The sequence below is a fragment of the Sylvia atricapilla genome, chromosome 5, assembly GCF_009819655.1.
Source record: "Sylvia atricapilla isolate bSylAtr1 chromosome 5, bSylAtr1.pri, whole genome shotgun sequence".
Classification (NCBI taxonomy): Eukaryota; Metazoa; Chordata; class Aves; order Passeriformes; family Sylviidae; genus Sylvia; species Sylvia atricapilla.
The window spans coordinates 49273958-49328575 of NC_089144.1; the positions used below are offsets into that span (position 1 = coordinate 49273958).

Below are 54618 nucleotides of genomic sequence, written 5' to 3' on the forward strand. Positions count from 1 at the left end.
AGTGCACTTGTTACTTGTTGAATTCCATGGATGTCTCAAAGCCATACAACCTGTGAGAATATGAAAGGCCACAGCTGGATAGTGGGTCAGCACCAAACTTAGGTAATATATATAGATAAATGTATATGCAATGCCTCTGAATATGTTACACACCCACTCCTGCTTCAAAAGATGTCTAACAGTACACAGGGAAGCATCAGTACTTTATGATGCTTCAAATATTCTGCTTTTTGAATGCCACATTGCAGTGACTTCCTTTCCTGGAGATAAAAGATCAGCACAAGTCATTATATTCACTTTTAAAAATACTTTATTTTTTAAAACCATTAAGGCAAAACCGTGTTTCAAATTAAGTTGGTTTACATTCAGTCTGAAAGGATTAAAGCACATAGGTTCCTACCAGTCTCTATACAAACACTGTGAATTCAACCTCTTATTTTTAAAGAAGGCGGAAAAAATCAGAATGTAAAAAAGAAAAAAAAATTTTAGTTCAAGTTTTTTCATCCTAGATCAGTAGGCTGGTAACATTTGAGAATGCATCATCGTATGCAGCTAGATGTGACTTTAACATTCACAAGTGCAAGATACATTATCTTTCCTGAAAATCCCTGCGAGACCAGGGCATCCATTCGTCCTTGGAAGTGCCACTTGCATTGTTCTAACAGAAAGTTGGGACCTTGGCTTGAATTAGTGGTTTTTACTGGGAAATTAGCATTCCATGAGAATTAGGTTTGACTACTCCTTGCAAAAAATGTCTGCTTGTTCTACGTTCTTTATTTACTGTAGTAAAATGTACCTAAAACCGCCTAAAAACAGATGACTGGAAGCAATAAGTTGTTTTGTTTTCTCTTTAATATTGACATCTTGATTTAATGAAACACTTTCAGCTCTATTAAATAGGGTTTGGCAACATTAACAACACTGTGCTTTTTTTGTGTCCTACCAGATAGCAGACCATTTAAGACGTGATTGGAGGGCTTCAGCATCCCGGGGCACTTAAGCTGTGGTGCTGCATTGCTAGAGAAAATTCTGAGCAACTGTTTGCAGGAGCTGTGGAACAGCAGGAGCTGCACAGGAGGCAGCTCCCCTGAGAAGCTGCTAAACCGGCCTTTGTCAAACCACTCAGAGGGGGCTCTGGAGCACATCGATGGCACTGAAACCTTGGTCAGGTTCGTTATCGCTGTGGAAGTAACTAAACCACACACGTTCCTCCTCTGCCGAAGGGCCAAGGCATGGTGACTCCATGGCGAGAGCTCTGTGTGTGCGGGGATGAGCCAGGAGAGCCCCTGGATGGGCTGGGCCGGGGTGAGCAGGGGTGGATGTTTGTGAGTCACCCGCAGGAGGGGTGTGACCTGCCCCCGGCTCCGCAGCACATCCCACACAGGCTGCCTGTGACACTGCACTCCTACACAACACAGGACCGGGGTGCCGCCGGGATTTCAGCGGCTCCGGACTTCCCCATCCTGCCAATCCTTTTTCCTTCAAGTGGAAAGAATGCCATGAAACCCCTGGCACTGAGCACAAGGCTGGTTGGTGTCTTTACCACTACAGGGGTTACCTGCATATCCAACCTGAAAAAAATACACCAAAATATTACTACTTCAAGTAGTGAAACTACTTCAAGTACGTCATGCTTGATCTTGCAGTCTTTAATGAAGGTCCAGCCTGCAATCAGATCTGTCTCTTGTGCATGCTGCCTATCCCCTGGCAGAGGCAGCTCATCTGAAATTGAGGTCCTTGCAACAGGAATTCTGTTTCGAAACATCCACAGCCATGGAATCTGACAAGATTGACTGACGCAATACAGGAGCTCAAGAAAAAAAAACAAAAAACAAAAAACAAAAAACAAAAAAACAAACCACCTCAACTTCAGAATAAGAAAAAGATTTTAAAAACCTGTGAGCACAACAGAAAAAAGAAAGGAGGAAACAGCCTTCCTTAGGGTGGGCTCGGTTACACAGTGGGTTTGTGTCACAGTGAAGTGACAGTGTAAGGAAGTGGCTGCAGGTTAGCACAGGGAAGCACAGCAGAGCTTTTGCAAACACGACAGACAAAACACCTTACGAGACAACATACCTGTGTGGTGACAACGATGAAGTGAAAATGCCAAGGTGCAGCAATTTGAGGAAATAAAACGTTATATATTACAAATGATAGCTAAAACATTTGTAATAGATTGTGCTTGTTACAGCTACTGTGTTTGGTGATTCACACAGCAAAATAAAAGGTAGATACCTTTGAAAGCTACCTTTGTCCCTATATCAGATTTCCTTAGCAGGATGCTGTAGGCACAGACTGCCACACCTGCATGCTCCAGACACAGAACTCCTGTGAGCAGACTCTGAATTCTATTTAAAATCCCACAGGAACCCTCCTGTAGGGAAGCCAATAATGCCATTTCAATATTTTGTTTTGTGCTGCTAAATCATGTTTGAAATACATCTATAAAAGCAGCAGGTCGCCCTGAGGGTAGGTGGCAGGGAATAATCCTGATATGTGCTGTTATTCCCAGTGAGCCACAAGTCAGTTCCTCAAAAAACACCAGAACTGGTGCCCTAACCAAATGAAGCTTCTTTTTAGCTCTTTTCAAAGGAAAATGAGCTGCCATGCTGCAAAACAAAGATGAACTCAGTTCTACACACCATTTTTCCTATTGGTGAACTTGAGTTAAAAACTCAGTTTGGGAATTGCAGTTATTCCTCCACTAGACTTCTTTTATTAAAATTAAATAAAAGGAAGTCTATGTTCTATGTGAAATTATATTTAAAAGTTTTGTTATAATCAACAACACCAAACACTGATAACTTTGAAGATTTTGTGATAGTTCTTCACAAATGATACAGCAATGAAGACCAGACAGGAATAAATAGCAATTTCTCTTTGACATCAGCCCCTTCATCCTTAGCCCATAAAAGTAAACACTTCCTCACTCTACAAAGGGTTCACAAGATAAAGCATGTAACAAATATTTAAATTAAATAATTTACACATTTTTCTTTAAGCACCTCTGTAATTAATTTAGTGAAGGTTTATACCTTGCAATTATATTCTTGTATTTTATAAATTGAAACATGAAGAAATGGTATTACGTTAAATTAAAAAAATCCCACAACACATTACAATATCAATAATCTTAGATCAAACCCACATATAATTTAAATCTCCAGTAAAAGAAGGATAATAAAGCTGATTAAACCTAAATATAAAAATTATATGCAGCTGATTATCAGGAAAGCACTTGGGACATAAGCAAGCACAGATACCACGCTCCACCTTACATTCCAACACCTCATAAAGGACGAGGGGTTTCTGAGAGGGACCATTATTTTTAAGACCTTATGCTTAAACAGTACCACGACAGCTGCAAATGCATTTGTCAAATGCAGTGCCAGATTTTCAGCGAAGTCACAGGGAGCTTTTCAGGAGAGACTGAAACTGTTCCTCTGCAGTCACAGCAGGATATCCCCCAGCTGCTCTGCCTCAGATGGGGCAGGCTAAGTCTGTCCAGGCTTTCCATCAGAAATAAGGAGGAAATTCAAACTCAATTGTATGTGACCCAGCTCTCGTGATGAATAAATCTCCCCAAGTTTGAATAAACAAACAAATGTTTAGATGCTTATTATAAGCTCTTCGATGTGCAGCCTTGTGCCAGCTCTCTCATGAGAACAGGCTTAGTGCAACTGCTGGTATTTCTGAGATCTCTGCACGGGGCAGGAATAATGCAAAACTCTGCTCTCTGGCAGCATTTGAGCAGTTGCTGGAGCCAAAGCACAAAGGCACACGGAAATGGCAATTAATGTAAAATATGGTTTCTTTAAATGCAACGAAAGACGCCGTTCCTGTGAGTGGAAACTTTCCTATCAAGTGTCAGTTTGTGCTTAAAGCAAAAGCGGGATGGGAAATTTTGAAAGACACAAAGTGACTAACCTTTTTTAAACAGCTGCTTTAAAGGAAATATTTAAGGAGGAGAGAAGAATGAACATCAGATTTCCCTAACATTTGGCACAAAACCTTGCTTTTCTTCCCCCCTTCCTCTTTGACAAAAAATACCTAGGGCAGCAGAATAAATAAATAAATAAATATTTCCCCTTGTGCAATGCTCAAAAATCAGGACTCTGTAGGTTTGCTGAAAACTTAAGCAAGTCATACCATCATTTCCCAGGATATTTCTCTATCCATCTGCTGTCTCTTGCCTTAAGCTGTTTGTGGGGCCTGATTGCTAACCAGAGTTCTTCCACGCTATGACAGTAAAATGAGTTATGTTGGCAGAATCAGATCCAAACTGTACCTGACGAGCCAGTAAATGTTTCATACCATTTTAATCATAAAATCCCATCACTTTACTTCCCTCCACGAATGAGGTATTTTAAAGTATTAGTTCATCTGCACATAGGGGAGATGCTGAAGTAATAGATCAGAAATAGATCTAGTTTGGATTCCAAATTAAAAAAAAAAAAAACAACAAAACGAACACCAGAACCATAAACTGAGTAACTTTAAAACCTCCTTGGCCAAAATACTGCTGTAGCCACCTCCTGAAGAAGCAAATGTAATTCATTAAAAGAGTAATGTAGAAATGAGAACTTCTTTTGCCCACTAATTCTCTGCAATTGTCTGCCCTGTGCCACTCTTTGAAGTGACTGTGGGAATGTGCACTGGGCAGCAGTGTGGGCAGTGGAACCCATCCAGAATTTTAGGCTGTGTTAACATCTTGTTCATATTTCTGTAATTCAGAGATATGTTATCTTTTTTTTTTTTTTTTTTTTTTTTTTTTTTCTTATTAAGGGTCTACAATTTAATTTAAAACAGAATTCAAACTTTTAATGTCCAAGGAAATAGTAAAAAATTTCTTCCTGGTTTTCAAATAACAAAAAAATTATGCACTTTTCTGATGTTAATAACAGGACCTTGTTACAAGCAGCTGCTAAAACAGCTAAATGTTATGTCTTTCATTGAGTTACTCCATTTGCAATTCTTTATAGCTTTGCTGAGAATTTAAGTATTTATTATTAATTTTCCATGTTTTTAAGTGTTACTAAAGTGTTTTAGCCACTTTTGAGAACAAGAGCTGGAAAAACAGTTATGCACACTGACTGTTGCTGACTTTCCTGAGAACCTACATACACCTAGACTATGGAATACAGCTTTGAAATTTGCCTTTTGCAAAAATCTGAGCTTTGGGGAAAAAAAAAATCAAGTTATCCTTTTTTTTTTTTTTTTAGGAGATAACAGTTGGCTCCCACAGTTTCAGAACACCATCCCAGAATGGCTGATATTTTGACAACTTTTTGCTCCAGCAATATTGTAGATCAATTATTTCCACGGCCTAAACCCCACAGCTTCTCAGTGAAACAGGGTTGGCTGGGAGAATAAAGCAGCAGCATTCCTAAAATCCTCTCTTTGTTTCTGAGGGCACACTGTGTGCTGCTCTGGGACACAAAAGGCAGCCCATTTCTCATCTGAGCGTTCCTGGCAAGACCAACATTCCTCTCTCAGTGTTTGAGGCCTGTTCTTCCTGCTGGCAACAAGGAAGGAAAGGAAGTTTTGTTTTAACTGCACATGCAGCTACTGCTTCTATCCTGCTCTAAATGCTCATATTAGAGGCCTGTGCTTCAATATTTTACATTAAATATATCTATATTTATCTATAACTTCTGTCACAATCATTACCCAGATAAACCCCAAGTTGCCTTTAAACCTGTACTTTTTCCAGTGTCCAGCTGTGCCTGGGGACCTGGACAGAAACAAGCATTGCCACTGAAATGGGAATGACAGTGCGATGTTCTCCCTCCATCACTCAAACCTTGCAGGGAAGATTGTGGTGTCTCCAAATGTGCTACAATAAAACAAGTACAAAGTGTCCTTCTGTGCCACTGAAAGCTTAAGTGTAGTGAAAATGCCGGGATTGCTCCTGTGACCTCGTTGTTGTGAAATGCATGCAGCTGGAATTTCTGGGCAGCTCTCTGAGAAAAGAGCCCATGAAGTGGCAGTCAGAAAGTCATTTCCTTATGGCTTATTTTGCACCAGGAGTACAGCAAGGGCTGTTGTAAAAATCTGAAGAACACGATAAACTTATTCTCAGCTGTGCTGCCTTTCATCCTATGACACAGTCTGACACCTACAAACACTATTCTTGGTATTACTGTCACCTTACCCACAAGGACAAAATGTGGTGAAAACAAGTACCAAACACTTCTATCAATGAGGCGGAAGAAGGAATAGAAATATAGCCAAGTGAGTAAAAAATGAAACTGTGTATTCATCAGAAAAGTAAACAGGTGCAAACAACTACACTGCCAAGACAGTTAAAGGAAGCTGGTGCCTTTCTTACCCAATCATTCCTTTGGAATCAGCTATCACTGCAGCACAGTGCAGTGTCACTGCTGGAAAGTTGGTTTGGTTTTTTTTTTCCGGGATAGGATCAGATTTTTCAGTCTCTCCAAAACTCTTGCTAATTCAAAATAGTGTTTTTATGCCAAAACTGCATCCTGAGCTATTACAAGTTCTACAAAAATACAGGGGATACAATATATTTTTCATCAGTGATATTTTCACATTTCCTTAGAAGACTTTTGAAACAAAAAGGTCCCATCATTTTATCATGTTTACTCTTCAAGACACACCTGTTGAAGCATCTCTGCTGTATTTTAGATAACTCTTTGGATTTTGTTTAATTTCATAAGAGAACCATCTTTTAAACATGCTTACCCTAAGTATGCCAAGGTAACACTAGATGAAGCTGTACATCATTTCATGGAATTAAAGCAGCAATGGATCAAAGGTCTTTCCAAATTTTTAGAAGTGTATGGACAGTAGTAGCCAGCTATTTGCTACACCTAGACCTAATGCTTTAAGAAAAATGTTAGCTGGTTCTCAGTAATTACCATTAGGCAAAAGTGCATTGTTTTTCTGATTGTGCAGATACCTGGAAGGAAGGTGCTGAATTTGTTATATCAATACTAAAATGACTAAGCCAGGAGGAAATACAATTTTGTTCATTTCTGTTACTTAACATTCTGATTTATTATACAAATATGTATTCCTTACCAATCTTCAAATTTCCAAATAAAAGAACCATTGTAAGACACTTCACTGAGCACTTGACCAGTATTTTTCTGTAGCACTTTTTCAAAAGAAGACGAAAGATCCCAAACCAAAAGAAGTGTAACACTCCAGTTGCCCAGTTTTAGATTTTTCCTGCTCTGGGCTGAGTGAACAGCACGTAGCTGTACAAGTAGTTTTGCTCCCATCTGTATTTCTCTGTCTTTAAATATTGTGGAAAAAAGTACTAAAAATCCTTAATACATATCCCTGTAGATTTCCTGTAGTAAAGGGTGTAAATGTGCATCAGATTCAGTCTTCTTGATTATCTGAACGAGCTGAGCATGCTCTGTGACCAGCTGCCGGAGGTCAGCCATTTTTTGGAGAAGTTTTGGGAAGAGGAAGGTGTCGTCAGGATGGTTGTTTTGCAAGTGAAGTTTCAGTACATGCACAATGCTCTCCTGCATTTTTTCAATGTGTCCTACATTTACAAGACCAGGACGATCTGTTCTCAAAACAAGCAAAAGAATACATGTCATAATTTTATAATGATTTCTCAAAGTTTAGTTAGTGGTAGAACTGAATCTTCCAGAAGATAGAGCCTTTTCCATTAAAATTTTTAATTCATGAGAGGGAAAATATTAAAATTTACTACCTTAGAGAGCAAATATGCAATGCTTACCTCCACAGCAAATAATGGCAGCAACAAAAAGGGATATATCGCTATCATCCAAATCCAGTGCATTGAATTTCATTGCAAAATCAAATTTTGGCTCCATTATGTCACAGAATGGCTTTCTCAGGCTTTTCAGGAACTCCCGGGTTATAAATCCATTCCCATAGGCCACCAGCATCCCGTCCTTGTTCATCACAGAGGCCAACATGGCAAATATGGCTTCGTACACCCCGTACTTCAGCAGCGTCACCTGATCGTTCAAGTCCAGGCTGGAGAAGCCAGGGATGGATTTGGCAAATTCCGTGAGCTCTGTGACAGTCTCCACTGACGTACACTGGCAGCAGTGGAAGATTCGAACTTCTGCCTCCTTGTTCTGAATCCCATTGGCTACCAGTTTGGCCACCAGGGTCTTCTCTGCCATGCATAAGGTATCCATGTCATGTATAACAAATGGCTACAGAGAGAAAAATCCACTAGTTCAGTCACTAAATCATGGGTATTAGTCATTTTCTTCCTAAAGAATAAGAATTTTGATAAACTTTAACTTCCCTGCTAATCAGTCCTCAGCTATCAATAAACCCTGAGTTCTTTTGTGCTTCTCATCAAGACAAACAGTGTATGACAAATCGCAATACCTAACAAGTCTGCCCTGCAAACTTTTAGCCACAGCAATGCAAATAGTCAAATGTAAAGATATAGAGCATATCTTTCATTTAGCTTTATCTAATAGTTACAGCAAAGCTCCAGCAGTCCTGTGCTTGTTATGCACATATCCATCTCAGAGCCAAGTCCCAGAGGGTTCACAAAAGACTTGTATTACCTTCTCCAGAAGTCCAGGTTATTCTGCCTACACTCCTATCGATTCCTAAACTAACTACATCTGATGCACATCATGATGCTTTCCTGAAGTACCCTAGGGGGAATACAGACAAGTCATTGCAATACACAGGGCAGCAGATTTGCATAAGAATGTGAACCCTGCACTACTCCTGTGTTTTATTATCAGACTTTCATAGACAATATCCCAGTTGTCCCAACTTCCTAGCTGCAGTTGGTGCTGAGTCATCTCTAAACAGAGAATCCCACTAGAATGCCAAATGCAAAATTTTGCCTTTTCCATAATCCCCTTTGTTTTGAAAGGTACATGCTTTACAAACAGATAAGTCACTCTCCTAAAACATCATAGCGAAAGCAGCATTCAGACTTTCTTACGAACAATCAGAACTCAAAAATATTTTTACACATATCTGCAGAGCAACAACCAAAACAAAGTACAATCCACTAAAGAATAACAATTCCGAGCCAAGCAAAGTCACAGCTACTGACTGTGAACAGAAATTTAGTTCCGTACACACCAAGCACCTTCCCTGTGCTGCTTTGCTCATTTCAGATTAAATCTCATGGGGAGCACATAGTGAGTTCAGTCAGGAACTCATAGGATTCACTTGTTTCATTCAGAAAACTGTCCAACAGGTCAGGTTCCTACGGGTGCCCATTTTTAAATGTTTATGGTTACTGCACATTCCATCTCACTCCAGCACAGTTACAGAGAGCAGAACTTTCCATGGGAAGGTGGATATGAGTGGAAAATGGCAAAGCAAGAAACACAACACATCTCTAAATCTTTAATAGATGTACACTATCTTATACACTTAAAGAAAAAAATTAACATAATTTCAGTACGTAGAAAAGAGGTATGGCTAAGGACTTGGGAGCTATATTTAAAAATGACAGCGTGTCATCATGAAAAATGCTCATTCATTCTGAAATGAATTGTAGTGGTGCCACAAATTAGGATTCACTGAAATCAGCTGTTAATGCACAGTTCTGAAACAGCTGGGTTGCAAATTACAAGCAAAAACCCTCTTCTTTTAAAATCTGTTTTTCTGCTGAAAAAGAAAATGTTTGTTTTCTTAAGAAATGATGCAATAGCCTAAAACCCCTTTGCTCTTCCCTGCATATGGAAAAAATTGGAAGCAGCCTGTTTGTAACAGGCTGATTCTTCATGAATTTTTATGTGCAAATTCACCTGGGCACAGTGCTGGTCACTGTTGGCTGGTCAGTCCCATGGCTGTGTCCCACACACATTCAAATACAAGAACTGGGATTAAGTGCTCTAGGAGCCATCTCTTCACATGTGACACATCTTGTGGTTTATGATTCTGACACGGGGTAACAAGCACAAAATTGATTTTCTGCAGAAGCCCACTCAGTGAGGAGCTAAAGGTGATATTTACCATAGGCTCTTGTCAGCCTGTACCCCTAAATGTTTAAGCCGGTGCCTCATTTTACACACCTCTTTAGTGCAATGAAAAAGAATGGGATAATTCATGTGTCTCTCTTCTAATGCAGAAAGCTGTAGGCTTGGCTAGACTAGATTATTACATGCCAAATTCCATAATGCAGAAGACAGTTTGCTTACAATTTTGCTAACACTCATCCCCACACTGACATGGTTTTCATTATGGCATATGTAAAGTTGCTTCCCTGCAAATTTTTACTGAAACTGAAGTTGCTGATAAAATAACATACTTATCTTCTACATGAAAGTAATGAAAGTCATAGCAGAGCTTAAATAAATATGCATGAAGTGAAACAAGCAAGCCTTTACAGCAATTATACTCTCCCATGTGCTACCAAACAAAAAGCAGTTGATCAAATTGGGTAGACCTTGTCTAAATTACCCTGAAAGAAAAATAACTTCTACAGCATATGTGTCTTCACAACCTTGCTTGCTTCTGCCTTTCAAAGCAACCATACAGAAAAGACCAGGAAGGCTGGGTGAGGAAATGGCCAGCACTGCGAACAAAAAATTACAAACTCAAGTTTTCTTTTCCCTCCTGCTATAAATATTATTCTGATTTAAACAAAAGTCATGCAGAGCACCTGTACACCCTACAAGCTAATAGCACTTATCCTGGCATTTATGACAGAAAAACATTTATTTTTTTCTGTCATAAGAGGAAAAGAATTTTGAACCATTCTCCCTGTATCAAGAGGTATTCACATTCAGGTACCACTTAACTTTTGGTTAAGAACAATAATTAAGGGTTATGAGTTTTTTGCTTACAAGGTAATCACCTGATTTTCCTAAAGCTTCTCATTATTCTGATTGTGGTTTAAAGCAACCATATTTACTACAGATATTCACTTTGAATATTTCACATCTGTTTTACCATGAGATTTATTTTCTACAAGATTTGCTAAAGATTGACAAATTATTAAAATCACCTTATGTACCCACCAGTTTTATTTTAAAGTAACAGAAAAAGTACTTACTGGATTGTTATTGGTTTTCCCTGCAAGGATGATTCTGGCTTTGACCTTGTTCATATTGAAGTTTTTCAGGTAGGCATCATGAATTCTTTTGGCAAGTGATTTAAGATCTGCCATTTCTGAGTCTTCTACATAATTTTCACCTGTTAGAATTTCTGCTTTGAGCTTGGCCTTCTCAGACCTCGGCATCCGTCCAAAACGTATTGCTGATGGGAAGACATAATTGTAAAACAAACACAAATTATACAAGAACTTAAGCCTTTTACCACTGCTGATTAGAGCAGTAAGATTTTTCTGTCTAGAAAAACTGAGCTAGAGGTGAAGAAATTGTCCCCTTCCCAACATAGGCAGTGACTAACGTGCTAAACTGGAGGAAATCACATGTTTCAACAAAACAGAACAGAAAGTGCTATCTGCAGTGAGCTAGAACACATTCCTTTTCCCTTCTACATCACCCAAATGTACTTGTATTTTTTTTTTCCTTATTGAGTTCTACAGCTCCCAATGTGAAACTCAAAGTCCACCCTGGGAACTCTTAAAACACTGAGTAAACTCATGACAGGAGCTTGGCAGAAAGCACACACACAAGCTGGAGAGCTGCAACAGAGTCAGGCCTGAATCCCACTGCTGCCTCAGAACCTGCAGGGGCATCCAGTTCTTTATTCAACAGATCTGTACTGCCAGTGGGAACCCCCCCAGCCCAAAGACCTGCTTTTACAGCTCAAAGGCTATAGGCAACAAAATCTCCTCTACCTCCAATACTCCACACTGCTTTCCCAACAGACTAGCCCTTCAAGACTGGAGAGAAGAACAGTCTGAATACCCAATTTAGCCACTGGGATATTCTTCTGAGAGGCAGGAGATGCAAGTCTGAAACACCTCTGGGTATGGTCTCCTGGTTTTTGGGCAAGTGGTCTTGCCATTCATGGGCACGTCCACAACCTTCTTCAGTTTCAGTTTCAAGCTAAGCCAGCCCCACTGGGAGGTGCGCAAGGGTTTGAGATGGCTCATACAGCGAGTTGCTTGAACCCCATTTCAGCATCCAACCAGTGAGGACAGGACCTCATGGCCTACACTGAGCAATTCAAGCCATGAACACCATCAGCCCTTCAACATGCCCAGGGGGTCTTCTCAAGACACAAGGAAGTGACTCTAGGCATGATCTGAAATACAGCTGTGGACTCCAATGGAAGTCCAACAAGGAAAGCCTGTTCATAATCTGGCTTAGGTGCTTCCTCCCCCTTCAGGGTGGGTGGTCACACCAAACTGTTGAAAAAGTGGAAGAATACCTGCTCTAAACTAAAACTTACAGTTTTAAGATTATGAGTATAAATTTAGTTGTAGCACTTTTCCTGAGAAGTATTACCAGCAAGTTAGCAGTCATCCCTTTTCCCTGCCTTTCACATGTTTGCTGCAAGGAAACTGTGGCTATTCCCTTCAGCTGGAGCACAGCTGGGTTCAGTGGTTTTAATAGGATGAAACAGCTTCACATGTCAGCTCCTGCCAACCAGCACAGCTGCCTGCTCAGCTCCCAGCATGAGATACCACTTCGTTATCCAGCACACTTTCTGAGGATGGTTATCCTAGTCCTGCAGAGACAACCAACCCTCTCCCACTGGACCTCAGTATCAGTCAAGGTTCACTGCAGGAGAGCCAGGCTTCTGCAGAACCAGAAAGTCAACTCTCACAATGCCTCCTGCTCTAGACTACAGTGTCAGAAGCAGCTTCCCTCCAGCCATATTCCCACCTCATCTATCCCATCTGCATAGTTTCCTTAGGAAATCTGTAGCTTTTCACCTAGTCCAGCATTTTTACCTACTTTCACACTGCGCCTGCCCCCAAGTTCAGCCTGGACAATATCAGAGCCAAGCAGGGAAAGCAAACTACTGTCATCTGGCAAAGTGAGATGCGCTTTCTCATGGCTTGGCCTCTCCCTCTTCACCCGTGTTGCTCAGCAAGCTATATCCTGCACAGAGAACTGCCTCGTGGGCTGAAATTGGTCTGTAAGCCACAAGCTTGCCACCCTTATCTTAAAATCACTAGCACAAACAACAACATAACTTTTAAACTGGATATCTAAATGCTCTGAGTTTTTACATTCTGTTTAACAAACAACCTACCAGATTCCTGTTGCACAGTCAGCACAGACCTTTGCCCTCCCTCCCTACTTTCTGAACCATCTGCCCAAGAGCTGTTGCACTGTAACCTGAAAAATGAAGGCTGCTTTCCTACAGATTTCTATCCTACGTCACTCCCCCTCACAATGAAAGCAGTTGTTCTCCTCCTACTCTTCTACAAAACCCTCGATCAGAATTCTTCCAGTGTTGAAATTGTTTCAATGGGAGTACTGGTGCCAAAGCTCTGGGGTGAAGAAAGCAAATAAGTGAACATTCATATGGACAAACTGACATGTAGCACAACTGTGTAAAGCTCATCACAGCACGTTTGGCATCTCTGTATCAACCACATGAACCCATTGGGGAAACTGGTGTTCCCTGCAGCGATCTATCCTGTAAAAAATATGAAGTAATTCATGTGTGTGAGTAAAAATGCTATCCAAGTGCCTGCCTCCAGCAGCAGACTCTGGGTAGGAACAAACAAATTAAGGGCACTCTTACCTACCATTATGTGACATTCCAACTGAAAGGCACTTTTGAAAACGACAGTATTGGCACTTATTACGATTTTTTTTCTGAATTTTGCAGTTGCGGTCACATTTATCATAGATGAGTTTTAAACGAATTGTTCTTCTAAAAAAGCCCTATAAAAAGTTAGAAAAAAATACGTAATGTTAGTGAATATTGACTACTAAGCTTCAATCATACAAGTAATTTATTTTCTTTTACCGTTTATTGTAGAACAGCCTCTAACTCAACTGCTCTTTCCAGGACATCTCCAGTCTGCAGTGCAAGGTTGGGCAGTCACACACTGCCCAACCACAGGGACAGCAAATCTAGAGCCATCTCGACATTTTGTGTCACATCACAGAGCAACATGTCATTTAGGCTATGGGACACACCTGGCTAGGAACTGGTTCCCCATCTCTAATAGACATTCTGCATTATTCCATAAGATTTACATTCATATGATCATACTGACATGATGCATGAGAGAAAGCTGTACACAAAGACAGCTATTTCACTCCTGTTATCTTCTAATACAGAAAAAAAGATGGAAACCTAAAACATTAGAGGAAAAAGAAAAGAATCTTATAGTTCATGGGTCATATCGTCCCAAGAATTATGCCTTAATGATAGGAGTAAATTGCACCAGGGACATGCCCTGGCCCCAAAACTACAAGAGGTACAACAAAGGGATTCAGGTAGCATGTGGTAGAGGTGAGAAATTAGGGATTTGTTGCTGTTTTAACAGGAATGTGACATACTCCTCCCAACCATACTCCCAACACAAATAAAACACTAGTGGGGCAAGAAGGCTGGGCTTTGGGTTCTTTTTTTGTTGCTGTTGGTTTTTTTTTTTTGTTTGAGTTTTTTTTTTGTTTTGTTTTTGTTTTTTTTTTTTTTTTTTTTTTTTTTTTTTTTTTTTTGTCACAGTTTAGTGTTTTGTTTTAGTCTTTCATTAACTACATACAGAAATGCAGCATTAAAATTATAATTGTGAATTGTTCCTGCTTGATGAAGGTCTGGTATTGACTTATGGTATATGGATGACTTACTTCAGAAAAAAGACCACAGGTAGGTTTATTATTTAAATAATTGTTATGGCTGGAGCTATAGTAATCAAACATTTACGTATCAAATGCTTATCTTCATATTACCCCATAAATAAAGCAACATGATTTCAGTTCTTAAGAACAAAATTATGACTGTACCTTACAACCTTCACAAGCATGTACTCCGTAATGGTAGCCTGAGGCTTTATCCCCACAAATTCTACATTCAATGTTTAATGCTCCACTGGGTGATTCATCTATGCTACCTGGAGCTGTGGCAAAATTAATGGATGAAGGACTGGATGCTGGTGAAAGGGTGTCTAAAAGAAAAAGGAACACTTCATAAATACTATACTATCAAGACTGATACAATTTCTATACTAAAACCACACAAAAAATGATTTATTCTAAAAAGTGATCTTGCATTAATAGTCATTAAGTGAACTAACAATTTGACCATAGTCTTTGAAAAATAAATCATATTCCCAGTGCAAATAGACACAAAATACAGGGTGCACCTCGCTAATTTTGATGTGACGTAGGATGTCAAGAAGGAAAAGGCCTTACTGAAGTGACTCTGGCAACAAGAATAGATGGGTGATAATGGACCCAATAAATATACACCACACCAATGTTCTTTGCAGAAAGGTTGTGAACAGCTGATTTTGGCTTTTCATCTTCCATCTCTTGTGGTGCAGGGATGAGCAGGGCATCTCCTGTTGCAGTACCACAAGAGACACATTCCTACCTCACACAGCTACATTTCAGATACACATAAGGACCCCTGACTTTGAAAACCTACTCATAATTTTAAATTACAATCTAAGCTGAGGCCTGAAAAGCAGATGGAAGAGTCCTGCACATCAGTAGAAAGGCTGAACAGATACTGAAAGGAAGGTAACACAAATGCCTGCTTCTAAAATAGCCTGCCTCAGATATTTTCTGTTTTTCTTAAAATAGGCAAAGCATTTTTGAATCGTACAAAGAAATAAACTCACCAGACGTGCCACCAGTAGATGAACACATTACAGAACTAACACGTTCCAACCCTAATTATTTCAATTAATATTTCCACCTTGTTTGAGGAAAATATTTTCTGAGGCCAGAATTTCTTTTATCTTCCATCTTGCAACTTGCACCACAAGACTTCAGCAAATTATTGGGTGTGTTATTTTAACAGACAGATTAAGAAACACTCATGAATGTAGGTCAGCAAGTATTATGTTGGAAAAAACCTTGGCACAGAACTCAGAGTCTCCATTGCCAGTGCTGCCAAGCCCACAGGCATCAGAGTCATCAAGAACAGCCTAAACCCCAGGATTTTTTAAAAGTGTGATTTCATTTTACTTGCCTTATGGAACTTGAGCCTTGGAAGTTTACATTTTGCACGTTCTCTAATCACAAAACCAATATATTTTGCAATGAGCACTGAATACTCCATGAGAAGGTGACAGTAGGAGCTGATCTAAATTATTGTAGGCCTTGTACACACCTACACTCAAATAATAGTGCCTCTGAAGGAGCACATTATAAACAAATACACACATACACACATAAAGCTTTTCCTGTACAAGGCCTTGGATCTCATCTCCCTGATGAGAAGGTCTGCAACCAGAAGGGAACAAAGTCACACTTCTAGAAACATTCCCTCGGTCAAAAGTGCCAGGAGGCAACTCTCCCCATTCCCTTCAAACCCACACTGCTCATTTCAGCTGCCTCAGTTCTAGTATTCCAAGGTGAAATAGGGATCACAGGCTGGGAACTGATCTAAAGTAAGAACCTCCCAAAACAAAGCATAATGCAAACCAATCAAAAGGCTAATAGTAAACTGGTTTTACTGCTAAAAGACTTGCAAACACCCAGATTCAATAGGAAAACCTTGCTGAGATCACCAGTGCCCCATACCACTGCAATGATTCACATTCTGATCACTCAAACAAAGCCTCTGACTAAAGACTATGTAACTTTATGTTACAGCCATTCCTCAGTGACATCTGTCTAATATATTACCTTTAGCCTTAAGTATTTTACAACCATGCTATAATCAGCTTATATATTTCTAGTGTCACTTCATCATAAACAATAATTATTACATTAAAGTAATTATTAATTTCTACCATTCTATTTATAAAAGAAAGTTTATGTTAAACCAAACTCTCTTACCTGTTATAACTGATCCATCAGATCCTGGACCATTTCCCAGTGACTGGAATTCTGTTAAACTTAAAGCTCCAGAACTATCATCACCTAGAGACTGGGACAGGTCTTGAATGTTCTCCATATCTTGTAGGAACTCTCCAGATAAAGGGCTGTCTATATCCTCCTCCTCCAAGGGAGTAAGGGGATAGAGCTGGTTTTCAGTGTCCACCATTTTGATCAAGTAGAGCAGTCACTTAAATTTCTTTTTACTGGTGAAAGAATAATTAAAAAAAAAGATATTTAAAAAAATAATTGAACCAGTTGCAGCACACTGAATACAGTATTTCTAATAAAAAGGTGAAATAATATACAACATTCTATTGCTCTGGAAGCTTTATGCAATGTCAATCAGCAAGAGCACAGGGTGGGGAAAATTCCCCAAAAAAAGACTTCAAGATGAATGAAAGTTATGACAGGATCAATCTGTAGATTGTTGTTTTCTCTCCATTGCTGAGAAAAGTGTTTCTACAGAAGGCATTATGCACTTCCCACCAAAACTTATAACAAACATCAATATTCTACTCACTCTTCTTCAGCAGGAAAAATAAAGGAGATGTTGCCACTATTACTAACTTGCCATTAGTACCCATCTATTTGCCCAAATTCTTTGAAACATGATAGTTTTAACTAAAAAAGGAAAATAATTTCTATGTCACATAATGCAGTAAGCAGGAATATGTAGGAGACTTAGTATGGGAATTTATCCATGATTTCCAAAACCAGTTGCAGACAACAGGGACTTTACTGTACCGGCTGTGCTGCTGGGTGAGAGCTGGACACACAGCATGGATAAGCCCAGCAACACCTGGAACTAACTGTGCTGTTTGCTCTTAGTTATCTGCCCACGTCCCTGACAAAACCACAACATACTCAGAAATGAGAAATCCCTTGTATGTAATTTGTGAAAATAACGTTAAATTCTTGTCTGTGTGATGTATCTATTTTGTGATGGGGGAAAAGTATAGAGAAATCTCCAGCAACTCTAAGGAGACTACTAGATTTGTCTCCCTAAGAAGCTATCAGCAAAAAGAAGAGAGGAATGGCAGAGTTTATGATTGGCACTGCTCCTTCAGTGTGCTCTCCATGGAGTTCTTCTGTATTCTCCGGAATACAGACACAGAGCAGACACAGAGCCCCAGGATAGCTGTGGAGGCTCCAGTAGGGACTGGGCATCTTGCACTCAGTGTTTCCTGCTGAATCACACACATCTCTCCAACTACCACTTCTTCATCCAGTACACATATTTTTAAAAGATCAAGTGAACACTGAAGTCTACCTTCAACCAAAATAGGCATTATGTGTCAGGAAAGCTTGAGAGCTGACCTCTGACCATGGCAACAGCTACCTGGTATCGCCCAAACTGCAGCATACTTTTCTGCATTTACAATCCATATGTAAAATTCAGCAGCCTTTTTAGCTACATTTCTGTAAAAACAACCTAATACCTAGTGAAACATAAATGGAGTGCTTCTTGTTTTAACTATTAAATTACATACCCTTTTGTACTTTCAAACACTACAAGTAAATTACAGCTGCTTAATCATTAGAGCTCTTGTCAATGATTAACTGGTACTTAGGCAAGCATGGCAACAACATAACAATTTCTGAAGACTGTCAAAATATACTAATATTCACAATACTGATAATTAATTTTTTTATAAGTGCAGAAAATCTTTAATGTCTAGTATTTAAGCAGGAAACTGCCTTCTGGCTTCTCTCTGTTCTGTGCATGTTTACACATGCATATGCTTTCATTGGCAGGTTTCACATAATATGCATTGATCCTTGCTTGAACGAAAGAAGCTTCTAAAATAAAAAGAGTAAAAAGTATGAAGTTCATTTAATATTCAAAGAGAGAATTTTGCTTTATAAAAAGCCCTGTACATGTTAGAACAGCAGAAGTAGTAGATGCAGCACAATGATTCCACTCAAAGATCTGTGTCTTCTAAGTATTTACGAAAATTCTGTGCCTCAAAACATCTGCAGGGGTTTTTCTCAGTTTCTCATAAAATACTTTAGTCTCCATAACCCTTTTCCTATTGCCAAGTACCAACACACACAAACTGAAAACAAGAGAATAGAACATAGAAAAATAAGGACACCATTTCAGGTAATTATGACTTTAAGGTTGAACAGGTTTTAGTCTCTCACATCCTGTTACCTCTGAAATATGTCTATTTTCACAAGAAGTCCTTTCCCACCACCTCACTGTGAATACCCACTGAGTAACTTACCCATAAACTTGAAATCGGTCCCAAAGAAATCAGTCAGATTATTTAAGAAAAATATCTCAACATGCAGCTAGCAGTTATTTGCTTCATTTTTGGAAAGGCAGGGAGGGATACTAACCCTCCAGCCTTTCCACATTTAATACTTGCCACGCCAGGGATAACCCCTGTAAGGAAAGAGGTCTCTGAGATGCAAAGGTCTCTGGGAAGCAATAACAAAGTCTGATCTTACTGCATAAACAAATTGATCGTGTAAAGGGCTTGCTTGCAAATACCAGGGTTAAAGTTGAAACAATCATTACCTCTAGGTCATTTTGGGAATTCTAGGGCTGAAAACAGCACATGTAAAACTCGTGATTGCAATAGATATTTTTAGGAAACTTCACTGGATAGGAAGATCCTTGAATATGTAAGCTGCAGAATATTTCCAATATTCTGATTCAACACAAAAAAGAATAGAAAATAAGATTTGGTACCTAAAGTGTGACGCCCAGACTTCCACCTGGGAAAGGATGCTTAGTTTCTCCTCTGTCACGTGACAATTAATTCAGTTTTCATAGTTTGTAACTTTATATATTCATACTATTTTTTCTTTTAAAAAATATTAATAACATAAGACACAGAACATTTTCTATACACGTGATGAAAAATTTTCGTAAGCCATCTCTTCATCAAGACTGCCAGTTGCAAACCCCCTCTCAAAAAAAAACCCCACCCAGAAAAACTTCATCTTTCTTCTCTTTACTCAGCTGTACTCCAAGATACCATAAGCAACTTATAGGTACCCTTGCCTTTAAAAGAAATCAAAATTCACACACCCTCATTTTGAAAATTGACAGCAAAGCTGTAAAGTCAGGATCTTAAAAGCCACGTAAGGAAAAATTCTATGCAACCTTGATTTGAACTGTCTCCCCAGCCCCATGGCAGGGGAATGAGCAAGGGGGGCTTGGTTGCCTCCTGGGGTTAAGCCCAGACAAAATGATAAAAACAACACAGGAATGTTTTTTATTTTGTTTTGTTTTATATTACTCAGCCAAACTCAAGGAGACCTTACTGAGCTAGGAAGCTGTATTTCTTTGGACCCAGGACCTTCTGTTCCATTGGATTTTAAATGACATTGGCTAGGGTATATTACAGATCAGAGTCTCTGAACAGAACCACCCAACCCTCCTTTTAAATGTGACCTTCCTGCTTTAAACTACTCAGCTGCTTTCTAGACCTTCAAGATTATATATCCACAATTTCCTCCAATGCCTTCTTTCATTTATGTAACACACTTATTATAAATAGTTCGGAAAATTGTTTGTTTTGCCAAGATTACTGTTTAAGAAGTAACTAATAACAGGGCAGCAACAAAACTATTCAGGAGATAATGAAACTATTTATTTCAAATATCATACCCTCTTTCACAGCTTTCACACAACAGATGCAGTTACTAATGCAGAAAAAACTATAAAGAGGAAAATAATTTTCAGCAAACAGAAATAAGAGGTAATTCATCTCACCTAACGTCAAACAGCTCACTTAACATGTTTGGGTTGAGTGGAGCTCAATGGAATTTCCAGAGCCATGACTGATCTTCAAGGCCATGATTACACACTAAAACCGTGGTACTTTTCAATCCAACCACTTCCCTGATCCAGTTCACTGCAAAGCCTTACAAATACTAGTGCTGGCTCAATGGAGAGGGCAGAAATAAGAGCTGGGAAGAGGAGTACACGTGCTGAAGGGCCAAAATAGGACTGCATGTGCAGCCTGAATCTCCTCTGCAGAATCCAGTGACTGTGTGGACAGGCTGGCTCTGCAAACCAGGCACTTGCACTGTCCGAAATGAAGAAGCCAATGCCCCTTTGGTCTCCTGTGAGAGGTGAAAACTGCTTTATATATCAGACAGCACCTCTATTAGATTAAGAGGTATCACCATTTTTTGGCAGGGCCATGGAACTGTCATGCAGGCTGCTGTGTGCACATCCCATAGATACTCACCTTCCAGCAGTAGAACTGCCACTGAAATCCAGTAAATGGAAGATACAGGCATTTACTCTAAGTTGACACAACATGCTCCAATAAATAAATAACAAAAATGAAATTAAAGTTCCAGTGCTGGAAACTCAAGCTGAGAGTAGAATCTAGCTCAAATGAAAGATTTCAGCTGCTTGTAAAGAACAGAACAACATCCTAGCATTAAGTGGCTTTCTAATGGAGAATTTTAACTTCAACAAGCCCCTCAAGATCCTGGTAACTAGGAGCTCCATTCCGAACACTTTATCTTAACACTGACTTCATATTAGACCAGAAAATAGATTTCACCATACTGCATCCACACCATTAGACCAGTCAGCCTGTCTCAGACAGCTCAGCTTCAGACATAATGAAAGACCACAGCTCCTGGGTATGGGTGCAGTAAGATCTGAAGGCTGTGTTTAAAGGAGCCCCTGCAATCCCTTTGACAACACGAGCCAGATTTGGTTTCATCAGCACCTTGACAGGAAGGTTTTGCAACTTTTGCCTCGAGGCTCCAAAGACAAGACTTACAGGTCTATCACCTGAAGTTTACACCTATCTGCAATCACACTTGCTTTCTTCCACATAAATGGATGTATCAAGCATGGCATTAGTCAAATTTGCATCAAGGCCCTTCTGGTAAAAGGAAAATCCCATATTGTAAAGAGTGGAGATAGAAGTGTTTGGACTCCCTTTAAGCTCAAACAGGTTCAAGTCTGCATAGAATGCCAACATGACTGAGATTTTTTGGTTGTTTGGTTCGGTTTTTTCTCCTCTAAATGTGAGTTTTCATATCCAGAAAGTAAATGCTTTGGAGGTTTCTGTAATTGGGAATAGGAAGACTTGACTTTTCTGTCTTGTGAATGCTGAACTGAAACTGAAGTCAGAAATAGCTGTATGTCAAAGTAAAGCTTTCAAATCTCTTTTAAATCTGTGTCTGCTGAATCCTTTAAAGAACTGTCTACACAGGACTTCAATAGAATTCAAGAATAATATAAATTAACAAACTATATAATACTATACTTAGGGTTATTGAAAAAAACTACCATGTTTTCCTTCAATTTCCTATTTTCTTCAAGAAATGTTTTTGGAGAGGTCTTTGTTGCTTTGGGTTTTTTGTTTGTGTGTGGGACTTTGGGGATTTTTCCTTCGTTGGTTGCTTGCTTTCCATATTTTGAGTTCCTAGTTGTTTTTTTTTTTTAACTACATTGTAATCTATTCTGAAATTTAGACAGTACCAAACCCAAGAAAGCACTGCCAAATACTCAAGTGAAAAACTTCGTGTCAAAAAAAAAATTGTGTTTTGTCTTGCTTCACGTTTTATAGTTCAGATACACAGAAAGCCTAAAAAACATCTCAGTTTGTAATGGTGTCTGTTTCCATTTTTATACTCAAACTGACTACCTGCCTAATTTATAGAATCAAGATACTACTGTTAATGTGGCTTTAAAAAAATCAGCCTGTAAAGCAGTATGAGTGAAGATTAGTCAGTTTATTACGTAAGTCGTTTATACACCTAAAGCAAATATTCATATTAGAGTTCATAATATCCAGATTTTTTTTGGCATAACCACTGAAGGAAGTATATTTAATTAATAAGAGATTCAAAAGGACAATGAGAATTTCTTTTCTGCAAGAAACTAAGGCACGGCAACATCTTAGTAACCACTATGTTATAGAGTAGTCTGTGTTCCCTGCCATGTGCTACCTTTCAAGCTCACTACAGTTCCACCAATACTGCTCACAGCTCACCAGAGTTTCTAATGAAAACCCCAATCCACTTACAGTTGCAACTCCAGTTACATTTACAACTCTGCACTTGCAACACACTCCTCCTTTTTCCTTTCCTCTCCCAAATGAATCCCTGCATTTCGCTCTTCAAGCAATCCATTTCCATGTCAGTATCTCTTCAAGTCACTGCTTTATTCCAGTCAAATTATTCCATGCTTGAGGAGAATTCAAAAGATTACATGTGTTAATCACAACAGTTTGTGCTTCAAAGTTCTACAGATTCTAAAGCCTCTGTGACAACACCTGGCAGGCCACGAAGCTGACAGAACATGCTGACACACATGCTGGGAGTGTGTGCTGAACACTGACATGTGGAGACCACAAATACTGAGAAATTGAGATCTGGTGCCTCATTTAAGAGGCTGCTCCTGCTGCATGTACATCAAAAGCTGGGGTTTGATTTATGATTGATATTTGAACCAAGGAGAGGTCACATTCAGACAAACATGACATACATGTATTTGCTATCTGATCCACGAGCCAAGGTCACGTTCACACAAATGTGTCATCTGAGTATTTGCTTTATTTTTATTACCCCGTTGATGAGCCTAAAGTTATTTTACTTCTCTCGTGTCCCAAAAAACTCCTTACCCATTTATTTGGTGTGTCCCAAAACCTCCTTGCCCATTTACTTGGAAGTTGCCAGGTTTTTCTAAGTTTTGCAATACTGTACAAACGTCTGATGAGCTAATTATATAAGCCAAGATTATGAATTGATTAACAGTTAGGGACACCTTAATTTCAGAGATCAGAGCTCAGATTGAGGCTAAATCTGGTTGCACATTATGGCCAGAATTAAGAGAATTAAGAAAAATCAAAAATCCCACAAAAACTTGATCTTATGAACTGCAGGCATAGATCAGATATCCTAAGCCATTGTCAGGGTGGGTTTTTGTTTGTTTGTTTGTTTGGGGTTTTTTTAAAATTAATAGGTAAAAATAAGTTTGAGTGGTGAAGTCAAAGTTGATTACAACATGTACAGCATTTACAAACAGCCCACGCATTTGCCCCAACATGCTGCTCACTGGGAACCAGATCCTTAAGACTAAATTGGAATGCTGCAATTGTTTCCTTATACATGTGATTACTGCATCTCAGATTATGAAAAGTGCCTGCTAGACAATTTTCTAACTATACCCTGATATTCTACAGAGACCTCATTTGTTGAAGGACACAGATATCTGAGGGTAACAGGCAAATAGAAATTGCATTTTAGAGTGGTGACTAAATTATTATCTCCAATATAATCAATTCCTGAAGTAAATAAAACGTAAGCCTCTTGCTAAGTCTCCTGCAGAGTACATTTTCACTACATATGGTAAAAATAAACTTCATAAGGTAACAAATTAAAGACATCTGTGCAACTGAAATTGTCAATTAAAATTATGATCTAATACACACAGATGCAGTGCAAGGAAAAATTTTTGGCATATTGATGGTACTGCTGCATAAACCTCTCACTCAGAAGATTTACTTGCTCACATGCTTGATAAAAAAACCAAAACCAAATAAACCCACAAAAACATAACATACATGACTGTTTTGTCACGGAAAACATTGTAACTTTTACAAGCATAACTGTCTAGTAACTCTTCCTTACAAATGGGAAAATTCAGACATACTATATTTATGAAAAGGCCAATTGCAACTAACTTAGAGTCAAACACACTTGGATGCACTTTCTGAAACTGATGGCAGTTCAACAATCTTCAGGGTTCATGTGTAAGTACTGGTAACTTAAAAAGTGTGCTTACAAAACAGGATATAGGAATTCCTTTTGTTATCTGCAGACCTTCATGTGTGATAGCAAGTAGCATATATTATTGATAATAACATATTCTTTAGTATGTTATCATAATATATATCTCACATATATATTATAACATAACATAACATACAGCAGTAACATACTCTTTAGAAATTAGAATCCTTGCTCTGTTATAAATAAAAATACTTGTCTTTAGCTGGCTGGAAACTGACAGAATGAACAGAACAGACAATTGCTGAATTCATACTGCATCACCTCCTCAGCAGGGTCAATGTGTTTTCCTTTCTTCTTCCCAGTCACCAACTTCCATGAAAATGACCGACCTTTAATGCCTTTGCAGCCATTCTGCTCTCTCCAGTTTGAGGAGATTTGCAGGTCCAGAATTACTGGGCTGGGGCCACAGGCCAGTAGACCATACTGCATACACCTGACAGGTTAACTAGACCAGAAGAGGTGAGAAAACAACCCTGAAAATTGCTCTCAGTTTTGGGGCAAAACTCTCTTCCAAGACTGATCTGGACATTTGCCTGCACTAGCCCCTAATTCTTGCAGATATCTCAGTGGCAACATTCTTCCTGAATAAAGAACTATTGTTTTGGAACAAAACTTTAATTCTAAAAGGAGAGGGGAAAAAAGGAAAAAATTAAATTAAAATTACTTAATGTAAAAATTTGAAAGGTGTGTTTAGCATATTGATTTAAGATTGTAAAAAGTTTCATTTGAATCTTACCTGCCATTTAATGATTAGGCCTTGCAAGCCCTCATTTTTAGTCAACTTAGACAGATACAACTTCTCCATCTGACAAACTCCCAAATTTTGCCACCTTGATCTCATTACACATCCTGCTCAGAAAAATAGAAATAAAAAAGCCCACAGTTTTGCATCTGTACCTTTTCCTGCAAAAGTCCTCCTACTTAAGACCAGTATTCCTGTATAAGAGACAGGAAGTCTCTCAGTTTTCTCTTTTCATTTACAGCTTAAACTTCTAGCTTGGGCTCCTTATTGTTTTGGCTCACGACAGAAGTCTAGTTGCTTTGGTATTTGCTACTGCAATTTTTGCTTCCAAGATCAATAACAACAAAAATATGTGTCTTCCTCAAGAATACCTCCTTTCAGTCACCAGCACACTCCCTATCCCAAATCTCAGGTTACAGTCCTGTTCAATATTCTTTCAGCTGTCTTATCCCTCTCCTCTATCAGCCACATCAACCCATCCCCAAATCACCTCCTTCATCCCCTCAGTCCTCCAAGTCTCCAAGCTCAGCTCCTCCAGAATCTGCACAGCTGCACCCCTCACCATCTGCAACTCCTCGCATGATTCATCACCAAACATAACAGACCATGATTATTCACTGTTTGAAAAGCTACAGTGGAATTTACATCTCTTTCTGGAAGAGATTCAAGAAGCCTGAATTCGCCTTCTTAGCAGAGAACACCACCACTGTGTATTTTCAGTGGCTTCATTTCACTGATAAAACTTTATTCCCTTGTCCAGACATAATAACATGACTTATTTGATAAATTAAATTCACCTTAACAGAGGGATTTATATCCTTTAAAAAATAATGACCCTCAGATAAAATATTACAGATTTAGGTCCCTGCTGCTCACAAGTATCTTTTTGAAAATTGAGTCATTTTGGGCCAGCTTTTATAGTCTTCTACCAGCACAAAAAAAATCCAATGCCTTACATAACTAGCATCTGAAGTTGTGTAGTTTACTTACTCTATATAGTGCTACAATTTTACTCATTCCTTAGAAGTATTTTACAGGCTCTTGTTGCTCAGCTATTATGTTTAAGTAAATAAACAAATGAAACCTGCTAAAAATAAACTAACCTAAACTTAATTTCATGCCACAACTCAGAGTGGAATGTTAAACAAAATTCTTTCACTTTTTGTTGCTGGGTGGTTTTTTTTGTTGGTTTTGGTTTTGGTTTGGTTTTTCTGTTAAGAAAAAGGCCTTCAGTTTTACTCTGATAATTCAGACATCCCTACCTTTAAAAGTTTTTCTTTGTGATAAATACATCACACAAAAACAAAGTTTACACTGAATTAGCATTACTGACAGGAGCCTTGGCAACAGGCATGAATGCAATTAATCTACATTTTTTGGCAAATGGACATCAAGTACTTGTACTTGCAAGCTCCTGATGTGTCACATAGAGGATACACTTGGGACACATGACTTCACAGCTCTAAATCAGGTCACTCACTACAGTATCCAGATCACAAGCCTCACACTCCTGCCTGATCAAAAAGTGGCGAACTATAACCAATTATTTTCCTGCCACGATTTCCCTGCTCATCCTCTATGACATGCCCAGTTTAACAGCAATACCAGCATTGCTGTCCATCTGCCACCCCACTCCTTTTAACCAAGAAAGCATCAAACTGTAGAAAGGTGGAAGAAAAATGTGAGTCCAATGAAACAGCCAGGAAAAGAAGACATCTTTGAAAAGCCATGCATGTACTTTCATATTCCAGTTTTACTTCACTTTGTAAGGCATTTCAGCTGGCCCGAACCAGAATTTGAAAGAGCAGCTATAAGGACACAGCACACAGTCCCTCTCCAGAGCACAGCTGAGTTACTGGTTGCAAAATAAATTTACCTTAAGGGTACCTAGACAAGTCGGCTCAAGTAATAGCTCCTCCACATCAAAAGGATATCCCTTCAGTAGCTCCCTGGCACTGCCGGCCCCGCACTTTCCCTTCCAGCCATGCTGCTCCGCGGTGCCTGCGCTGGCTCTGGCGCTGCGGGATCCCGCTGCCCACCTCTGGCACCGTGACCGAGCCAGGAGCTGCTCCGGAGCCTCCCCGACACCGCTCTGGCCCGCAGCAGCTTGGCAGGCTCCCAGGAGAGCGCCCAGCCCCGGGCACTGCACGCTGCTCTGCATCCCTGCCATCCCGACACTCCGAGCCAGCTCCCGGGAACAGCCCCCGGCCGGCTTTATTCCCCAGGGCACACACGCAGCCTCGGTGAAACAATTCCCTTCACGGAATCGGTAGAAGTGTAACACAGGAAAACCACAGACGGCTACGGAGAGCTGAACAGACCCTCCGAGGGGCAGCAAACAGGACGGATAGAAGCGTACGGATGGGAGAAGGAAAGAAAGAGCCTAGATCAGATCCAGCCATGCTGTGGAGCCACACTCCTTGCTGTAAGCCCGTATTTGCAGGGCTGTCAGGAACCACTGAGAAGACATCCCATTCTTTTCTGCATTTATGTGTTCATTCATACACCCACACCTCCCCTTGCCATGTAATAGAGAAATAAAATGAATGATAGCTGCAAACAGAACAATTCTATGCTCTTAGATTCTATGCTGTTACATTTCTGCAGGATTTATTACAGGATTTATAATCTTGAGAAAACGCAACTCCTTGTAAATTTGGTTAGAATTGACAGCAGCTCAGTAGGCTGAAAATCAGATGCCCAGAATGTACATTTAGCTTGAAAATTTGACAGCTGCTTGAAAATATTGGCCTGTTTATGCACGGTTACATCTGTCCATCTCCAGCACAGAAGGACAGGTACAGCCGCTGCTTTGCCCTGTGCTGCTTGTCTCTTACTTACCCACTTACTAAAGCTGCTACCTGATTTGATCATACTGGCCTGCTTAACTGCACACAGCATGTCCTTTATCCTGAGCAAGGATATATAAACTTCACTTGTTTTAGATATATACACACACATATATATAGCTATTTTGTAATCTTCCACTGAAAACTGCCAACAATACTCGCTACGATCCGTGGGCTGTAATTAATTGTGTGTGAATTAATTGACAGCTGTACTGGAGGATTCCTCCACCCTGTTGGACAGAATGCCACCAGGCACTAATAAACAAGAGTCTCCAAAGCAGTCTCCTGATACAACATCCAACTTCTCCCTCCTCCTTCCCCACAGATCCAATTGGTTCCACAGTATATTCTTACTTATTCAGCCTTACTACTCCAGGGAATGTTTTCCATACATGTTGAATAAAGATGCCAGAGAGTCTGGCTTTGTTTTGTTTTGTTTAATGGGAGCCTGCCTCATGACTCCAGTGTCAGGTACCATTTGTACCATTTCTCCTGAAGCAGTAACCCTAACAGCAGGTTAGCAAAAATCATCAGTAATTCAAGTCTTCACTTTCAAATAAGGTTTTGCAAATAAGACATGAGTTGCTCTTACCTTCTGAACATTCATGTTCAGTGGTTTGTTCTGTGATTTGTTATATCAATTATTTCCCATAAATAATTTTTAAAACAGGACAGGTACGGACCACTTATTTGTGTAACAAACCAAACCAAATCAAAAAATGGCAATACAAGCCCATATTCAGGTAACAGAACTTACTCAGCATAACAGTGCTGGATGCATGGATACACACAAAACAACAGTAAGACCTGCCTCCAAATCTTAATCACAGGCTGTAGAATAGCTTCAAATTATTAATTTTTTTTTTTTTACTGTTAAAGGTAAATAATAAGTTATTGTGGTATTATTTTTCCATTTAAAATACATCAAACTCTAAACCATTCACCATGATAAATTCTCTCAGCTCCAGGATGTTATACACTCACAAATGAGTAAGGATTTGCTCAATCAGCATACCAAAAAACAGCTCTGGTTTCCTTCTACATACTACTGACTGGATAAATACTTCTCAACAAAATGAAAACAAACTAATGAGATACAAAAATATGAAATATGAAAATATTGGACTAACTGGCTTCTACATGTATTTCATCTGCCTGGAAACAAATACCAAAGAGCTGTACAACGTCAGTAAAACTTCAGCTCACTGCTCTGAGTTCCTCAAGACAGACACATTTTTGAACAAGTTTCTTCTACTATTTGGAAAGATTTAGCGGATAATTTCTCAGCTTATACATATTTTAAAAACCATGGTAGTGTATCAGCATTTTTAGAAAGGGATAGGCAATTTGCCAAATGATTGCCAATCTCTCCTACTCTGTGTTTCCACAGGCATGAGACAACTTGAACTTAAACCAACAAATCTACATGAATACAGCACCACAGAACAAACTATGCCTCTTTGGTAGTTTGCATCTTTCCAAAGTATAAAAAATTTGAACACCACACACATTTTAAGACTTAGCAAAGACCCACACAAACCAGCCACAACTCAAGCCTCAGTCAGGATTAGAGCGCCAATGAGTTGTGGTTTATAACTTATATTAATCTGTGCACGAGAAGTCCTTCACTGGACCCAGGAATTACACTTCTTAGATATTTAAAGACACATGCAATGCACTTATAAATAAATATTGTTTCATAAGCAGAAACTATGAGAAGTGGTATGAGGAAGTGGAGTCAGATTTGGCAACATCTCAATGCCACATGCAATCTGGGCACACAACAGTCTCCTCATATCACTTGAGTATCTTTAAAACATGGCAAATCTCACACTCTTTGAGAGATTTTAGTTTTATTTTGAGCATAGTGATGATTAAGAGCCCAACCTTACCAGAGTTTTTACTTCAGTGACAAATTCAGCCTTTCACTTCATAAAAAATCATTCAATATTTAATTTAACAGACCCGGTCCTTTGAAATGCTGAGCACTCTACTTCTAAAATATTAAGAATTCAGAATTCTACTAACTAGCACCTAAGATAGCAGTAGATATCAGAACATAAGGAAGTTTTACTTTGTTCTCCTGATTGTGCAACTATGTTCTGTTTATCAATAATTGATTGGCACTACATGCTCAGATCTCTTTCCTTGGCATTTGACTATACATTAATCACTCTTTAATGTGATTACATTAAAGTAATGTAATTACCTTACAGAGATTCTATGCCCAGTCCATGTATGTACTCACCCCTTCATGCAGCATCTTGCAAGGCTGAAATGGAAGTTGTTTTCCAGAATCTCTTTCCCTTCCATTTCATGTGATAACAAGCAGTTCTTCATCAATAAAAAGCTGCTGACATTCTTAAGAAAAATAAAAGATAAAGAGTCAAAAAAACTTCCCAGGGCTTATTATACTGATTTTACACAGCTATGATGTAATATAAGTTAAGAAAAATATTTCTTTATGCTTCTTAAAAAAAAAAAAAAAAAAAAAAAAAGCTTTCATTTCACTTGGGCTAATATTATTTTTAAATGACTGAGTTTTTTAATATGTCCCTAATTTTCCAGCAGGACCACACTGACATCTAGCTAACTAGGGAATATAACTGGTATATCCCAATATAATTCTGATCTTTTTTCCTCGACACTAGAAGAATTCAAAACCACTCAACTGAGTACACTATAGCAACAGCCCTGTGCTATTTTAATTGTCTGTTATAGAATAAAATACTTCTGCTCCTAAAGAGCATTCTCACAAATGTCCAAGTCTTTCTGTGGACACATTTAGAGTAGTTATGGTTTCTAAGGTGCACACACAGCCCCATGAGATGTCTTTTATTGACTGAGCTTTATTTTGACGATTTACATTCTAAAGGTAGAGATTTTGTTTTTATATACTTTATAAGGCCTATATAACCCCCCTCCCATATAGCTAAAAAATACCAAACAAAATAAAGATTCAGGGAGATTTTGAAAAAGTGGATTAAAAAAAAAGTTTCAATTCCACAAGGATGTAGGAAAATATGCTTGTACATTTAAAAAATATAAATTCAACTCCATTTATTTTCCAAGACAAGTATGGTGTTCTCTTTTTCCCCCCCTAGCAAAAATACGACATGTGCAATAGAAGGAGAGCTCAGAACCCAAATCTCATCAGGAAAGCAACAGACAAGACAAGAATACAGCTGTTTTCAATTTGGAAGTACAAGCTGCTTCTGAAAAAATAATTAGAAAAGTTATGTTTCCTTGCCCACTTTGGGACAACAGTGAGATTACAATTCATTTTTTATAAAAAAATTGGTATCTTAGGCCATATATCCTACTCTCCGGTAGGACATTATTGTCCCTTGTATTTTTGTAACACTCCGAACATGAAATATTAAAAGCATAACAACACAAAATCACAGCTGAAGGCGTAACCCTCTCTCCATGGTTTAAAATTCATGATACTCTTTATGAAGACTGCAGTATTAACAGAAAATGAGGACACTCAAGCACTACTGAAAAGCAAGTGTCAAACCCACAAGGTGTTTTCCAGTGGGTAGCCAAAGCTCCCAATGCACCTGACTGTAGAGGATGACAGTCAGTATAAAGCAGCAACAGGTTGATAAGAATGTTTTTTTGGACCATGCTAAGAGTTCCTGCCAAACATGGGAAAAGACATCGAGCGTGCTGTCTGTGGAGCTCCACAAACCTCTGATAAGGTCTGCACACACTCATCCTTCCAACACACTACATTGAAACTCCCAAAGTTGTCACTCAAAGTCACTACGAGTCGACGGCCACTTGGTAGCTCATGCCAGCCAACAAAGGTTATGATACTGGTTTAGGTTTAGCAGACGTGTGACCACATCACATGAACCACAACTGCCTCAGTTCCAGCACGAGACCAGGTAGCAGCCTCAATGCTAAGTCAATGATTCAGGATTTACAAAGGAAACATGTTTTACAGCTGATCCGTTTTGCTGCCTGCAAAGTGAATTTTAAAAGGTGAGCAGTGCCAGATGCCAATGAGAAAGTCTGTGCATGTTCTGTAATACAAGGAGTTTGACCACGATTTTCCCTCACAACAAAACTTATGCAACACCTTTATTAGTGCAGTACTACTAAGACACCCAATGCCAAAAGTGCCAAACATTATCATGGCAGATAATCCTGTGTGACGAATCCTGTGCTCATACTACTTCCATCAGAGAGCTTAGGAACAGCTCCCCGCGTCATTGAGTGAGACTGGGCCAATCTTAACACGAATACAAGGCAACACCTTTTCGCACTCCTTTCCATTGTTACTTCTGGAATGCTTTTTGAAAAGCAAGTATCCAGCCCCACAGGGACAACCAAGAACTCGGCAAACCACAAAAGCAAGCCCCGGAGGCGCTCCCAGTGACCTGCTCCTCGCTCCAGGACAGAGGACCCTCCTCTGACCAGCCGACCGGGAACAGCACAACCTGCCTGACTGAGCCAGGTCAGCAGCGGGAACCTGCAAGCACGTACTTTCTGCCTAGTGCCCGAGTTCATTCCAGGTTAAGGGCAATCCAGATGTTCCATTCAGGAGACATGACAGTTGCCAACCAGCCCCTCGTGCGACGGGACATTACCCCCTCCTCTGTTCCCACCTCCAGCGCCCTGAAATCCGCCTCCCCCGGGGCTTCCCGGGTGGCTCTTTACCTGCAGCCGCCCGCGCCGGGCCGGCTCTGCCCGTCCCGCAGCCCCTCGGCCCCTTCCCCGCAGCCGGAGGCGGGCGCCGCGCCGAGCGAGCAGCGGGAGCCGCTACAGCATCACCCCGGGCCGGCTACCTCCTCCTGCTGTCCGCCGCCGCTTCGCCGAGGGCTTCACACCGCGGGGCCGGAGAAGTAAGTAATAGCGAATAGCAAGGGAGGGGAGGAGAAGAAAGGACAGGTCATTAGCAAAGCCGCCGTCGCGTTAGCGAGGCGGGGACGTCACCCAACCCCGGGCGGGCACTCCCGCCTCCTGCCGGCGCCCCGGCAGGGACACGGGCACCGCCGGGCGGGGGGGCGCCTCTAAGGCAGTACCGTGCATCGCTGTCGCGGGCTGCGCAGGGCCGTGTCGGGCCGAGCTACGTTCCCGGCTGCCGGCGGGGAAGAAGGGGGAGCGGGGAAGGAGCGGAGAGGGAACGGGAGCGGGGCGGGAGCGGCCGGTGACAGGTCCCGGAAGTGAGGTCGGCACACACCTCCCGCCGCGGCCTCGCGCCATTGGCGGGGAGGGGGCGGCGCCGCTCCCCTCACGCCCCTCACTGCCCTCACTGCCTTCATACCCCTCACTGCCTTCATGCCCCTCACTGCCCTCACTGCCCTCACTGCTTTCATACCCCTCACTGCCTTCATAGCCCTCACTGCCTTCATAGCCCTCACTGCCTTCATGCCCCTCACTGCCTTCATGCCCCTCACTGCCTTCATACCCCTCACTGCCTTCATGCCCCTCACGCCCCTCACTGCCCTCACACTCCTCTTTGCACTGACGCTTCTCATTGCCCTCACTCCTCACTGTCCTTACGCCCCTCACGCCCCTCACTGCCCCTCACTGCCCTCACATCTCTCACTGTCCTCACGCCCCTCACTGCCCTCACATCTCTCACTGCCCTCACACCCTTCGTTCCACTCACGCTCCTCATTGCCTTCACTTGGTTCGCTGCCCTCACATTCCTCATTGCTCTCACTCCGTTCACTGCCTTCACACCCCTTCCACTGCTCTCAGAGCCCTCACTGCCCTCACTCCAGGCACTTCAGACCGCTCACTGCCCTCACATCTCTCACTCCCCTCACAGCCCCCGGCCCCGGGTGCCTCCGTGCCCCCGCGTTTTTACTGGGACACGGGGCTGAGGGGGTCGGGCCTGAGACCCCGGGACGTTCGGTCAGGGGCACAAAAAGCCTCGCCGGCCGGAGGGGCGGCCCGGCCGCCGCGGGCCTGGGGGGCGCCTCCGTCAGCGCTGGGGCGGAGGGGCCGTGGTGGAGCCCATCCAGCGCCCTACGAAACACTGCACAAAATGGTATAAATGCGTGTTCGCCTTCACGTTTGCATTCCATGTGGGGAAGAAAAAAACCCAACCAACCAACCAAACCAAACCAACACCAAAATTTAATCAGGAACCCCGCTTAATTAGTGAGCTGAGAAGTCAATGGCACAGTACCGTGATGATAAAACTACTCACTTCAGATGTTTCCAGTGGGAAGTTAAACAAGATCTATGAAGGGAAGAGACCACTGTTTTGGGGGTTTGTTCCGTACTGCAGTGAGCACCACACTTAATTCCATAAACTTCTCATAAATTTGGGATTAGCACGTGGCTCTGGACACCAGAGTACTCGGTTAAGAAACAATAGTAACAGCAGAGGCTGAAAAACCCCCAAAGGCATGGCTCAGAACCAGCCAGCAAAAGGCAATATTGACCATGGAAAACAGAAGCTAACTGAAGGCCTTATATTGATTTAAAGCCTTTTTCAGACTGTTTCAAACTGGTTCTGGTCACAGTTCAACTTCTCAACCACTAGAGCTGCTCCAAGGTCTGTCCCAAGCTGGGCCAACACCCAATGCCACAAGGATCAGTTGATTTAGCAGGTTAATTCCCAGTTTTAACACCTGCATATTTCCCCACAGGTGAGGTGACATGGTGCAAGTGCTGCAATACAATTTTCTGGAGTAAGATGTTGGAATGGATGAAGGCTTTTGCCTGGGGAATATACACGTTTTGAGGGATTTGCCACTGTTGCCAGTGAGAGGCATGCCAGGCTGACTCAGCTTTTTATCCACACCTCATCTTCTCCTGACTCATGCACAAGTGCTGTCCCAAAGGCAGTAAAAACACAAAATATTTATTGGAATTCAAAATGAGTTGTGGGTTGTTTCCTGTTTATGAGCTGTGGGCTCCTCAGCCCACACCAAACATGTAGCAACCTCCATCTGCAGCAAGGAGAGCTGTGTTAGTCCAGGCATGGAGGAGAGCTCTCTTAACTCCTGATCTGGACGTGATCCTTCCGAAGAACTTGGAAACATTTTGTCCATGAAATCGACTGGTGTTGCAGAAAGCAGTAAAGGAGGAGAATCTATTCCACACTTAAAATATTTGCACAGGAGACTGTAGTAATTCCTTTTGAAAGAGCTTTTAAAGTGTAGATTACTGACTGGATTGTGTAAATTTTTATCATAGTTCAAATCTTAAATCACATACTAAATATCATAAAAATCCATTAGCTATTTAAATGTGCAAGCTTTTAGAATTCAGAATTTATTTACTAGGTTTTTAGCTGGAATAACCTTCAATGAGGGTTATGTTCTATTAATATGCAATAACCTTATTACAATTGCCTAACAGCTCAAAAGTAGTGGAGGAAGCAGCCAGATTTGTGCAGTTGTTGATTTTCCATCTTTCCAGTAGCCAGCTGGCTTAGTCAGAGACCTGCACAGCCACGCACAGCATTTCTATCACAAAACATTTTCATTTGCAAAAGAGAAATGCCTTTTCATTTATTTAAAGGCCAGCTATGGAGTCTCTCATAACAATTCTGTGGGAGCGGATGAGTAGCTCCAAGTCAGCACATGCTCATTCAGAAGTCTGGGAGGGGAGACCATACCAGGAAAAATTGGCAGTGCCTTCGCCACCTCCTCCAACTACTGGTAGAATGCAGGAAGTGGGCTGACCCTGAGCTCAAATATTTGCTGTGGTTTCTCTTGCTTATTTGATGATAGAGATTTTAACAGACAGTGGGCCTTGTTTTTGCTGGGTCATCATGAAATACTTCCCCTACAAAGTCAGTAGAGCCATAGAGCCTTCCCATTTGAGTATTTATTTGAAGTGGGAACTGCAGAGACCCAGTATCATAGCCAGCACTTTATCAGCTGAAATAGCATACATAGGGTTCTGTTTCTCTTTGAGTGCCTACTGAAGCCTTACAGAACTAACATGCACTAATGGAAAATTCATTGAATTAATCTTTGAATCATTTTTATTAAAAGAATAGAAGAGACTGGACAATCACAAAGGAACAAGTTTTATGAGCAGAAGTCACTAGCAGAAGTCTAGAAAACTATCAGAGTGTAATTTAAATGTTTTTCTGTATAGTTTTGTGCATGCTGGATCCTGCCCCTCAGTGCCTGGTCAAAATATGTCGAAGCCAAAAGTCTCATGTGATAATGAACAGGAGAGGATTAAATCTGATTTATTTAATATACACAGTATGGAAATTATTGTTAAAAGCACACTTGTCTCTCATTAAATCAAAGCCCTTAAAAAACCCGAAACAACAGCCAAGGAAACTGTGAAGCAGAGGAGACCAGTGACATGTATTCACCCTGAGCTTTCCTTATGAAGCTCTCTCAGCATACAGAAATGTCTGTGCTGCTTTTCTTTGCTGTTGGTTTTAGGTCAGGCTGGATTTGAGGGCTGGTTGTTTTTAGATGCATGTCTCTCTCCTGGATTAGAGCAAAGCTCTAAGGCTAAAGGTGATAAATGAAAACGTTTAGATAAGTCACATGAGACTCATCTGCCTCATTTTACTATGACAGGTTTTAGGTGGAAGCAGGATGCAACTTACAGGTTTACACAAGCCTAATGTTCCACAAAACTATTTAGACATTCAATTTTTTATAAAAATCTAAGATGAGATTGTATTTTCCAACAAAATAAGCAATGAAGCTGTTACTTACATTTAATTTCTGTTAAAGAAGTTTACCATGCCACTCCACCTATACAAGGTATGGCCTTGGTCATTCAGATAATTTCTTTTCATGTTTGAAAGTTACTTTGCTCATTACTCTTCACTTGCTGAAACAATTCATTGCTTGTCAGAGCATCAAGATCAAACATTGCAGGTGCCCATACATCTCTTTCTGTGTCAAAAAGACTTGAGAAGAGTTGCATGTAAGATCATGGTGCTTTAAACTTGTTAACTCTTCTTAAGCCAAAATGTTTAGAATTGCTCTCATTACTCTTTATGCTGCTGCTGTCATTGTCACTATGGGTTTTCATTACATGATTACTAGCCAGGCTGAGAACTGGTGAATTAGGTTTTTTTTAGTATTTACCCTCTCATCATTATTACAGCCAGTGTGTTTCATTTCTTTGTTTTATTAAAAATTATTTAAAGAAAACTATAAGCAGTGAGCAAGCACCTTTCTTACAGTAAAGCAGGATGTCCCAAATCTCTACATTGAGGGAGAATCCATGCTGAAGCCTTCTGCAGGATGGGGAGGAAGCAGAGGGGAAATTACTGACTTGAAAACACCTTATGGGAATAAATAATTATCTTAAAACTCAGCTGTGGCTATTCTTTCCCAAATTTGCCCTACCTTCTCCTCTGAATAATTTCTTCCTCCAGTGTAAGATTCCTTTTCTATACATTCGTTTTTGTGCTGGACACTGCATTACCAGATTCAGCAGGATTTAGCAGGTTTATTTGTGGGTTTTGGTTTTGGTCTCAGAGAACAGCTAAAAATCAGTTAAGCTTAATATAATAAATGTATACATTTTTAGAAAACAAATCCCTCCTTGGAATCTTGAAATGGGGAGAAGTTTTGTTATTCTCTTACTGGGATTGATTTCTCCTTCCTTTCTTTCATGAATGTGGTACTTGCCAAAGTGTGACTGAGGGAGTAAGTTTCCTCCTTTTTGGGCACATTTTTCCCTATTATCCTTGGAGATAAATGTACTCTTAATTTAATTGCTTAATGCATTTTAATTTATTGATCCCTGTATTTCCAGTCCTTTGAAATGAATATTATTTGAATGTTTCCTGTTTCAAATAAAGAGTTTCTTTCTGATCCAGGTTTCCCACTTGTTCCTACTTTTGTTTTGTTGGCTCAGCGAAGTCTTCATTGCCCTCTTTCCCCCAATCTCAGTTTCCCAGTTAGTGTTTTATCTGTGTCACTGAGAATCTCTTCGTGGGTGATATACTTCACAACAGGGTGATGTCCCTGTTGTCCCCGCCGTAACTGTGATTCAAATCCTACTCACGAGTGACTATTGCGACATATCTTTTGGCCCTCATTCTCCCCTCTCCAGCTAAAGTTAACTTTCACTGTCCCCTCTCAAGTCTCTTTTCTATTTACGTCAACTCTGTACCCCCTTTGACGTCTGCTTCCAGTTCCCAACTCTTCTCTGAAACTCCCAACTCTGAAACTTCCGGTGCACTCTTTACTGTCCTTTACCAATCCTGCAGGAAACCTGCCCTTTCCCTGCGCAGCCTGTACGTGAGCATGACACAGCACAACAAAGAAGCAAGACAGAATGAATGGTGGATTGTGTTTCTTAACACAATTATTAGCAATTTCTACTAGGTTTCCTTTAAAACGTGTCCACTTCTGCAGTGTGTATTTGTTCCCTGGCATGCCTCGATCAGCTTACCCTGTCACTAGTCGGTTCTCTCAGCATCAATGCTTATCTATCCTTGCCTAGCTTTAGTTGTAGCCTTAATGCAAGTTGCAGAAGTTTCTGGGTCTTCACTCGTGTTTTATGCAGATTTCAAGAAGGAATTGCTGTGAAAATGTCAGCTTGCCTTAAATAATTTTGGATTGTAAATAATTCAGTCCACGTGCAGAAATTAAAACTAAAGTTGCAGCTTCTGTTCGTCTCCATACCCTATACACCTCATGCACCAGAGGTGTAAGCACAGCTCTGGTGCAAGGAGATGCAGTGGTTGTACAGGCTGTACTGCTGCCAGAGCACCCGAGGAGATGCAGTGCCAATCGTGCATGTGTGCTTGTTTTGGTGCAAAGTCCCGTGGCTCCTGAAGGGGGCTCAAAGCTAAGCCGATTTGGGTTTGTTTGGTTTCAGCTGAGGCAGTTAAAGGGAAAGTACAGGTCGCTGCTGTTTCCAGAGCTGGCAGCATGTGGCCCACTGTAGGTTATTTGCCGGATGGTGGTGGTGGCTGTGCGTCTACAGCAGACCATTTCCCAGAGCTCATCTAATCACAGATTTGCAGTTCTCCAGGATCCTTCATGCAAGCAGTTTCTTTCCCTTGTGCTGCTTGTACTTATCTCCCCCAGAGGCAGGGCAAGTATTTCTACCATACTGCCAAGTAAAAATGTTGAGTTTGGGTGCTTCGGGTGTGTAAATGTAAGACTTAGTCAAAGCAATTAGCTGAGTAACCATTCAGCTTAAATTGTTTTCCTACCGTGTTTCCAGGCCATGACTAACACCCTCTGTGATACACACCCTGCCTTTTCCAGCACTCACCACTGATACAACGAGCCTCAGCCACAGCTGCATTGGGATGAACAATTGCACCGTTCATTTTGGGGCTCTCTGCTCAGTCATTGCATATCCACAAGTCAGACTTCAAAACGAAATCACATATAAATGGGGTTGAAACCGTAGGTACCAGCTTTTCCTTTAAGTTTTGACTGTGCAGGTTCTTGTTCAAGTACTTCTCACTGCTTTTCACACTGACCAGCTTTACTGTGTGAATAGAAGCTGCTCCTAAGTCCTAGATAGTTTTTTGTTTGTTTGTTTGTTTTTTTAAAAGCAAGATTGTCTTCTAAAATTGTTTAAAGTGTTTGCATAAAGTAATTTGTAAACAAGATGCTGAAAAACATAGAAGAGGGAGGTCAGACGAGACTTGAAAACACATTGTTACAGGACAGATTAACCAGCTCATTATTGGCTACAAATTGAGGCTCACCCCAGGCCAGCAGCAGAAAGGCCACAGTTTTCTGATCCTGCAGCCTCAGGAACATCCCAAGATCCAGTACCTTCTTTGTCCTCATGCCCTGCTGCACCACTCCTCAATCATCCTAGTTCCAGCTCTTTGCAGGGCTGTGCTGTGAACCAGAGCAGGGAACCTGTTCCACTGAAAAATACTAGAAAATTGCAGGAAAAAAAAATCATTATATAATTCATGGCATGTGCCTCACATCTGGAGGAGCACAGGCTGAATTCCTGCCATCTGCACTACCCTGGAAATAAGCCTGGCATCAAACCCAGCCTGACCAAGGACATGGAAAAGGTAACTGTGGCAAGGAACCTGAGAGATAAGGAAATAGAGGGAAGGGCTTCTTTCAGTGGCTACAGAGAACCCTGGGAAAGGAGGTAATTTTCAGCTGGATCATGAGGAGCAACGCCAGAGGATATCTGCTGGAGTGTGGGCAAGTCTGGGTTGTTTGGACATAAGGAATGTAAGCAGCAGCAGGAGCCTTCGTGGGGAAGGACGTCATTGCAGCAACACGAAAGCATCAACTGCTAACACTGTATTTATCCAAACAGTAAAGAACAATTTTAAATAAGAAGAGGTTTCAAAGCTGTGTTTAGCTGGAAGATCTGTGTGGGAGAGGGGTGGATACCTTTGGACTTTGTTAATAATTAAGTGGAGGAGTGTGTTAAAGCCTATGGAATGGACAGCATGGTAGTAAAAATACCATGAGTCATTGAAGCTGGAGGTTAGCAAACAGTCCCAAGTAAACAAAATTGCACATGACAGATCCTTGTGCAGCAAGACCCATTTCTCTTTAGTGAAACCAAGCCTGAAATGCTCCATTTGTTTCTGAAAACCTCATGACCTTGTGGAAACGATTTGATGCTGAACCTGCAATAAATAGGAATTGTGTTCAGAACTAGATGAAAATCCAGCAAGTTTTCTAAGCTATACATTTGCAATGTTCAGCATATTTTCCAAACAGTTTTTTCTCATAATAATCCCTGAGCTAATGTCTTTCCATTTAAAAAAAAAAAAATGTGAAGAAACAGTCTTTTCTCATATCATTTTATTCATTCCAAATGAAGCAAGAGCCAGAAGAAAAATATGGATATATTGTTTAAAAGAGGCAAGAACAAGAACTTCTCTAAGGAGCTAAGGAGCAGCCTGTGATGTCTACTTTTCTGTGTACTAGTATTATCAGATATAGTGCTTAGTTTTTAACTGAATTGTTTCACAGGTCTTCTCCCATTAAAAAAAAAAAAAAAAAAAAAAAAAAAAAAAAAAAAAAAAGTTACTATCTTTGGTATATCTTATTACAATTCTCTCCCTTTTTACCTCCTGTTTATGTCTTGAGGTATATTTATCTCTAGAAACTGGCAGACAAAATCCATAAGGTTTGAATGTAGAGCAGCAAATACACCAAAGCTGGTCTCCTGCCAGCTGCCTGCCTCTGAGTGCACACACACTGGTTGTCTGGCTTTGCCTTTTCTACAGCCATAGCTGGAGACTCCAAAAATTCCCAAGCCACTGGGAAATGCTGACAACAGGACAGGCTATGATCAGATCACTGAGCCCATTCTGGAAGCCTCCGGAAAACAAGAAGCATCATAAAAGAGTGATAATTTAGAGATATATCATAGAGTTTTGCACCAATTTTGAGTTGCTACCTGACAGCAGTTGCCCTGATTACCTAATTCCTCTTTGTGCAACTCTGCAAATATTTGTTAGAGAACACAAAATATTTGCTGTTTTTTCTAGGGTTCAGCATTACTAATGTTTGTTTAATGTCCAGGCTGGGATTTTCAAATGTTCCTGATATCTCCAATTTATTTCTCCAATATAGTATACCTCCAATTTATTTCTGTTTAATCTGGAAAGAAAAAAGATCTTGTCAATATACCTGCCCTGTAGATCTCATTCATGTTTACATTCTGGGAGTTTGCCCTTCAGAGCTGTGCAGAAGGTAAAGTGCCCTGTCACTGTCCCACACGTCCCCCCCGGTTTGTCATGGCACACAGACACTCCCAGAAAGCCTCAGATGCCCTGTACAGAGCGAGGAACCTGTGGCACTGCAAATGGGGAAGGCAAGGCACTGTTATGTTATCACAGGGTAAGTGAGGTTAGATGAACTGAGGGTGTGAGTGTGCTGACATCACCTTATTACTTGGGGTGCAATTACAGGAACTGTCTCTCCACTCAGATTTTACAGTTAGATTAGCTATTACCTGTGACAGTGCTCCAGCACGAGCTGTAAGTAAAAACAAACTCAAGCCTCTTTTTTTTTTTTTTTTTAACCTAGTAAAACTCTAATTACAACACAAAGTGAAGTGTCTTTTTTTTTTTTTTTTTTCTTTTTTTTTCCTTATCAAGGGCAATGCCATGGGCTAGGGTTCACTCTGGAAACTGAGTCAGGAAGAAATCCCCAGGCCAGGTGTCACAGGTGTCACACAACTGCATTTCACGATGTTCTGGCAGCAGAGGAGCCTTTTGGGGTAATATCAATATAGAGCTGCTGAAAATGGAAAACCACATTCCCTCCTCCTACCTCTTCTTTCAGCATAGGCTCCAGCATTTACCTTCTTTGGGCTTTAGTATTCTTGGCATTTTTCAACCCCCTCAAAAGACTGGGTGTGGGTTAGGGACTTGTGTTGCCACAGCTGGGAGCCATGGAACAGCAGATCAGGCAAAAGGGTGAGGAGAGGACACCAGGAGAAGGCAGAAGGAAGAGAGGCCTTCCCTCTTGCAGCTGTAAGGTGTTACATAAGAGCACTTGTTTGTTAAACCACACCTTGGGAGAAGGTGGTAAAGGCCGTATCCACTTTTTTCAGATATTAAAAAACAGACCAAAGAGTGGTTGAAATCCCTTGTGGGTTATTTAGTTTTCCATTGCACCAATATTAGTTTTATTCCTCTTTTCTTTCCCACATCTTCAAAACCCTTGATTGGGTAAATGTTTCTCTTCACAAGCACACACTGTCCTTGCCTGCTCTCTTTTTTATCAGTCCTTCAAGCCCCATATCTTTTTGCAAACTTTATTTTTAAATTAGCTAACTCTTCATTGACTACTTTTAACATAATTATACTAAATTCTTGCTCCTGTTTACCTGACTATTCAGTTCTTTCAGGCTAAATCTTAAAATTTCTCTCAATTTTGTAAAGTGCTGTTTGCCTATACATAGTTAAAGATTGTAAGACATTTTAGCAACTTTGATTTGCTCTTAGAGAAAAGACTCGAATCAGTCATTGCCCCACTATCAATCCTGGGAACTATATGGAGAAAAATATGATTTATTACAGAATTAAAAGTGAGCTAGACATTCAAAAAATCAGAGCGGAATACTGATGTCAAAATGTACTCAGTCCAGTAATCCAGACCCAGTGAATCTCTGTTTAAAAATAAAATACAATGCTGATTTTTTTCTCCCTAAACTCTGTAAATCCTTGGAGAGCCCAAGTGGAACAACCAACCATTTTTTGTTGGTATTTTTCTGTCTCTAGCCCTTACACTGGTTTTTCACCGCCAGAAGTAAAAACTTTACAGCTGGTATGTATATTACACTAATGATGCTTTGATTTAGAAATACAGCTAACAGATGTTAAATTAATCTAGTCAGATCTGAATTACCTTTGAGACCTAGCTACAGCTTTTGCTTCTGGAAGGTATGCACGTTTTATTTGTACCCGTGGTTCCTGAAAGTCAGGCTGTCTTTGGATAAATGATGATTTCATGTTTTTCTCAGATATCTGCTCATGCCCGTAAATTTGAAAGATGTGTATTGTGCTATCGGAGAATGTACTTTGAAGTCAGTTTTAGATTTGGTTGCTAATCTGGTGGCCCTGCTTTTCTCTTCTGTAAACAGTGATAAATTGTTTCCAGCGGGCCTGAATCCAGCAAGGCTCTTCACTAAATTGCCTCTAGGTAGAGTTACTTCAGAGTGAAGGGACAAACTCTACATTTAAAGAAAAGGTTGATAATGAAAATGTATGAAAATACCTAATGCTTCCTGCAATATGTGCAGTTTTCTGAATTTGGATAGCTGATCTGGACACTGCTCCAGCCAGAACAGCAGGTTATACCCAGTGCTGCAGTCTGTACCTGACATTAGGTTTCTGATAAGCTCCTGGATATCAAAAAAGATTATTGAACAAATATGTTTGATACAGTAGGCTACTATTCTCTATTATTTTTCCATTCCTCATCACAAGTTGTGATAAGACTAGTAAAAATTAGGTTATTCAATTCTAAGGCTTTGCTGCTCCGGGAAAATAAAATTGTACTTTTAAAAGATATTCATGTGCCTCAGGAAAAAAGACCCACCTTTATTCCCTGGATTAATCACTTGGAGCAATGTACTAAGTATACTGAGCTGTTCTTTTTGTGGAACACGAGGATCAAGCCTTTGTTCTTGGCAGCCACATCCTTCATGCCATGCATACTGGAACCCACCACTGTTATTTTTCGCTCCTCACGGAGAGCAGAGTGCTCTGCAGCAAAAAAAGGGGCAGCTCCTCCCACAGGGTCTGTGCTACAGCAGCAGCAAACTCCCAGGGAGAGCCTGAGGACACACGGGTCACAATAAAGGTCACAATGAGAGCCTGACGTGGCATCTCTGTTCTGTAAATTCCACGCTGGACTTGGCACCTTCATCTATTTTTATGTGTGGTGTTCAGACAGAGGCTCAGGAGTGGGAAACTGGTATTAAAAAAAAAGAAAAATAATGGACTGCTAAGATGTGCCAGATGCAGAGACACTGAAGAGAAAAAAAATGGAGCCCTTCAAATTGTACGTTTTTGACAGTGAAGAACTCTGAGTGAAGCCAGGAGGCAGGATGGCTATTGGCATTTCCACCCTTTTGTCTCTATCAGTACCCTGCACCCTGTCTACCCCATACCTTGTGAGCAGGTTTTACCTATTTTTGGAGGGTGCCGTGAGAGAATAATGTAGGTATTACCTTGCCAGATTCACTGGTGTAGAAGAGAGACACAGACAGAAAGTTATTTTATAAAACCCAAACAAACGGCAAAATTGCACTCTTGCTTTCCTGTTGTATCACTACAAAAAGTACAAGAGGTCAACACAGCAAGACTGCAGCTGATAGGTCAGTTCTCCTGCCCACCACATAAACCAGGTCACATTATCCCTTTGTCAGGAGTAAATGGATGCACTGATTCCTTGTATATATATTCATCTTTGACTGATGTGCCTCCAAACACCTGGGGCAGAACTTACAGGGAGATGAAGGCAGCATCAGAGAACACCTTGCTGCATGCTAACTCTTCCAGCATTAAACAGATTTTAAAAGCACTGTTTTTCAGAAAAGAAAGGACTCGTAACCACCTGCAGTGGCTTAGCTTTCCGAAGTGCAGTCACTCAGGGTTTACGAAGTTACTCTTACTATTTGTCAGCAGGCACAGAAACCTCAACCTTGCAGGGCTCCATCCAGAACTGTGCAGGCTCTGTAGAGTTTGGTAAATTTGGTAAGAATTCAGCCCTGCAGAAAACAGCTGCAACCATGAGTGCAGATCCTTTGCTCTCAAATTAGTGGAAGTTTGGTATAACAGGTGATCTTTTAGATTGACCTTTCAACACAAAAGGTATATACATGACATCTCTGCAAAATGAGGATGAATGCCTACTTACTGAATTAATCTTCCCATTTTCTTGATAGAACCATTCTTCTCTCATTTAAAAACGTTTCTCTTTGCATGTGTCTTACGGCATTACAAGAACACAAAGAGGTGATTTCCCATAAACATTTTCTTTTAAAAATGCTTATAAAACTTTGTCTTTACAAATAACAAACAATATCCCCTGAAAATTATTTAAGCCTAAAATTTAAATATTTGCTGTTTTAATTTCTCTCTGGTTGAAAAGGAAAGCTGTAGTATCTCTTTTGAACAGACAAAGCACAAGGCACAGCAGGATCTGAGCAACGTGGTCATCAAAGCCACTAAACAAACCTAAATCCAGTTTTAGCAAACCATACAGTAGCAGTTTGAAGTACTTTTGGAGTAGTGTCATATTACCAGCAGCTGGTTTAAAATAGTAACACGACCACTGTGCCATCCTCTAAAATAATGTTTCTACCATAACAAAAATATTTGCATGGAGTAAATGGACATTGAGTAACTGTGGACTTCTGTACTGGTGATTTGTACTGTGTACCAACCGAAAACAAGGTGGAGACAATAGAAAACACCTGAGATGAAACAACTTGTTTTTCACCCTTTTCCATACTGCTGCTTAGGACAGTAGCCACTCACCCTTTAAACAAAGATAAAAAGACTTCTCGTACCAAAACCCTCAATGCCCACCCTCCCAAACCTAAATAAACATAGTTCTTCCTTATTACTAATGTGTATGACTGGTACTTCAAGCTTTTTACTCCTACATTATTTTGGTTTTCCAGTTGTTGCTAAAGCTAAATCTATCAAAAAATTTGGAATTAATGTGCTTTGAGTTTTCCAGTGATGAAATTTTTTACCACCTCTCATCCTGCCAGTTCTAAGACATTGCATTGAAGGTCCCCTGCAATTTGGCACCGAGGTACAGATAAAATAACAAATGCAAATTATTTCTTTCAAACACACCTGGAAGATATTTTGAAAACATAGTGATGCCAATGAATAAAAGGCTGTGCTCTGGGACATACTTAATGACTGTTGTCACCATCACAGAAATCTCTGTAAGAGAATATGCTGCACTCTGAAAGAGGCTGTGAAGGAAAGAGCAGGCCTTGAAGATCATCTCAGTGCAGTTTACACAAGACATTCTGCATGTCAGGTGAAATAAATTTTAAAGTGAAGTTGGATACTCTCCAGGTTTTTCTGTGGAGACTTTTCAAGTTGAAAATCTTACAAAACCAGAAGTTTAAAGCAGTGATGCTTGGGACTGATCAGGGCTGCATCTACATAGCCTAGAGCTCTTTCTTTGCTACTGAATAGTTTCTGACAGAAGACTGAACCCAACTGTTTTATTTAACAAAGGAAGGATAGCAGATGATTTTTTTATCTCTTCTAAAGCAAAAGAAAAAAGAAAGCAAAATATCTGCTCTTGCTTGGATCCGTGAAACAGGGGCATGTCATGGGAACACCTTTGTGAAAGAGAAGGATAAAGGGGGAAGTTTCCTTCCTTGTGCTGAGCTGGGTTTGGGCTTTTGAGAAGCATCATGAATGAGCTGGAGTTTCTGGACCTGTGTTTTCAGGAGACTGTAACTGCTGCTTGCTAAATACCCTTGCACATGCCTTTGGCCCGTGCATGCCACCCCCAGAAACTCATTTAATGCATCTCCCTATGGAAATGTGGAGTTGGGAGTCAACAGCTTAAGTGGGGTTCTCTGATGTCACCACCCTGTGCTGGCTTAGCTAATTTAAATAACATCTTATTTTAAACCATTCAGTTCTTGTTCTTTCTTAGGCTCTTGTTTCTTAGGCACTTGCTCAGAAAATCATCATGATTCTCCATAAAATACATAACTATTGGTGAAATGGGCCTACATTTGGACCTGGAATGATTGCTCTACTTGTGTTAGTTTGTATGACTATCCACTGCATTCACTGGGGAAGACTCAACTCAATAAAATTCTACATTTGTATTTTTACACAAGGCAGAAATATTGACAGTGTAGTTACTAAAGGGCTTGAGAGCAAGTTGGAAAAATTAATAGACCTATTCCTAGCCGTACGCACATTGCATGTGTGCCAGGAAACAAGCAAAACCTGATTTCCCAAGCATTTTGTGTGATGGGAACTTCAGCTGGCCATGTCCTCTCCTCTAGTTACTTTAGCTCAATGTCCTTTTTTTTTAGCCCTAGACTGAACATCCTTCAGTATCCTTTGTTTTGGAGCAAAGCTTGTTTGCCCCTGTGCTCATGTTGCCTCTGTCCAGCTGGCATTTACTGTTGCAGAGACCAAAAAATTGGTCAAACACTAATTGTGTGAGGAGAATAATCATTACTGGTAAAAATTACAGCAAAACCTGCCCTATACCATTCCAAAACTACATGTACTGTACCTAACTATTTTAGTCATCACCAGTATTGATAGCTTCACTATTGGTTTTGGTGCAGCACCTGAATCAATGAATGTTTTCTTTGCCTGTTGGAAAATCCCATCTTTGTACTGCAGCTTTCTTATGCTAAATCGAAATTAGGTTTTGAATGTTCCGATTTTTGAAGAAGACATAAACGTGGTGTAAATTCGCAGTTCATCCTTGCTCTGATTTCTAATTTGTCTTCAGGCAGGTTCGTTTCTAACCGAGCAGCAGCACGAGAGGTGATCGATGGCAGTGAGGAGAGCGATAAACACCTGACCTCTAGTGGCAGCTGCCCGGGCTCGAAGGGAAGGGAGAGAGCTGGAAATGTGAGGAAAAAAGGGATTACGAAATAAGCTGGAACTGTGAAGTGGAACCTGAACTTCCATTAAGTTAACCTTGAATGATTGCTCTACTTGTGTTTGTAGGACTATTCACTGCATTCACTGGGAAAGACCCAACCCAAATTGATAATTGCCTTGTCAATTTTTGTTTAATTATCTTTTTCTACTGAAATGTCATTTCAGAATTCAGGGTATTTCTCTTTCTGAAACTTTTCTTCAGGTTTAACACTATGTTTAAGACTGCAAACACAGCCTTTCAAAAGACTTGCAGCAATATCCTAACTGGTTTTATATCTTTTTATAGAAAGTTTTGGTAAGTTTGTCACTTTGGTTGTTCCCCCCAACCGTGCACACATAATTATTCAAGAAGCCCATTTGAGTCCTCATTAGACTTCATTCCTGCTCCTCACTGACACAGAACATTTCCCCAGTGAAAATACATACTTCACTATCAACACTCTGGACATCAAAGCTTTCCTTCCCATTGGGCTAAAAATACAGCAGCTGTTCCATAAACAAAGGTCACAACCTTGCTAATCAAGTGGTTAACCCAAATATTAAATCCCCTCATGGAGAAAAAAACAGTCTTGTTTTTACCCCTGTAGGATTTCATTTCAAAGTGCTGGTTCACACAAAATTTCTCCTAAGCAAAAGCTATTGTCTGGAAGTTGTGGTTAAACCTACTTTGCATTACAGCTGTGTGAGGCCTTCAGACCACCAATACAGTCTGTTAATGTGACAGTGGCAAAGCTGCAGGAGGACTGGAGCAATGGCCTCATTATTTTCCAGTTGGAATTAGAGTAACTCATGCTTATTTCCTGAAGCCAGAGTGAAAATGAAGCTATGTATGACTCAAAGAATTCTGTACATTATAAACAAGTCGATACAGCCATAAGAAGACATGATTTCAGAAAATAAAAAGCTGTGCAAATACTTTAGCCCATTTAAATGATCACATTAATTGGGGCATGGTGGGGTAAATTTGGGGTTTCCTTATGGCCAACAAGTGCTGACTTGAGAAGGGCATAGAAACAGTGCTATGCTCTTTAATTTTAGTGTTTATAATAAAAACCAATTAATTGTCATAGTTATGTCCAAAAAATCTTACAATGTTTGAGTAATTTCTGTGTTTTCTATTTAATAACAATAAAAAATTGCTATATTTTTCATCTAGTAGCCTCTGAGGCTCTGATTTTTCTGCTCTCTGTTGAGACAAGTTCAAAATCTCCTTCCTTACCTTCAAGGTGCTCTGGCACAAGCCCAAGATATCCAATGGTTTGTCCTGCACAAGATGTCAATGTGAATTAACAAAAAAAGATGTGAATTTAAAGTGAGTATAACTTGAGCATATATAATTTCTCTATGGACACTCATTTAGGAGTCAGCCAGCCATAATTACCTTAACTTAATTCACGCTCAAAATGAATTAAACTGAAGTGAACTAATGGTTTATCAACATGGGAGAGACACTGTACAATAAGCTTGGTGTAAATTCACAATTCATCAGCTGCTGTGCTCTGACTTCCCTTGTGGAAATGCAACGTGCCCTCAAGGTGCCTTTGTATGAGGTAACTTAATTTTTTTAGGAGGAAAAAAAGGCTATATATGGAAGTGTGGCTGATTGACAGCAGGTGCAGAAGTGATTGGATTTCAGTGGTGCTACGCTAGAGAAAAGGTCAGCATACATCATCTGTGCAGTTGAAGTTCTCTGCCATTTTGGAACCACAATGGCACCTTCTATGCTATGGGATCTGTTTTGATCTGCAGAAAGCCAAACAGCATTTTTTGATGTTTCTATAGCAGGGGAACAGCCAATTAGTACTGAGTACCTGGTGTACCATCGACTCATATTTTTATTCATTATTCAGAAAATCACCATGGAGGAGTGCAGAGAAGCTCTAGCCATTTCTGAATGATAATAGCCAGAAGCAGTTACATACTAAAATTTACTCTGTTACCCAGCTTGGTTTAAGTTTACTGAGTATCTCAGTATTAATTTCCCCCTAAATGATTTCCCACCTTTCTTTACTCATTAGACTTAACAGCATTTTCTGTTAGCACAAGCAAAGCAGTGAGAAATACAGAGAAATATCCCTTCTTGCAGTACTCCTTTAAATGTAAGCAGCACCATCAGGCAGTCTGTGACATTATCCAGTTAGGAAAACATCCCTGGCCCCATTCATTCAGCCGTTCCTGCTCATTTTTCCAGGCACAGAATGTTTGTGCCGTAGCAGGCCTTGTCAGATTTGGAGCCCTTCCAGTACCTGATGAGCATATTAACAGTGCTCCCATTCATGGCCCAGAGCCTGCCAGTTCCATCTAATTTTAGGGAAGTTGCTATTTATAGTCGAATGGCAGAGCTCGCTCTGGTGAAAGCCTCGCCACTGCTGGGCGTGGGGGGGAATTTTATATTTTTGTGCTGTTTTAGTTGGCACAGGCAAAGTTCGTGGCTGTAATTTACCCAAGTCCAAAATACTCTGCCATCCTCCCCAAGGAGCAGCGATGCTCTGCCTGAGGATTTGCACCAGGAACACTGTGGCACTGTTGGCTGCCTGGTTCTCATCCAGCCACGTGCTGGCTGTGTCCAGGCACAGGTGACCCACAAGTCAGATGACAGTACAGAATCACAACCTTTGATAAATTACCACATGCAGAAATGTTTCAAGGTCCAAAGGGGGGAGGAGAGGGGGGGAGAGTGTGGGCCCAAATCTCTCTGTGCTGTAATTCCTGTAGTACAGGCCAACCCAAGTGTATTCCTTTTGCCTTGTTTCCAAAGAGTAGTACATTAATAGCAGTAGTAACAATACCTGCCTTTGCACCGCAGGATTTTGTCAGAATTTATTCACTAACTTGGCAGTTAGTGTTAAATGCCAAGAAAAGTTACAGGGAAGAGATTACCCAATGTAGACTTGGTGGTCAATTTTACTAAAATAGGCTGTTACGACTTAGGCATTTCATTAACATACCAAGAACTAACACTACACTGTGTGTATATATGTACAGGTGTGTGTGTGTATGGAAAACTGAGAGAGCTGAGAGGAAATCAGCATTGCAGTTCATTTTCTCTTGCAGAAAAATAGGCACATAAAATGTGAGAGCTCCAAAATGATTTTGTTTAGAAATACATTGTTCAAATCATATATAGTCTGGTGCTGTAAAGTTGTATAATGATTCTTGGGAAAACATAAGTTGACCTCTTCCTGTTCAAAATGTACTTAATTATGTGTTTTAGTAATTGGTAATTTGTTCCCAGTTTTATTGGTGTGACAGGATGGTGGTTGAAAAACTAAATTCATGTTTTGTAAATTGAAATTGGGGTTCAGCTCATGTTAGATTTTCAAAACAAATGCTGTCCTTGGCAGAGGAAGATTTGAGTCACAGAATTTGTGAGAGAGTCAGATTGTAGCGTTTTGGCTTTAAAACACCCAAAGTTAATCTACAAAGTTTCTACTCTTATTTGTCTCAACACAGGTCTCTGGTATGGGTAATATCCATTTCCTAGATTTGTACGAGGTGCTTGCAGGAGCTATTTACTCTCTTTCTGATGTTGTAACTTGCTGACATAGATTACATGTTCTGCTCATCCCTCATTCTTGCTGCTATAGACAGGAAGGCTTAGAAGCTGGAACAAATACAACTGTGAGAGAAAAAAAAAATCCTTGTACTCATCAATCTTAATTGCATTCCAGTTCCTAGTTAATTTGTGTATCACAACAAGAAAGGAACATTGAACCAGCGGAGATTCTGGTTCAGCTGAAATTCATATTCAGCCTGGCTGGGATTCTGCTGAGGCAGAGCTGAACTGGAACTGAACCAGAAAAGCAGTTGAAGAAAGAAATAATGGCGTAATTCTGTGGCTAATGTGGTTCACAGCACAAAAAGTATTCTTTTCTCTCTTAATTTGTAGCTGACTGCTGCATGTGATAAAGCCCATGCCCCATGGTCCAGAGGCCATGGGCTGGCAGAAGACCATCATTTCTCTGACATTCAGAGCCAGAAGTGTATTTTAGCTGCACAGTAATGCCAGTAAGTGCTCTTCTCCCACCCTCCTCTTCAGCTGAAAACAGATGTTCCAGGAAAACGAGGGGTTCAGATGTTACTGCAGATACAAACTGCAGTGCTGCCTAATGAGAATCACAGGTAAAGCTGTAACACAGCTCTGAAAGGGCCCTGATTAACAAATATTTATACTGGTTCGAGCATGAGTTTATGTCGATGAAGATATGCCTTGTGTGTTACTGGCAAGGTTACAGTGAGGAGTCTTTGCAGCTGCAGGAGAATTTGCCATTTTTTAGGGGTGTAAACAGAGGTGGTGTGAGTCCAGAGGGGTTCGAGCTTCCTGTCACCAGCAGCCCCAAACCCTGCAGGGTGAGTAGAGCACACACACGTGTCCCACTGACAGACAATGATGATATCTCACCAGCATCTCAAAACACTGTGTGGGGCCAGGGGAGGCAGCCCTTGAGCCAGATGCCCACACCACAGGTTTGCCCTTGTGCACTCAGGCCAGAGGGACATCTTCTCACAGACAAATTTCCAAATGCTTAGATTCAGCCAATTCTAAGAACCTCCTCTATGCACAGCTTTTCACAAAAAAACCCACCACAGTTTGAGAGACTCCTTCTTCCTGCACAGGCTCTCAAATCTCCCCCCTTGCACTAAATCAGCCTTTCTGGGTTGCCTGTCTTGTGTGGTTTTATGTTGTCTGTTAAGCAAATCAATTATACTGTCTTTATTGTTTGCATTTTACATATCTTTGCAGGCTTCCCAGAAAAAGCTGACATGTTATTTATTGCACTTCAATAATTTGTACTTTCCTCCATGTGTTCTTGTGACATGTGGAGACACTGTGCTGGTTTTCATTGTTATATTCAGGCCCCAATGTGGTTTCTCTCCATAAATGCCTCCAGTGAAACCTAAAACATCATCACCTGTTTCTCTGCACCTTGTTACTCTGTATAAGGGAGAGTAAAAACACTGTAAGTGGTGACCAACCCCAAAAGGTTCTCCTGCCACCACCTAGTGAGTTTGGGATGGGATTTGCAAACACAGAAACTCTATGTCTCAATCCTTCTTCCTGGGTAGTATCTGGCACTGGTACTCCTACTCATCCCAGTCATTTCTGAGCATTGATGAGTTATACTACCGTGACTTTGTGAAATGATTTTGAATTAATCAGCCAGTATAAAATTAGTGGCTTTTCATATACCTCTGGTACTTGAAGAATTGGTGAATTTTCCTTTATGGGGAACATCTGGCTGGTAGCAAGGCAGGGATTATAACTTCAAGGAAGGCTTTTGCTTGTATGCTGAAATAAGACATTTTCCTCTACAGCTAATATCTGCCTTTTTTAGCTATTCTGAGGTAAAGCAATTGCTTCCATTTTTCCTATCCCAAATCCAACTCTTTATGTTTGAGGTGTATTGTAGTTTACTGTTCCAAAAGCAAGAGCAGCAAGATCATTCTTCAGTCTTGACTGATGCTGTGCTCCTAGAAAATTTAGACTTTTATAGTAATGGCCTTCCACTCTTTCTTATAGCAGTAATTTTGGGTCTATAAACACTGACATCTTATCCAAAGTAAAAGAAAATTTGAAATACTTTATGGATCTGTGTCTCCACATCAAGCAATCTTGACAGCCTTTAATTTCGTTTTGCAAGTTCCTTGCTGCTGCAGTTTCCCTCTGTTGGTATGAGCCAAAGCAGTCAAGTTTTTTGTATTTCCTTGCTGCTCAGGACATTTCTGATCAGTGGCAGCCAGCAGGCAAGTGACTTTACCTATCCATCTCTGACCATTACAGATGGCCTTTCTAATTTGCCCAGACACTGAAGCTGCCCCAGAGGTTTCATCTCCTCAAGTCTTTACCACCTGTAATTACTTCTTGGGAAGCCACCTGATGTTAACTTCAATATTTTTAGAAAGCATCCAGCTCTTATTTAAGACTATTTTGGTTTTTTGATTTTTGTGTGACTGTCAGAGTTCAGTCTCTTTAGCTGCAGCAGTTAATCAGCTTTTAAAATCTTGCCTATTATTTCCATTGGGGAGACTGACAAAGATACCACCTGTACTTTCCTTTTTTAGACAGGGAGAACATCGGTTTTGTAACATTTTTCCCCAACCAGACCTGTTATCCATTTTTTCCATGAGCATCTCACTGTGCCTTTTAAGATTTCATGCTGTGTAATTAATTTTGAATAAACCCTTCCCCTGAAAGGTTAAAATTAAACCAAGCAGCTAAACTGCTCACATCAAAGCCAATACAAATAAACCTCTACTGGGGACTGAAGAAAGTAGTTTTGTAACTCAGATTTTAGGGGAAAAGGAGCACGAAGTTGAAACAGAAATACTTAGAAGTGC

General features: G+C 40.5%; 1 protein-coding gene across 4 annotated transcripts; it reads right to left on the bottom strand.

The window, feature by feature from the left end:
• Nucleotides 1-309: 309 nt before the first annotated feature.
• On the bottom strand, nt 310-33187 carry PPARA (peroxisome proliferator activated receptor alpha). Of its 4 annotated transcripts, XR_010743641.1 has the most exons (9): nt 32910-33187; nt 30490-30602; nt 16830-17074; nt 14826-14986; nt 13616-13754; nt 10997-11199; nt 7724-8171; nt 7048-7546; nt 310-1571 (listed from the first exon to the last, which is right to left on the bottom strand). XR_010743641.1 is itself a non-coding variant. In XM_066319436.1 (8 exons), exons 3-8 carry the CDS (start codon nt 17035-17037, stop codon nt 7299-7301), a joined length of 1407 nt encoding a protein of 468 aa, XP_066175533.1. In that variant the 5' UTR covers nt 17038-17074; nt 30490-30602; nt 32910-33187; the 3' UTR covers nt 310-7298. The 4 variants fall into 4 exon arrangements, 3 of the variants coding, with proteins under 3 accessions (XP_066175533.1, XP_066175534.1, XP_066175535.1); XM_066319436.1 differs by having other exon boundaries at nt 310-7546; XM_066319437.1 differs by lacking the exon at nt 32910-33187 and having other exon boundaries at nt 310-7546; nt 30490-30722.
• Between the last annotated feature and the right edge of the window lie 21431 nt (nt 33188-54618).

Bases quoted from the DNA above. Each gene is read 5' to 3' on its own strand.
- PPARA (XM_066319436.1), bottom strand. From the start codon at position 17,037: ATGGTGGACACTGAAAACCAGCTCTATCCCCTTACTCCCTTGGAGGAG. The intron at 13,755-14,825 runs GTACAGTCATAA...AACTTTTTATAG, and splicing joins ATGCTTGTGAAGGTTGTAAG to GGCTTTTTTAGAAGAACAAT. The intron at 8,172-10,996 runs GTAAGTACTTTT...TTCTCTCTGTAG, and splicing joins GGAAAACCAATAACAATCCA to CCATTTGTTATACATGACAT.